Here is a 72,089-nt window from a genome sequence, read left to right on the forward strand (position 1 = left end):
CTCTTGTAAGCAGTATATATATGGGTCTTGGTTTTTTTATCCATTCTGATACCCTATGTCTTTTGATTGAAGCATTAAGCCCATTTATATTCAGAGCAATTTATTGAAATATATGAATTTAGTGCCATGTGTTTGGCTCTGTAATGCTTGTGTTTCTGGTGATGTTCTCTATTCCTTTCTAGTCTTTGTTCCTTTTGGTCTTTTTGCCCCCACTCAAATAATCCCCTTTGGGGAAACCAGGTGGCCCAGTTAAGTTTACAACTTTAGCTCAGTTTATGATCTCACAGTTCATGATACCAAGCCCTACATCAGGCTCTCTGCTGCCAGCACAGAGCCCACATCAGATTCTCTGTCCCCTTCTCTCTCTGCCCCTCCCACTCTCTCTTTCTCTCAAAAATAAACAAACATTTAAAAAAAAGTCCCCTTTAGTATTTCTTGCAGGGCTGGTTTAGTGAATTCCTTTCATTTTTCTCTCTCTTTCCATCCCGAATGACAGCCTTGCTGGGTAAAGTATTCTTGGCTGCATATTTTCCCCATTCATCACATTGAATATATCCTGCCATTCCCTTCTGGTCAAGTTTCTATGGACAGATCTGCAAATCTGATCTGTCTTCCCTTGTAGGTTAAGGACTTTTTTTCCCTGCTGCTTTCAGGATTTTTTCCTTGTCTGTGTATTTTGTGAATTTGACTGTGATATGTCTAGGTGATGGCCGGTTTTTGTTGAATTTAACTGGAGTTTTCTGTGCTTTTTGGATTTAGATGTCTGTAACCTCCCCGGATTAAGGAAATTTTCAGCTAAAATTTGCTCAAATAAACCTGCCCCTTTTCCCCGCTCTTCCTCTTTTGGGAATCGTATGATATGAATTTTATTACATTTTAGGGTTTGCTGGGGTTGGGGGGATAGGCTGGGTGATGGGAATTAAGTAGGGCACTTATTGTGATGACCACTGGGTGTTATATGTAAAGTAATGAATTACTAAATTCTACTGAAACCAATAAATAAAACAATAATAAAGTAATACTAATTATGAAAAAAAGTCTCAGAGTTCCTTAAGTCTACGCTTGTGATCCATTACCATTGTTTCCCTTTTATTTTCAGCTTCATTATTTTCCATAATTTTATCTTCTATATCACTGATTATTCCTCTGCTTCATCCACCCTTGTTGTTTTGGCATCTATTTAGGTTTGCATCTCGGTTATAGGATTTTTAATTTTGGCATGACTAGATTTTAGTTCTTTTATCTCTGCAGTAATGGATTCTCTAGTGTCTTCTATGCCTTTTTTCAAGCCCAGCTAGTATCCTTATAATTGTTGTTTTAAGTTTAAGATGTTTAGTTCAATACATCTGTATTGATTAAATCCCTGGTTGTAATTTCTACTTCCTATTCTTTTGCGGTGAATTCCTCCATCTTGTCATTTTTGTCCAGAAAAAAAAAAAAAAAAGATCGTATATGTATTTTGGTCTGCTTGTCAAAGGAAGCTAGATCCAAAAAATAGCAGTAAAACATATATATTTGAATGAATAAAAATTTTTAAAATTTAAAAATATATTAAAGAATAACTTTAAAAGTAAAAATAAATAAAAAGGAAGCTATCCTATTTCCTCTAAAGCTAAAGCTTTGCAGGACTCTATGATCAGTAGACTTCGTTTGCCTTAGAGGTTTGTGCTGATCTCCTGAGTGAAGAGCCTATTGCACTGATTCTCAGGGCAACTTGCCCTAGTGGAGATGAACCTGCTGAGCTCAGAGGGGCAGGGCTTGGTTTAGCCACTCTGGTCTCCACTTGGTGGCACTGTTTAGCTCACTGAGGTCTGTCAGTGCTGGTGGGCAGGGGGTGAAAATGTCTTTGCTCCGCTCTCATTTCTGGAGTGGGGAGCTTGTACCCACCACTCCTCAGGAAGCTCTCAGACAAGTAATCAGCCATCCTGTGTCACAGACTTCCCTTAGATCCGTCTTCACCCTGTGTCCAAGCTGTCTGCCTGCCAGGGAACACAGCCCTCCTGTGTTTTATCTCAAACATGGCTGTGTTTCAAACTCTAAACTTCAAAGACCCCCATGGCCCAGACCTGCTCTGATCCTCTGGAGGAGGGTGTCACTGCTCTGTGGCTGGTGCCGGCTTGTCCCAGAAAATGGTCGCGTGACCACGCAGCAGTTAGGAATAATCACAGCACAAAGCTAGCACTAGAGTTTACTGCCCTCAGCCTGCGTCTTTGTTCCTATGCTAAGGAATGGGGTAGCTCAAAGCCCTGCAGGATCTTTTGCCACTGGAGAAGCTGTAATGTATCACCTCTCCCAAAAGGCACTCCAAGCAAGGGAACTTTCTCCCCGTGCAACCAAGGGGATCTTCAGACCATGCTGCTGGCTGGTTGTCCTTCCTGCTCCCCAACGGGAACACTGCCAGGTATGAATGACCCTGGCCATGGCACTAACCTCTGAAACTTCAGACTCTGTGCTCCACTGTTTGTTTTATTTTTTAATTTTTTTTAATGTTTATTCATTTTTGAGAGACAGAGTGCGAGTGGGGGAGAGGCAGAGAGAGAGAGGGAGACACAGAATCTGAAGCAGGCTCCAGGCTCCGAGCTGTCAGCACAGAGCCCGATATGGGGCTCGAACTCACAAATTGTGAGATCATGACCTGAGCCGAAGTCGGTTGCCCAGCCACGGAGCCACCCAGGTGCCCCCGTGCTCCACTGTTTATAAAAAAAACTTAATATTTAAATCATCCCTTTCCTCCCCCCTCCCCTCCTCCCCGTCTTTGGCTTTGAGGCAGATTTTTTCCTGTGTAATCCCCTGCACATATTTTCTTTCTTTATTTCTTTCCTTCTTCTTTCTTTCTTTCTTTTACTCTCGCTGTTCTCTCCACAGTCAGGGTTCCCTCCCATCGACAAGGCCCATAGCTCTTTTCACTCCCAAATCAACTCTCACAGTTCCTACCTTCCACAAGGTGGTTGTTTTTCTGCTCATCGATGTGCAGCTTTGTTGTCTCAGTCTTCAGATTGATTTCTTGTGTGTTCAGAATGATTTGATATTTATATAGCTGTGTTCGAGGGAGGAGGCAAGCTTAGGGTCATTCTACTCCTCTGCCATCCTAACCAAGCCCCTGAAGCTCCGTTCTTTAACACCTCTTTATGGTGTTTATTTAACTGATTTAAAAACTTTATATCAAATGTATAGAATAGTAAAGAGAATAGTATAATGAAAATTTTCGTATGTATAGAACAATAAAGAGAACAGTATAATGAAACTCCATATAGATCACTCAGACCCAATTGTTAACAAAGATTTTACCACACTTACTTAACTGTATCCACTTTTTTCCTGAAATCATTTAACCTACATTATAGCCACATTACCATTATCATACCTCACAAAATTAATAGAAATTAGAAATTCTATGTATTATTAAATATGCAATTTAGAATTTTATTTCTCTGGATGTCTCAGAAATATCTTTTATTGTTTGCTCAAATCAGTGTCAAAGCAAGGTCCACACTTGACATTGCATTGCTAATTTTTAATTATAAAAGCAATACATGCTCATTGTAAAAATAAAAATTCAAATTATTCAGAAAGTTGTGAAGTGAAAAGTGGAATTCCCCCTAGAAAATTTTAGGGGCACCTGAGTGGCTCAGTCAGTTAAGCGTCTGACTTAGGTTTGGGTCATGATTTTGCAATTCAGCCCTGAGTCAGACTCTGTGCTTATAGCTTGGAGCCTGGAGCTTGCTTCAGATTCTGTGTCTCCCTCTCTCTCTGCCTCTCCCCCACTTACACTTTCTCTCTCTCTCAAAAATAAATGAACATTTAAAAAAATTTAATGCATGTATAAGCATATGTCTCTCCACAAATAGGATGATGCCATATACATATATATATATGTGTGTGTGTGTGTGTGTGTGTGTGTGTGTAATAATTTTCCTGTAATGGAAAGATGGCTGTCAGTACATCTAGATCTATGTTTAACAGCTACAAGTAATTTCCCTATATGGATGTGGCAAAATTTATTTAACTAAATCCATACTGATAGGCAAATGAGATTGTTTTCATTCAGCCATTAGCAATAGTGCTACAGTAAACGTTTTGCATAGATCTCTGTTCAAGTGTTCTAGAAATGAAATTGCTGAGTGAAAGTGTGGGCATGACCACCATGGATACATATCCATCAAAAATGGAAGAATGCCTTTTACCCCACAAGCACACCAACCTGACAGTTATAAAAGTGGGTCCTATTTTTTACAGTTTCTCTGCCCAGCAATTTCCAATCACTCTTTATTCATTCAAATGGAAAGTCCATTAGAAATAGTCCATAGCAGCACAGTTGCAATCTAAAAATTTTTTGAGCTAAGTACATATCAGCAAAATAGAGGACCAAAAATATCCAAAAAATTAAAGCTTTAAAAGCTCCCTCAAATTTCAGATAAGGTAGGCTAAAATCACCTTAACTTACATTTGTGTGGGCTTCACCTAAACAAAGCCCTGAAGGAGACTCTAGGTAAAGAATAACAGCATACAGGGAGAAAAAATTAAAATTTGACAGGTAAAGGATTCTATATCTACCCCATCCGATATAGAAGCCACTAACAACATGTGGCTATTAAGCACTTAAAATATGGCTAATGCAACTATAGGACTGAATTTCTATCTTTATTTAATTTAAATTAAATGTAAAAGTGGATATCTACCAGAAAACATTTAAGGTGTTTCGAACAACTTGAGTATCTGATTATATTTTTCCATAGTAAGTTTCATGAAATCTAAATCCAAACTAAGCACATCTGATGAAAACCTAGTATCTGAATTGAAATGTATTTTAAGTGTAAAATACACTCCAGATTTTGGGGATTCTGTGTGAGAAAAAGCATAGAAAATACCTCATTAATAGTTTTTAATGTTGATTATAAATTGAAATAACATTTTTGACTTACTGTGTTAAATTATTAAAATTAATTTCACCAGGTTTTTTAGAGGAGCTATTCAAAATTTTAAAATTATGTATATGGCTCATATATTTCTGACAGCGCTACTCTAGACCAAGGTAACTACATTTATCTGGGAAGAAGATTCATAGCACCAAGAGTCTGAAGTCCCAAAGAACTTAAGACTCACCGTACCTGACAGAACTGTAAGATAACCTCTGTGGCTCCTTCTGGAGGCTGCCCTCATAAAACCTTTCCACAGAATAACTCTTGATTTAAAATAAGGTATTTTACCAAATCACTGTATTCTCCTACAAAAGGGAGGTTTCCAGCAGCCATCTCTTCTGATGTTCATTCACTAGGCCAGCTTGGCAGGCCTAGATATGCTGGTACTGAAAATCTTAGTTCCTGACAAGAGTTAGCCTTCCAAGGAAAGTTACAATTTGAGAACTGCAGCAGCAGGTTTCACCTCACCTCTTTCTGCCTCCCTCCCAGCACCCGTTTCCTCTGCCAAAAACTGGTAAAGGGGGGTTCTTCATTTGGACAAAAATCCTGAAAGCATGTGAAACTGTTGCATGGCTAATTAAAAATTAAAGTAAGTACTCCTGGGGCTCTTGAGTGGCTCAGTCAGTTGAGCCTACAACTCTTGATTTCAGCTCAGGTCATGATCATAGGGTCACGGGATTGAGCCCCGCATCAGGCTCCACACTGAACATGGAGCCTGCCTGAGATTCCTTCCATCCCTCCCTCTGCCCCTCTCCTGTGCTTGTGCTATCTCTCTTTCAAAAATTAAAAAATAAAAATAAATAAAAGTAACTACTCCTATTAAAACTGCTGACCCGAGGGGCACTTGGGTGGCTCAGTCATTTGCACATCTGACTCTTGGTTTGGCTCAAATCATGATCTCACAGTTCGTGAGTTCAAGCCCTGCGTAGGGCTCTGTGCTGGTGGCATGGAGCCTGCTTGGGATTCTCTCGCTCTCTTTCTTCCCCTCCAAGGCACTCTCTCTCTCTCTCTCACTCTCTCTCTCTCTCTCTCAAAATAAATACATAAACTTAAAAAAAAAAAAAAACAGAACAAAAACTGCTGACTTGAGAAGTTCATGGGAATAGCACAAAAATCAGGTTATAAGTGAGGAAATTAAAAGCATTCTTTACTTTCAAATAATAAAGTACTTCTTGTTAATCATTTTATAAGTTAGTTAAATGACAACATTAAAAGTGGTATATCCATAAAGCAGTAGAACAGCAGTTTATTGTCTCATGATGTATCATTCTGTGTTTCTCTCAGAAGACTGAAAATCATTTTACACTCTTATATCTCTTTTACATATTGCATATCAGTGTCCAGACTTCCTAGACCATAAATCCATAACTGAGGAAGGGAGTTCAGAAGTGAGACTACCAGTGCTAGAATAGGACCACTTAGGAGAGGGTGGAGATGTGTATGGATTTAAAAAGCACATTCAAAATGATCATTGTTCTGATTTAGCCATGACAGGTGATATGGTATATTTTGAAGTTTCAAAGAATATTAAAGGATGCATGGTTTGATTCCCAAAACAGAGCACAAGTTAAAACAAATTTGAGGATCACTACCCCTAAATCTACATTGCTTTCCACAAGAACAGGGTAGTACAATAAAATGTCAGCTCACACTTGAGCAAATCAAAATTCTAGGAATTCTTTGTACTGGAGGAGATAATGCTGCATAACATACCCCTGTGTAACAGTCTACTGAGTTCTCTAATCAGAGTAAGCTTAGACTTTAAATTTGACATATACAAAGTAGAAGCTTTCCTACCTACCTAAAGCATGCCTACACTTATCACCAAAAGTAGGTGTACTTGAGAAGTAAACACAGCATTTCAACTTAGTATGATCTTACAAGGCAGAAAAAAAAAGGTCAGGTCACTTTTCTTACAGCCACTTTTCACCCACAAGGAAGGCAACAGCCATAACCTTTCTTTACAAAAAAGATGAAATCAATATCATTACAAGACTGGATTATTAAAAATCTTGAGTCTCACTTCACCACCAGTCCATAACTTCTGGGCCCATGGGAGCAGCCGAGTTGAGAATTAGGGACAAGTTGGAAATTTCCTTAGCCTGTTGGCAGCAGTCACCACGTAGAAATGTTTCTTGGTGTTAAAGAGGGGGATAAAAGGATAAAAAGTATATTTTTAGACGAATTGTTTTAAGAAGAAATAAAAGGACTTAAACAAGTTTAGCCACTTGGGTTTGTTCAAAACTGAGAATCTAATGGGGAAAACAAGTTGGTGGCAAAATTCCAGTAGAACAGCCCCATGACTCTGGAGCATTTGGGAGCAAGTTATGAAGTGAGAAAATATACCCTCTTCTTGTGAAAAATGGAGCCCACTGGAATGGGATTTTTCAAATTGTGATTCAAAGTCCACCAGTGAACTGGAGAGTGTGATGCTAAGTGAAATAAGCCATACAGAGAAAGACAGATACCATATGTTTTCACTCTTATGTGGATCCTGAGAAACTTAACAGAAATCCATGGGGGAGGGGAAGGAAAAAAAAAAAAAGAGGTTAGAGTGGGAGAGAGCCAAAGCATAAGAGACACTTAAAAACTGAGAACTGAGGGTTGATAGGGGGTGGGAGGGAGGGGAGGGGAGGTGATGGGCATTGAAGAGGGCATCTTCTGGGATGAGCACTGGGTATTGTATGGAAACCAATTTGACAATAAATTTCATATATTAAAAAAAAAACCCACCAGTGGGTCATGAAGTCAAATTGGTGGGTTATGAACAGCACTTTTTTTTAATGAAACCAAATACCATAGAACAGAAAATATCAGAGTGTATTTCACTCTGTTTAGCAAAGGCTGGATGTTTTTGTTTCATATGTGTGTGTATGTATACATATTTTTATATACTGGCTCTCTAGGTAAAGGCTTTTATTTTTGTTTTTTAGTGAGGATCTGAGTTGATAACAAAATGTTGGAAAGCCACTTTTCCTGGAAGGCAATTTTTCTTTTTATATCCATGATACCAAAGGGTTCTGTTGTAAACAAAATTATGAAGCTTTTAAAACCTAATAGGGCTTTCCCAGCCCCTCTTTCTGAAATGTGGAGGAGTCAGATCTCAAGCTTCAGGCAGTAAGTTCCAAGCACTTCCCTACTACTGTTACTGAGAACATATGCTCAAACTTTATTCTGTCCTTTCAATTGTCCATATAAGTATGAACTAAATGCCACCTTTATACCAGTTGGTTTTGGTCTGTGGCATTCTTTAATCAAGATCACAGGTTTTGATATAAGAGACTTTTTTTTCCCTCCCAAATAATCTATTTAGAATGAAAATGTAAGTTAAAACTTAGCAACATTTCTTTCAAAAGACACATTAAAAAGACAAATGCTACCTTAAAAAAACAAACAAAACAGATACCTTCCATTTCCTCTGAGCCATGTATTTCTGCAGTAATAATTGGGATTTGAGACAAACTTTGGATTTTGAAGCTTTGGCAGGCAAATTATTCAACCACTCATGTTTCAGGCACTGCGTGGCACTCATTCTGCAGCTGTGAAATCAAACAGAGGTTGAAACTTTTAGTTAGGGTTGCCTTTTCTGGTTTTCCAGAAATTGGTTCAGCTGGGTAGGAAGTGTTAATCAGTGAATCAATTAATCATTCAAGCAGATTCATGCCACAAACTAAAAAGGAACTCCTCATGTCTAAAATTCCCTTCCTTAAAAGTAAAAGAAAGTCATCAACAAAAATGTTCCCTGCCTTCTACAGAGGGAATGTATCACAGTGATTAATCACCTCCTCCAGAAAGAGCTGGGAAATTGAGGCAGGAAGTAGGAAGGCCAGGTGGGCCTGGAATTGCTCTTAAGAAGAAAAAGAACATAAGTCTTGAAAAAAGCTTGTCTCTCCTTCCAGAGAATGATGTCCTTTTTGTTCATTTGAATTAGAATTATTTTACCTCTCATAACTTTTCACAATCAGAAGAACAAAATAGTAAAGGCCAGGGAACTATGGGCTGTCTCAGAGCTCAGACTCTTGGGCCTCACCCTGGGTCATTTGCCATTATTTCTTTATGTCTGAGTCTCTGAGTATCAGAAAACTCCATGGTTCAACCCATGACTTTGATATGCCTGCTGAAAACTAAGTAGGTCTTCATTATCAACAAATGAGGTTTTCTGGCTCTTATTCTGGGGAATAACATCTGCATATCTCAACCTTTTTTCAACATTAATCTATTAAAGTGATTACTTGATAACTTACCAAGGACTAATTTATATATGTGGTCCTTTTTAAAACTCTATCTAGATTTTATGCTCCTGTTGTTTATTTTTTTATTTCCTTCATCTCTTTCCCTGTTACCTTTTTTGTTCCAAAGCCATAGCAGACTAAGAAATCCTGGACAGAACTGGTCCAGAGAAAGCATAGCACCAGCCTGATCTTCACAGCACCCAGATGGATGGTCACCATCAGAATGGTTTCTGAATGACAAGCAATTAACGGTACCTCTTCTCTTTGACCAGCAGGCGGGAAACAAAGTCCTTGGCCTCTTCTGACAGCCCTTCAAAGGTGTCAGCGTCAAACTCCCAGCTACAGTTCACAATGAAATTCATGGTCTCTGCATCTGTTTCCCCTAGAAATGGGGATAAACCACTGAGTCTACAGAGGAGAAAAAGGACTGTCAGTATGTAGAAGCCATATCTGCCAACATGCAATGACGGGATAGAGGTCTTACAAGGTACAAGCAGCTCTAACCAGAATTCAAAAGAAAAGTACCCCTATTACTTCTCAACAGGAGATAGTCCAGTGTGTTCTGTTAGGGGAGGAAGTGGCAGGACTAAAAATTTAGAGGCATGAAGAGTATTTGAATAAATCCTCAGTCATGCTTACCTATTTTCCCCTTAGCCTGAAGCCTAAGAATAAATTGAGACCCAATCCAATATGTCCATTTATGAAATAGATGTTAACTTAATTTAAAAATATCCTAATATGTCTCTGATACAGCCTGGTTCATTTAAATATTACTCTACGCCTCAGGGGCCAAAGGAAAACTGGCTTCATTAGGTCCCTCTAGAGTGAGGGTAGAGAGATAGGACACTCTAACTGGCTGGCCTCGGGCCTCAGACTTCCCCCACCTGGTGAGGTACACACATACAAAGTGTGGGGACACAAGGTAGCAATTATGCCATAATGACAAATCTGGGAGCAAAGCATGACTTGATTGGACCTCTGAGGAAATAACCAAGGGAATTCACAGAGAGACAAGGATGCTTAGTCTGTGTACATATCTCCTCTCAGTCCATGCTAACTCTGCTTCCTCAGTCCATAGAAAACAGGAAGCACAGGACAGGAGGGACAAGTTAGATGATACATCAGACAGTGTTCTGCCCTGTCCATCTCCTCTCCTTACCGCTCTGGTGCACTCCAGCCCCACTTGTACTATAGCACATGCATTTCCTTGCTGGAGAGCTTCTTCTCTGGTGGAAGCTGCTTTATCCACCCAGAAGTTTCAAGGAACCAATGCTCTCAGGACCAGCTCACAAGCAATAACTGGTAAGAGTTGGTGTATAAACACCCTTACACCCTCCCCCCTCAGAATAACTGTGAGGGGCTGTTCCACGATGGATCCCAGACTTCCCCGATAGTATTCAACTCCAGTTGCCTACAGTGGTAAGTGCTCAATAACACATGCTTTACTGGTGTCTTCTCCCATCTCACTCCCTTACTCCTCTGTTGGCATTTCCTGGGAACAGCTCTCAAATAAATGACTCCACACTCAAATTTTCTCTGCTTCTAAGGATCCCAAACTAAAACAGATGGCCCCTATTCTCACTAGGAGCCAGGCTCCTGGGCACTCACAGCATGTAGGTAATGACCCCCACACTCCACATGTCTGTAGGGAAGGACACAAATTCGTAGTTGACGACTTCTGGGGCCAGGAACTCTGGAGTGCCGAAGTTCACCTTAAGCTTCTCCCGAGGCTTGTACCTGGGGACAACAGGATGCAGAGGACCATGGGAGTGAGCCCTGAGAGAATTCCTGGGACTAATTCCTGGTCAGAGCTAGACATTCCCAACCCTTCCTGTCTTCCATGTTGTCTGGACCTCACATCCCACCACGTGTGGTTTTCTGGATAATCATCATACCCCCAGGCCCCAACTTTAGACTTTCCTAAGTCACTAGGGAGAATCAGAAAACCATAGTCCTCTTCCTCCTAGCAGTTACAATGTCAAAAGGAGAGAAGATCAGTGTATCTTATTTGGCATGCAACCACATGAGCAAACACAAACAAATTAGATAGCAGCTCTCTGTGGAGGTCCGTCTGGTAGTGTGACCATTATTGTTGGAGAGATGACAGTAAGAATTAGAAAAAGCAAATATGTTCAATATCACAAATCATCAGGAAAATGCAAATCAAAACCACAATGAGATACCACTGCACATCATTGCTACTATAAAACAACCAAACAAACAAAAGATCAGAAAATAGCAAGAGTTGGCTAGGGTGTGGGGAAGTTAGAACCCTTGCTGGTGGGAATGTAAAATAGTGCAGTTGCTGTGGAGAACAGTATGGCAGTTCCTCAAAAAATTAAAAGTAGAACTACCATATGATCCAGCAATCTCGCTTCTGGGTATATATCCAAAAAAATTGAAAGCAGAATCATGAGGAGATATTTATATACCTGTGTTCATAGCAGCATTATTCACAATAGCCAAATGGAGGAAGTAACCCAAGTAAGTGTCTATCAATGGATGACTGCATAAGTAAAATGTGGTAGATAAAAATACATAATAATAATGTGGTAGGTAATAATATAGTGGAATATTATTCATTCTTAAAATGCAAGGCTATTCTGACACATGCTACAACATGGGTGAACCTCCAGGACATTATGCTAAGTGAAAGAAGTCATTTGCAAAAAAACCAAATACTATATAGTTCCACTTAGGTATGGTACCAAAAGTGGTCAAATTCAGAAACAGAGGACTTTTTAATTAATGGTGTGTTTTGACAACTGTTTACAGGTTCCTTGTCATGAGCTGCTGTGAGTTAGGTCCAGAATATCATGAACCCCCCCCCCCCACCACCACTGGTGATTCACACCAGTGTGGATGAGAATAAATGATTGTTTTAAGCCTCTGCAGTTTTGAATCATTTGTTAAACAGCAGTACTGTGGCAGTAACTAAGCCTAAATGTCAAAATATCCACCAAGACCCCCTCGTCAAATTCCTAGCATAAGGCCCTCTGTGACCATAGGGTCACCTATGAAGTTGCAGCGTCACAAGGTTTGGGGTGGGCATCTTCTTTCCCTGCCAAAAGATCTGATGAAATAGGCTTGGATTCCAGTCTGAGCATTGGAGCAACATTCTGGAGACCAAGAGTAAACTTCCCATCCTGTCCCTATCCTTGACCCTTGACATGACCCTACTTAGACCCACCAATGGCTCTCACTGCCCAACCTGGGGTAATGTTGGTCCCCCTTGCTGGATGTCACAGCCTCTGAACATCCGTATGTGCCCCCTACATGACCATAACCCCACTGACAATCTCAGTACCTTCTAATAGCTCCACCCAGAAATACAACTTTACTTTCGATGGTTTGTATTACAGGAAAAAATTGGCTTTTCCTCCCTCTTTATAAACATTTAATTCCTGTGACATATAAAATATGCTCCACCTGCACATTCCCCCACAGATTGTTCCTGCTTCCGAGGAAGCAGGCCAATTTGGCAAAACCCAATTTGCCAAATGATCCTTTCACCCAATGGCCAGTTTGCTGGACTGTTGAGGATGTTTTCGATGTTTTCCTTTTGCCTCACAGCCAGAGCCTGTGACTCTGTCAGCACAGCTCTGCTGAGTGCGGTTTCCTGAGTACCACGTGTTCCAGACACCTGCACTTCCCCAGTGCCCAGCAGTTTTATGTGGGTGGCCTTCTCTTAAATGTGGCTCTGCATGTTTATTTTCTTGAACTTGCCCTCTGCCTCTGGTTCATCAGCAAAAATTATTGTCATCAATGCCTTTGACCATGTTAATGAATTTATCAGACAGTTTGGGATGGATGACTCAGATTTTGACTAACTGATGTTTGGTAAGTTGACCTACAGCCTTTTTCACCTCTCCAGCAGGCAACACTCAGTGGCCTATAGTATAATGTTCCAGCTTCTTAGCCATGACATTCAGGACTCCCTATTAATGCCCTCATCTTCACTATATCTCCCTCCCCCATCCCCACCCCAGCTCCTACCTTCCCCGAGAAAGCCTGCACATGTGCAGTGTACATCCTATACTGACACCACCCCAGCCCCTCACCCTCCCATCCCCCCCAACCACCCTCACCCTCACCCCCAACACGCTCCAGTGTTGTGCTGGAGCCACTTCTCATGGGTGCATGAGAGTCAATTGTGTACATCTCCTCCCAACTCTGTATTCAGTGATGTCATGTTAGTAGTTTGAAGTCAGCCAAAATTAGCAAAGGTTACAAATCAAACCCCATTCCCATCCCGCCCACCCCTACAACTGATTGTTAAACATTTACCAGTATCCTACTGCCCACAGATAACAACACCTTGTCCATCGCTCCTTTTTAGCTGCTCAGAGAAGCCTTCCCAGAACCCAGGAGCCTCAGCTGGTTAATTTTTGCTCTGAATTCACAGTTTGTCACTGTAAATACTCATTTGGCAATTGGACATCTGGCATTTGTGAGGGTACTACATACACATCTGGGAGGGTATACATTCCTGATGAAGACAATATTGCCCCAAGGGGGTGAACACCGGTTCTTGGAAGGGCAAAAAGTCTTAGCTATTACAATGGTTTCTGGCTTTCCAAAGGGCCACAGAACATAAAAAGATACAAAGGACAATTGTAGCATTAAATTTCATGAGGAGGGGCCTGGCGATTAGGAGAAAAATGTCTAAAAAGTCCCTTTGGAAGCCAGGCAGTGATAATAAAAAATAGATTCAGAGACATTGCTCTAGTGTATAAGACACACAAGTGTATAGGATGCATCCCAACTTTATAAGACATTATTTGCAAAAATATTAAACAATTATTTACATTATGAATTGAATGTGATTTTGAAGCATTTGGGTTGGGGGATTTGGCACTGTTCATGAAAAGCAGTACTGTACATTTGGTACAGTAGGACGATATGAACTTCCCTCTACTGTTACTCTCATGACATTACCTGTGGCCTCCCATCCATCATGGGGGCACTGAAAATGCATCTTTGACCCCTGAAAAGAGGTAAATTTACCACTTGACCCAGGAAGATTGCCACTATGGTTTTGAATGCTATTTGTGGGAGGCAGGTCTGGACATCAGAGGCTGAGCTCAGGCAAGTGGCTGTCTCCACTGGGACAAGGTTTTGCTTTCTTCCCCTTGTGGATGGAGCGGAAGATACCATTAGGCCTATAAAATGGCAAAAACAACTTCTTTGTGGAAAATGACCATCAGGGTGAGAGAAATTTTAAAGAGTTTAAATTTAAAGAAAATTCAGCTGTGGTGTGAAGACCTACCTAGAAAATATGTGATTCCCAGAGAAATGTCATTCTTGGTGGAAATAGAATTCTGGAGGAGTCTTGGAGGATGGGCATACAACTGTTGCCATGTTTGTAGACTATGGATGCTTGAAGGTTTGGGGGACATTCCCTCCCCAATATGAAGGGTCTGTTACTACCATTGCTAAAAACCTGCACCACTGGGTGTGCGTGCCAGGGACCAGAACCCTGCAGAGGCACGGCATTCACCATACATTGGTCTGGACAGGTTTGTAAAACTATGGACATACTGTCCTTCACCAGGGTTTGGGCATTTTAAGGGACTTTAAGATATTTTTTAAATTATATATGATGTTTATGTACTCAAACTTGAGAACCTAACCACCTTCATAGGATGGGTCTGCACTCTCTATGTATTATTTCATTTAACCTTCCTAACTGCCCGTGTCAGCAAGTATTTCATGTTATCATCACTTTACCAAGATTTAACCAGTCTTGAGTGGCCCCAAACCACATACCCCAACATCACCCTACACTGTTACATATGCACCTTCCTATTTAAACCACTCACTTCCTGACAGGGAAGGTGCTAGATCCCTCACATAGCTCAGCACATCTTGGCCCCAGGCCTGGGGGATGAATAGAACTGATCTGAGGACACCCACCCAGTGGCACTCCTTGAACCGTCCCACCCTCTCTGCTCACACTGGGGTTTGAAGTACAATTAATCCCACAGCCTTTTAAGGAGAAGCAGAGTCATGCAAAGTCTGCATGAAGCCACCCCTGGGGTAGTAACAAGGCCTATCTGTACAACTGAAGGCCACCAGCCTCTCAGTGAAAAAGTTTTCTGTGTCAGTCCCAAAACTCAAAAATTATCTGAACTGTAACCATATCCAAGAGAGCCACAAGCAGTTCCCAAGGAGTTCTGTCAAAGTGCCAAACCACAACCCCCTTACCTTCTGGCCAGCCCAAAGTCAATGATCTTAATTTGATGTCCTGTCTGATTGACACACAGTATGTTCTCCGGCTGGAAAAGAAACAGATGTCTGCTTAGCTCAGCCAACAGCTAAGAAGGTGTCAACTCCCATGCTTATGTCAACAGACCTCAGTTTCCCAGCCTCCAAGACAATAAATGGCCTAGGGCAGCCCTACAGGGATATATAGATCATGAAAACAAAGTGGGCTGGTGTGAGACACTAAAGAACTGTGTAGACTGTGGAGAACTGGTGGCCTCCTGCCCTGTGAAAAGCAGCTCCAGCCACCAGTCACAATGAAGGAACGCAGGCCCAGTTGCCAAACTTCCCCAGTCCTCAAGAGAAGCCAGAATACATATTTTTATGTGAAAAATCCATGATTTTAAATACTGACAACTCAAATTTAAACATATACCCAAGTGCAGGTGTCAAACAGAACACTTCTGTGATGCAGACTTGACCCACAAGCTGCTTGTGTTGAGACTGTTGGATCAGGGTCATGGTTTCAAAGCCTAGCTGCACATTATAATTATCAGAGGATCCCTCAAAAGTCCCAGTGTCCAGGCCCCAACCCCAACCAATTACATCAGAATCTCAGGGGTGGGAACCAAAGCTTCAGAATTCCAGTCAAGGAGATCAGAGCTGCTCAATGTCAGTCAGTCTGCCATGTTATGGTGACAGCTGTGACCCACAGGGTAGAGATGGTGGTCTTGGGATGCTTCTCCTCTTAAGTCCTTCAGATCAGCTCTGAGGCCTGGAATGATGCTTGCTGCTTATGCAAAACAAATTTGGATGGGGTAGGGTGGTGTACACACATGGGGTGTACGGTAGAAATGCCCTGAAGACCCAAGGCCCAGTGCCTGAGGCCAAGGGGTCTTTTATCTGGGTCTGTGGCCTTAGGTGAGTCTGTTCCCATTCCTGAAACCTCAGTGTCTCCATCAGTAAAATGGGAATAATAACCACTTCCTGCTTTCCTCCTGGGAAGGTATGAGGATTGAATCACATAATATGCATGAAAACACTGTACAGATTCCAAAGCAAATGTCAGGTACTATTTCTCTCAACAGAAGGTTTTATTGGTGCAATGGAATTAGGCAATGAATGCCTCAGATAGGAGCAGGAGATTTAAAGTCTCCATGTCTTCCTCATGAGGTCTGGAAAAACACTGTCCGATAGAAATATAATGTGAGCTACATATATAATTTAAAATTTTTCCAGCAGCCACATTAAAAAATTAAAATTAAATAAGTGAACTTAATATTTATAGCAGCATTATTGGAGTATAAATAATAAATATAAATAATAATGATGATATCATAAAATTCACCATTTTTAAAGTGTAAAATTCCCTGGGTTTTAGTACATTCACAGTTATGTAATAATCCTTACTATCCAACTTTAGAACATTTTTATCACATCAAAAAAAAAAAAAAACCTCATACCCATCTGCAGTCACTCTCCATCTCCCTCACCCCTAAATCTTGGCAAGAACTAACATGTTTTCTGTTTCTGTGGTTTTGCCTATTCTGGACATTTCATATAAATGACCATACAAATGCTGGCCTTTTACATCTGTCTTCTTTCACTCAGCATAATGTCCTCAAGGTTCATCCATGTTGTAGTATGTATCAGTACCTCATTCTTTTTCATAGCTGAATAATATTCCATTGTATGGATGTACCATATTTGTGTATCTATTCATCTGATAGTGAATATTCAAGCTGCTTTCACTTTGGAACTATAATGCATAATGCTGCTAAGAACATTTATGTACAAGTTTTGGTGTCAACTTATGTTTTCAGTTCTCTTGAATACATACCTAGAGTTAAAATGACTAGGTCATATGGTGATGCTACATTTAACATTTTAAAAACTGCCGAACCGTTTTCTAAAGTGGATGCACAATTTTACAATCCTACCAGCAATGTATGAGAGTTCTAATTTCTCCACATCATAGCCAACACTTCTTATTGTCTGTCACTTTTTTTTTATTTTAGCTGGTCTAATGAATATAACATAGTATCTCACTGCAATTTTGATTTGTGTTTCTCTAGTGACTGATGATGTTGAGAACTTTTCATGTGCTTATTGCCCATTTGCATATCTTTATTGGATGAATGTCTGTTCAAATCCTGTGCCCATTTTAATTTGTCTTTTAATTATTGGTGTGTAAGAGTTCTTTATATATTATAGATATAAGTCCCTTATCAAATCTATTGTTTGGAAATATTTCTCTCATTGTATGGGCTGTCATTTCACTTTCATGATATCATTTGGAGCATAAAGGTTTTTAATTTTGATAAAGTCTAATTTATCTTTCTTTTCTAGCTTTTTCTTTTGAGTCATATCTAAGAAATCATCACCTAATAATCTGAGGTCACAAAGATTTACTCCTAGGTGTTCTTCTAAGAATTTTATAAGTTTAGGTCTTACATTTAAGTCTGCAATCTATTTTGAGTTAGTTTTTGTTTACAATATGAGTGTATTCTTTTGCATATGGATACCAAGCATGGGATCGTAGCACCATCTGTTGAAAAGATTATTCTTTCCCCGTTGAATTGTCATGACACAGTTATCAAAAAATCAATTGACCAAATATATAAAGGTTTGGTTTTGAACTCTCAGTTGTATGCCATTGGGTTATCTATTCATCTTTATACACATAACTCATTGTTTTGATTTCTGTGGCTTAGCTGTAAATTTTGAAATTGGGAAATGTGTATCCTCCAGCTTGCTTTTCTTTTTCAAGATTGTTTTTGCTATTCTGCATTCCTTGAATTTCCATCTCAGTTTTAGGATCAGTTCATTGATTTCTGCAAAGAAGCCAGCTGCAATTTTGACAGAGATTGTGTTCAATCTATAGATCAATTTGGAGAGTATTGTCATCTTCACAATATTGTCTTTCAACCCATGACCATGGGATGTCTTTCATTTATTAGGTCTTCTTTAAATTCTTTTAATAATGTTCTGTGGTTTTAAGAAAATAAATCTTGCACTTCACCTGTTAAATTTAGTCCTAACTATTTTATTTGATTATATATTACAGTAGTCCCTCTTATTCACGGAGGATACATTCTAAGACCCCCCCATGGATGCCTGAGACCACAGATAGTACCAAACCTTATATATGCTATGTTCCTTCCTATATATACATATCTATGATACAATTTAACTTATAAATTAGGCACAGTAAGATAAAAACAACTAATAATAAAACAGAACAATTATAAAAATACTACTGGGGCACCTGGGTGGCTCAGTCAGTTGAGCGTCTGACTTCGGCTCAGGTCATGATCTCGCAGTCTGTGAGTTCGAGCCCCACGTTGGACTCTGTGCTGGAGCTCAGAGCCTGGAGCCTGCTTCAGATTCTGGGTCTCCCTCTCTCTCTGCCCCTCCCCCGCTCATGCTCTGTCTCTCTCTCTCTGTCAAAAATAAATAAACATTTAAAAAATTTTAATTAAAAAAATAAAAAATAAATAAAAATGTACTGCTAATAAAAATTATGTGAATGTGCCCCCCCTCAAACTATCTTATTGCACTATACTCAGCCTTCTTCTTGGAATGAAGTGAGACGATAAAATGCCTATGTGATGACAAGAAGTGAGGTGAATGACATACGCATTATGATGCAGTGTTAGGCAGCTATTGACCTTCTAACTGTATGTCAGAAGGAGGATCATCTGCTTCTGAACTGTGGTCAACCATAGGTGACTGAAACCATGGGATATGAAACCAGGGATAAGGGGAGGACTACTGTATTGTAAATGGAATCTTTTTCTTAATTTTATTTACAGATTATTGATTGCTAGTATATAGAAATACAATTGATATTTATACATTTGTCTTATATCCTTTAACTTTGCTGAACCTGCGTATTTGTTCTAATAGTTTCCCTCTACCCTTCTTAGGATTTTCTATACACAAGATCATGTCATCTGTGAATAGAGACAGTTTTGTTTCTGCCTTTCCAATCGGGATGCTTTCTACCTCTTTTCTTGCCTAATTGTCCTGGTAAGAACCTCAAGTACAATGTTTAATAGCAGCGGCAAGAACAGACATCCTTGTCTTGTACCTGATCTTAAGGGGAAAGCATTCAACCTTTTACCATTAAGTATAATATTAGCTGTGGGTTTTCCATAGATGGCCTTTATCAAGCTGAGAAAGTTCCCTTCTATACCTAGTTCATTCAGTGTTTTCATCATGAAAAGTTGTCTGGTTTTTGTTAAGTCTTTTTCTACATCTATTGAAATGATCATGTGGTTTTGTCCTATATTCTATTGGTGTGGCATATTACATTGATTACTTTCATATGTTAAGCCAACCTTGCATTCTTAGGATAAATCCCACTTTGTCATGTGTACAATCCTTTTTATATGTTGTTGTATTCAGTTTGCTAATATATTACTGATGATTTTTGCGTATATATTCATAAGGGATATTGGTCTATAGTTTTTTTGTGTGTGTGATATCTTTGTCCAGTTTGGTTTCAAGATGAGACTGGCCTCATAAAATGAGTTAGGAAGTGTTCCCTTATCTTCTATTTTTTGGAAGAGTTTGTGAAGAACTGGTATTAATTCTTCTTTAAATTAGATCTTCTTTAGGGATACCTGGGTGGCTCAGTCTGTTAAGTGTCCTACTTCAGCTCAGGTCATGATCTCACAGTCTATGAGTTCAAGCCCCGTGTCGGGCTCTGTGCTGATAGCCTAGAGCCTGCTTCAGATTCTGTTTCTCCCTCCCTCTCTGCCCTTCCCCTGCTTATACTCTCTCTCTCTCTCTCTCTCTCTCTCTCTCTCAAATGAACATTTAGAAAAACACATAAATTAGATCTTCTTTAAATTGGTAGAATTAAATTGGGCCTAGGCTCTTCTTTGTGGGTGATTTTTTATATTAATTCCATCTCTTTACTTGTTACAGGTTGATTCAGATTTTCTATTTTTTTCAGTTTTCAGTAGTTTGTGTCTTCCTAGGATTTGTTCCATTTTATCTAACTTGCTGGCATACAATTTTTGACATTATTGCTTTATAATCCTTCTTTCTTTCTAGTTTTCATCACTACAGCTACTAGTGATGTCCCTCTTTCAATCCTGATTTTAGTAATTTATTTTCTCCTTTTGTCTTGGCCAATATAGCTAAAGATTTAACAATTTATTGATCTTTTCAAAGAGTCAGCTCTTGGTTTCACTGATTTTCTCTATTGGTTTTTGTTTATTTACTTATTTAGAGAGAGAGAGAGAGAGAGCATGTAAGCAGGGGAGAAGCAGAAAGAGAAGGAAAGAGAGAATCCCAAGCAGGCTCCACCCTGTCAGCATGGAGCCCAATGCTGGGCTCTATCTCACTAACTTGAGATCAGGACCTGAGCCAAAATCAAGTGTTGGATGCTTAACTGATTGAGCCACCCAGGTGCCCCTGATTTTCTCCTTTGTTGTTTTTTCTTTTTTTAATTTACATCCAAATTAGTTAGCATATAGTGCAACAATGATTTCAGGAGTAGATTCCTTAATGCCCCTTACCCATTTAGCCCACCCCCCCATCCCTTCTCTGTTGTTTATCTATTCTCTGTTTCATTCATTTCTGCTCTAATCTTTAGTATTTCCTTTCTTCTGCTTGCTTTGAGTGTAACTTGCCTTCTTTTTCTAGTTTCTTAAGGTAGGATGTTAAATTATTGATTTGAGGTGATATCCATATTTGCAGGTACAAATTTCCTCCTGATTTAGATGCATCCTAGTATGTTCTAGTTCTAGTATGTTGTGTTCTCATTTTCATTCATCTTAAAATATTTTCTAAAACTCAACTTCAATAATATATTTTATTTAATGCAGTATGTCCAATATTTCATCATTTTGATAGGTTATCAATATGAAAAATATTAATGAGATATTTTTCATTCTTTTTTCATATTAAGACTTAGAAATCTAATGTGTATTTTATATTTACAGCACATTTCAATTCAGATACTAAATTTTCATCGGAAATATTTTAGATATATTTAGATTTCATGAATTAATTGTATTGAAATTTCATAAAATTTATAGGTGAAAAGGAAATTCACATAGTGAAGTCATCCCAAATATACTTAAAAGTTTACCAATAACTAAACTGACAGTTTTTAAATTTAAATAAATTAAAAATAATAAAATTTAAAATTCAGTTCCTCAGTCACACTAGCCACATTCCAAGTATTTAATAGCCACATGTTGGCTTATGGCTATTGTATGGGACAGCAGCTCTGGGGCTTTTTCTCCATGCTTTAATCCATGCAACACCCCTAAGAGGAAGATACTCTTATTCCCCATTTTGCAACTGATGAGCTTATGCAAGATCAATCAATATGATCAAGGAACTTAGGCAAGATCTTTTGGCCACGAAGGGACTGAACCAACACAAGCCCTACTCTTGGCTGGGAAATGGGCCTTTGCAATAACCAACTCCTGCTGCAGAGACACAGGGTTGCCCCAACGGCAGGTCTTTGACCCAGAACCACAGAGCTGAAGCCTGTGCTTCCCCCAACTGACAACCTCACAGAGCAGCTAATCCAGAAGGCTTGGAATTAGCTGTAGGGATCTGGGAAGCCACAGGTCAATTCCCTACTATCGCTACCATTTTTCTAAGAAGTCCAGCTTTACAGGTGTCAATCAGAAAAGATGGTCAGAAGAAGCAATGTGCACCCACAAAGTTCTGGCCAACCTACTTCCCACCTTCTGTGGGGAGCCACTGAAATTCCTGAAAGGAGTTGTTGAGAAACACCCTCCTGCTTGCCCAGCAGAGTAGGAAACCACAGAAATGGCTGCCATGTATCAAGTGCTTACTACCAGCCAGGCATGACACTCCTAGGACGATCCTAGTAGACAAAAGAGAGTGTAACACATTCACTCACTGGAATATCACATGGCCCTTAAAGAGAATGAGAAAAGATGTCTATAATGTACTGTTAACTGAAAAAAAGGTAAGTTTAAAAACAGGATGTATATAGCATGATCACTTTTGTATATATTTGTGTATCATGCCAAACTGCTAATAGAGAAGACCTCTTAGCAGGGGAAGAACTTTTACTGTGTATTTTATACATTTCTATATTGTCTATATTTGTTACCACAGCATATGTTCCTATTTTAATTTTTTTAAAACTAATCTTAAATGTTTTTAAGTTTTTATTTAAATTCCAGTTAGGTAACATACAGTATAAGATTTCAGGTGTACAATTTAGTGATTCAGCACTTCCATACAACACCTGGTACTCATCACAAGTGCCCTCCTTAATCCCTATCCCCCATCTAACCCATCCTTCACCTAACCCATCTGGTAACCATCATTTTCTTCTCTATCGCTAATGGTTTGTTTCTTGGTTTCCCTCTCTCTAAAGATATTTTTAAAGAAAAGAAGGTCACTGTATCATTTAATCTTCAAAAAACACTTAAAGAGTTACAATTATCCACATTTTATAGTGGAAGAACTGAGGTTCAGAGAGGCAGCATGACTCATTTACTCCAGAGCTAGGAAATGGCAGAGAGCCAGAAATGGAAGCCAGGATGGTCTGTTGATAGAGTTCTTTAAGGTAAGAAAGCAGCAGAAGCTCAGGAACCCTGGAGGCCCACCCACCACATGCCCAGGTGGAGCCTGACCTTGAGGTCCAAGTGCAGGATATAGTGCTGATGGAGGTAATGCACACCCTCGCAGATCTGCTTGGTGAACAAGATCACATCCAGTTCAGTCAGCTGGTACTTCTCCTCTGTGATCCGGTCAAAGAGTTCACCTCCATCCACACTGCCAGGGCAAAGAGAGAGGTAGGCACTGGCCTGAGCAAGGCTCCCAGAGGACTTGTCCACTCATATCACCAAGGTTCAAAAGAGGCCAACCCACGTAAGCCTGAGGGTTACGATTAAGGAGGGATTAAGGAGGGCCACTGCCATCTGGGGTTTTTATGGAGATCTTTGTTCTGGCCCATTGCCAGCTCAGAGTGCAGGTGGTAAAAAGAAACTGATGGGCCAAAGGGAATACTGGGGATTGTCTTCAATGTTGATGATCCAGGCTCACTCTGGTGACTCTGTGCCAAGATTATAAACTTGTTTGGCTACAATGTTGCTTTTTCACTCTTGGTAGAGACATGACATGACATGATATTACAAACCCTACCATAAGGAAAATAGCAACACAAGCACAAAAATAAATGGCCTCTGAGGCCCTGGTCTCAGCTTCAGGGGTGGTTGGGAGTGGTGGGGACTGTGTCAAATGGGAGACTGGCGATCCTGTCTACAGAGTCAGCAAGTAGGAGATCCAGCACACCAGTTCCAGCTGAAACACAGGTCCAACATTACTAGATTGTTCACATTTGTAAGAAAAGCAAGATATCTGGGTTTTAATGTGAAATTTCCCAATTTCCAATTGTTAATGCTTAAATCAAAATTATTACAAATTGTGTATGCTAAACCAACATACATCTACAGGTCAGTCAGGTTTACTGCTGGTTTATGACAAATGACTTTGTCCTCCATGCTGCATATTGGAGGTGATGATATTCCTTAGATGTCCCAGAGAGGGGAGGGGAAAGGGAGAGCTTTGCCTAGAACCACGGCTCCAAGCCCCAGCCCTGAGTCTGGGCCCACAGACAAGCCACTGCTCCACCTCCTGAGACACTCACTATTCCATGACGAGGGTAAAGCTGTTCTTGCTTTCAAAGGCATCATAGAGCTGGATCAGGTTCACGTGGCTGAGCTGGTTCATGATGTAGACCTCATTCTTCACATCCTCCTTGTGGAGTCGGATGGGAGAGGAGTTTCCAAGAAATGGGTCAAGAAGATGAGCCAGCTGTGCCTCCCAAGACACATGCCCTTCCAAGGTGCATGCCCACCCTGTTTCCTCATTTCCTACTCTCACATCAGGTTTCCGACTCAGCACCCAAACCAGGTTCTTACAACAGACCCACCATTCCGCAGATAGGAAACCTGAGAGGCCCAAGAAGGAAGCCTGGAAATCCAGAGGGACCCTGTTGTCCAAGGTATGAGGTGATGTGCTGGGCAGAGTGTGGGACTCATGGAAAAGAGACAGGGAAGGTGGCAGGGTTCCTGATCAGCATGCAGGGGGCTGGGGAAGTGTAGGGTCAAGGGGCCAATAAGGAAGTATAGGAGCCCTGAACTTGGCCCAAGGCACCAGCTGGTCCAGGGCAGATGCCTCACCCGGTCCTTGGCACTCTTCACTTTGATGATCTTAGCTGCCAGTGAGAGGCCTGTGGACTTCTCTGTGCACCTGTGGACCTGGCCAAACCGGCCCCTGCAGAAACATGACACAGCAGACTGAGACCCCAACAGGCTCACTCCATACATGGTGGACCATCCTGTACCCTGGGGTTTCTGGTCCTGCCCTCTGTCCATAAACACCATGGGATTATCCTGCACCCCAGAGGTACTATAGTCATCACCCCAACACCACATTGGTTATCCTGAAACTTAGAGAAGACCTTCTTCATCCTCTCATAAAGTATCTATCTATACCCTGGGGACTACCTCCCTCATTCCACACCACTCAGATTGCCCTACCACCACTAGTATATGGTTCCCATGCCCATACCGTGTGGGTCTCCTGCACCCTATACTTCATCTCATACCATGTGGGCTCTTCTGCACTCTAGAGGTATTCTCTTCACCTACTCTCTGTGGACTATCCATTTCCTAGTACACTGTGTGGCATATATACCACTCCTGGCTTTGGCTCCTGGTCAACCCCTTCCTGAGAAGCATACAACAGCATGCCATATAAGGTCTCCAAGTGTCTCTGCCCCCAAGCCTCTTGCTCCCGCTCTCTCATCAAGGTGGAAGCCCACCTACCCTCCCAAGACGTCATGCTGGCACACTGTGTAAACTGCTGAGGTCGCGGTCTCCTTGACACTCACCACGCGGTGTTCAAAAGGGGCTGGTGGGGCTGGACTGTCATCTGTTTGGGAAACAACACCTTGTGAGCCTCCTAAGTGGTTGGTTTAAGTGACAAGCCCTTCACTCTTCTCAAGGAACACCTCATTGGAGTCACCCACTCAGCAGAGGAACAAGCTGAGTCTCAGAGATGTGAGGTACTAGCCCAAGGTCACACAGCAAGTCAGTGACAGATGGGATTCAAACCCAGGTCTCCCATCACCTACAACAGTGCTCTTTGAAATATGGAGAAGTTATACCCAGTCTGTTCATTGAAGTTAAAAGGGGATCCACGGTGGATCAGTATAGTCAGCAGGAAACAGAAGGTGCACTTGAACGGGGTAATTGAGAGAATTTAATGACAGGACTATGTTTGAAGGTCCAGGCAGGGCTGCGGACATCAGTGACGCTAGTGTGACAGGGAGCCAGCTGGAGACAAACACCCACCCTTCCTCTTCTTGCACCCTCTGATCTCCTGATAGGGCAAGTAGCCTGTGATGTAGCCTGTAGCAGGTGTGCTCGGAGGGGTTTGGTGGTATCTGGGGAATGGAGGAGGAAACAGGACACCAGCACTTGGAAAGATAAAAATGTCTGAGTGTTTTTGAAAAATCTTGTCCTTCAGAGGTAATAGGAATCTAGAAGTGTTGCATGAAATAAAGCACAGGAATGAAGCAAAACAGCAAACACAATGACTGAAGCTGGTTTGTGCATTAAGGACTGTGGTGGGAAGTCAGCGGCCTGGGTTGAAATTTTGTCTGGATTTGTCATAGTTCACTCAGAGTGTTCCACCCACAGCTCTCATACCTCTGAAACCATACACCCGGTGCAGTGCAAACACAGCTTAGTTTGTCTTAGTAAAATTACTCTTTGCTCCCCAGAATAGAAGTTTGAATTTGCCTTGAGAGAATATTGCTTATTCTTTTTTTGCATCTGCAAAGCAAACCGTGGGCCCTGGGCCACAAAGGTAATATATATGGGCTATTGTTGCTACAGCTGCTATTTTTCTGGGACCCTAGAAAAGCTGGGATTCTGAGTGTGTGTCACAGGGATTCCAAATCTAGAATTAGGTCTGCAGTTTCTTTGCCGCACACTAAGTGTTCAGAGTGGCTGCAGAGCCATGAGGTTTGTACACATGGTTCCAGAGCCAGTCAGGGTTAGATCCTGGCTCTGTCAACACTGACTCTGGCCCTGAGCATGTTCCTTGACCTCTCTTGTATTTCCATTTATTCCCACTCAACAGGCCTGTGGGAGTAAATGCCTGCACAAATGCACGTGTCTTGGCACACAGAGAGCCCTGAGTTCACGTTGGCTTTATCACCATTCCAAGCCTCAGAAAAGATTCTGGAGACTCTATTTGCTTTCAGCTGTGTTTCAAGAATTAAAGGAAGGGACGCCTGGGTGGCTCAGTCGGTTAAGCGTCCGACTTCGGCTCAGGTCACGATCTCACAGTCTGTGAGTTTGAGCCCCGCGTCGGGCTCTGGGCTGACGGCTCAGAGCCTGGAGCCTGCTTCCGATTCTGTGTCTCCCTCTCTCTCTGCCCCTCCCCCATTCATGCTCTGTCTCTCTCTGTCTCAAAAATAAATAAAAAACGTTAAAAAAAAAAAAAAAAAGAATTAAAGGAAGCCCTTGTCCACATTTGGACCAAGTCGTACAGGTGGAGAGGAAGCAACTAGAGATGTCACTATGACAGGACAACTGCGGAGTCCAGAAGTGGCAAGGGGCCCCAGATGACCTGCAGCCCTTCCTCAGGGACTTCCAGAAATTCCAGGGCAGGAAACCAGCAAAGGGTGGCCTTTCTGCTGGCCTTCATGAGATGAGGGTTTACACCAAGGAGGGTAGGACCCTAATGCTGGAACAGTTGAGGGCATTTCAGTCACATGAACACAAGGATGTTTCCCACCACTACTGGGATCCTCACTACACCCTTCCATACCCCAGGATGAGAACTTACTCATTGGGCATGGTGGCCGATAATGGGTCCATTAATTAATAGAAGTTCTTTTTAACAGGATCCTTCTCTGGCTCAATCCAGAATGACACCAATGGTGAAGAGCTCAGGTGGGCTGGTGGCTTGGAGAAATCCACCCCATTGAGCCACAGGGCTCCCCTACTGCTACAGTCACTCCAAATCCAGCCTGCTGCATCTCCAGCCCTTGCTCTTTAGCTCCAGCAGTTACTGGCAGGCTGTTCTAAGTCTTAAACTCCCCCAGACCCACATTCTCTTGCCCTGAAAGCAGAAAGGTCCCCTGGGTGTAGGTCCCCCAAACCCACTTACCAGGCACACAGCAATGGACTCACCCAGAACCACGCTGCCAGCCTCGGCTCCCAGGGGGGTCTTCCTTCCTGCTTCAGCTCTGCCCATGCCTCTGGATGTGCAGTCCTTTCCAGGCTCAGGGTGTCCTGTCCCTGGGTCTTTGTCCTGCTGCCGGCCCAGGGATCCAGCATGGTCTCCCATGTTCCTCCTGGCCCCTCTTGGTCCCACGGTGGACTCAGCCCCAGGCCCCTGCTTCTCCTTTGCCTTTGCTCCCTCATCGCTGCTCTGCTTCCGCAGTGGGGAAATCTTTCCAGCTCCTTTTGGGATCTTGGTCACAGGGGTCTGGGGGGTGGGCCCAGGTGGGTCCTGCTCACCTGGATAGGCAGCTGCTGGAGCCTCCTCAGGGGGTATGTGTCTGAGGCTGCCCCCTCGTGTCACAAGCAGCTCCCCAGGGGTGTCTGTTTCCTGCACACGGATGGAGATCCTGGAGCAGAGATAAAATAAGGCCTTAAAACCAAGGACTTTTGAGTCACCACAGACCTGGGGTCAAATGCCTGCTGCTGCCACTCAATGATCACGGCCTGTTGGTCTGTTTTCTCATCCATAAAAAGGGTCCTTCAGGTTGTTATAATAGTAAGGTAGACTATGTTTGAAACAAGCAGACCCCAACCCCAGCCTCTCTGGATACCCTGATTACCTCTGCACAGACAGGACACCTGGGAGAGGCTGGATTCAGTGAAATGGTACCATTTGCTCTCAGAATTCCAGTGGATGAGTGTCTGAAGAAGACTGATGTAACCTGTGTTGGACAGTGAGCACCAGCTGCCTCTGAAGTCCTTGGAAACCTGCTTCTGCCCCAGGGGGACTGTGGCCTGGAGGCAGGAGACCTGGGTTCTTCCCACCCTCTCTAGGCCTCAGTTTCCCTTTCAGTTAAATGAAGAAAGGGTGAAGCAAGTCAAATATCACACTGGAAGCCCCAGGTCAGACATATTTTATTAAAATCAGGTAAATGCTCATAGAGACTGGATTTCTTATTTCTCTTGAACAAACAGTTCTGGCTGAGCTGGGCAGGTCTGCAGAGCTGAGATGCAGCTCCACTTCCTCACAGACCCTGCTGCACCCCGGCAATGCCATAGAGCCCACTTCATCCATTCTCATTACCCATACCTTGTGACATTTGGATTTGGGGGCCCAGCTGGAGGTCAGGAAGGCCCTCTGAACCCTGACAATATTCAGAAGGAAGGACCTTGACCCTGGGAGCTATGACCCCCAGGGGTTCGGACCCTCCCTCTTAGAGTTGCCCCTGCTCTGATTGTTCTTCACAACTCACTGCCAGGGTGTATGTGTGTTGGGGTGGGGGTGAGGGGGCGAGGGTCTGGCATGGACTAAGTCTCAGGAGGAGGCAGGCAGCCTCCTTTCTGGTCTTAGCTCTGGACCATGTTGCTGGACAACTTTGGACAAGGCCAGTGCCAGTTCCTTCTTCTGTCAAACAGAGACATTGATACCTTGCAGAAGTGCTGAGTTTCCACAAAGCGGGGAAAGGTCCCAAAGTGAGACCCAAATGGTCCAGCTGCTGTGGACAACAGGAAGGTGGTTCCTCAAAAATTTAGAAAAAAAAACCTACCAAATGACCCAGCAATCCCACTTCTTAAGTTCCAAACCCATGCTCATAGCAGCATTATTCACAACAGCCAAAGGTGGAAGCCACCCAGGTGTCCATCAATGGGTGAATGGATAAACAAAATGTGTAATATCCATACAGTGGAAAATTATTCAGCCTTAAAGAGGAAGGAAATCCTGTTGCATTCTACTACCTGGATAAACCTCAAGGACATTATGCTAAGTGAAATAAGCCAGGCACAAAAACTCTGATTGCACTCATATAATTCCACTTATATGAGGTACCCACAGTAGTCACGTTCAGAGACAAAAAGTACAATGGTGGTTGCCAGGATCTGGGGTGGGGGTAGTAAGAATTGTTTGACGGTTGTAGAGTTTCAGATTTTCAAGATGAAAATGTTCTGGAGATTTGTGTCACAACAACCCAAATATACTTAATACTACTGAACTGCACATTTAAAAATGGTTAACTTGGTAAATGTTATGTTACATGTTTTTTTACCATAATGAAAAAACAAAGTGAGGCTTTTCCATAGCAGTCGAAAGCCCAGCCCCTCCCTGAGCTGCAACAGGTCCTCTGAAAGCAGTGCCTATTCATAAATGCACTGATTCTGTGCAAGCCTGTCCACAGCCAGACTTAGGCAAAAGGCAGCAGAATCCCCCCCTGCACCGTGGCCCTCGGGAGTGAATACGGGTTGGTGATGACAAGGTAGGGTGGGAAGGTGGCATCCAAGCCTGGCTCAGGCCTCATCTCAACTGAAGGACACAGGAAACTGCAGGAAGCCAGTTGCTGGAACAGTATCCAGGTGGTCAGGTGGCCAGCTGATAAGGCCACGAGTCACTGTTGTCCCACTTGGTCTTCATACCCAGCAGGGCATGGGATGCCCAAAATGCACTGACATGCATTCCCATGTCACTGAGTATCCAATGTTTTTCCTCCTCCTACAAAGCACACCCAGGGCAGAGGGCAGGCATGACTAATCAATTACAGCACTGTGTCCCTCCAACTGCAGCTAGGGCCTCAGGATCCTCTAGACAGGCAGCCACTGCCAATCAACCTACCTTCCCCCTAATGCAGAATCTTTTTGAGGACCCTAACAAGTTCATGGCAAGTTCATCCCTATCCCTAGATTCCATATTTATAGCCCTGGCTAGGATCCAGGGATGCCTGCCAGGATTCCCTCCTTTTGGCCGGTTAAGGCTCTCATTTCCTTCCAGAACAAAGGCAGACAAACCATCTGGGCTTCCCTGCCAGTCACCACAGTACACAGACAGCAGCGCCCCTCCCTATGCCAGGCCCAGGGAAGGGATGGGGCTCTGTTACAGGTCAAGATGACCCAGGACAGGTGCAGGAGGGCACCAGACCCCCTTGAGAAAAGACAGGTAAGCACAAGTACCCTTAAGTGGGCCAACCTGGGGGCCAAGATGTACTGTTCCCCAGGGCTGGGGAACACAGGGCTGGGGAGAGCTTGGCAGTCATCAGGTTCTGGGTCTTCCTGCACTGTGTCTGCTGAGGGCTGAGGGCTGGTCCTGAGGCTACCTCCTGAGGACACAACACCACCTTCAGGACCCCAAGCATAATTCTGAAAGCTACCTAGATTGATTCAGCCTATACCAACCTCTTTCTGAAAGCCCATCCTTTCCTCCCCACCTTAGTATTTGGGTCTTAATTAAATGCTGACCTGAGGAAAGAGGCTGGTGCAGTAGTTAGGAGATTTCTGGAGTCCATAAACCTAGATTCAGATTTCAACTTTGTGAATCCCTAGCCATGTGGCCCTGGCTACTCTCAGCCTATTTCCTTATCAATAAAATGGGAAGGCAACCACGCTCATCTCCTGGGAATGTTGTGAGACTACAGAGATATGATACCTGTGAAAACCTTGGTCAATTCCAGCACCTAGGAGAGTTCAGTGAGCCCCAGCCTGTAGCTATTATAATTGCTCTAAGAGCTGGTGGTTCTCAGCCCTGCTCCACATTGGAATCACCCAAGGAGCTTGTAAGAAAGAGAAAGAGAGAAAGGGAGAGAGAGAGGGAGGGAGGGAGGGAGGGAGGGAGGGAGGGAGGAAGGAAGGGGGGGGAGGGAGGTGGGGGAGGGAGGGAGGGAAGAAAGAGGGAAGGAGGGAAGGAGGGAGGGAGGGAGGGAGGGAGGGAGGGAAGGAAGGAAGGAAGGAAGGAAGGAAGGAAGACCAAGAAAGCAAGAAAATACCTGAGCCTTACTCCAGACTGAATAAATCAGACTCTCTGGGCACTGGTATTTTAAGAATTCCTTTCAGGGGGCACCTGAGTGGCTTAGTGGGTTAAGCATCCGACTTTGGCTCAGGTCATGATCTCACGGTTCATTGAGTTCAAGCCCTGCATCAGGCTCTGGGCTGACAGCTCGGAGCCTGGGGCCCGCTTCGGATTCTGTGTCTCCCTCTGTCTGCCCCTCCACTGCTTGCACTCTATCTCTCGCATTGTCTCAAAAATAAATAAACATTAAAAAAAATTCTTTCAGGTAATTGTAATGGGCACCAGGTGAGAAACAGTGCTCTAAATTCCCAAAAGCATTGCCTGCACCTTCTCCTGTCTTCCCCTCATGAAGCTAGCCAGCACTGTGCCGACAGTGACACTCAGCCTCAGCAGCTAGTCTCTTGGCCATGCTCCAGCTGAGGGGCTGCTGTTAACTCCCTCCCTTGCCCACCATGGAGGAACACCCCCTACCTCGGAGGTGTTTCTACACCACTGTAAGCTGCCTTGGCCTGGACTGGCAGCCCTGGAGTCAGCCTCATGCCTGCCTCTGTGGGCCGAGAGTCAGGCCTGCTGAATGATGATCCTCGTGCTGTACTGGGTAAAGTCTCCTGGCTGGTTGGGGCCTCCTTGACCCTGTTGGGTGCTGCAGACAATTCCAGGTCAGTCCCAGGGTTCTCAATGAATGCTCCAGGAACTTTGGCTTCCACCTCTGTGGGCAGCGGCAGGTGGCCAGGGGGCACTTCTGCCTGCCCTAGTGAAGCCTCTTCCTGGGTGAGAAGATCAGATCCTATCCCTGAAGCATTGATGGGAGTCAGCGTCTCCACTGTCCCCTCTGGCAAGTTTTCCTTCTGGCTCTCTACAGGAAAATAGGCAGCATAAAAATGCATTCCTATATGGAGAACTCTGTGCTAAAGATATTGTAACAAATGTGCAAAGGCCGTTCTGTGCAGCATCTTTATAATAGGCAGACTAGAAATAACCCAAGTGACCACCAGTAGGAAGCTGGTTGGCTAAACCATGGCCCATCACACAGGAGTACTGCACAGCCATGAAAATAGAAAGATGCAAATATCTCCTTATGTGGCTATGAAGCGATCTCAGGATATACAGTGAAAAAAAAGCCAGGTGGAGAAAAGTATGTGCTTCTCTTTATCTAGGAAGGGAGGATATGTGAGTGTGTGTTCACAACCACTTAGAACATGGTAAAAATGTTCATGCTTAAACTTTCATGCCTAAAGAGGCAGAAAGAAGGATAAGACAAAAACTTTTTTAAATGCTTTCATATGCAAGGGAGGGAACACAATGCAGGGAACAAGGACAGAAGCTAGACTTCTCTTAATATACCTTGTTTTGTCTATTTGATTTTAGAACTATGTCAATATTACACAAAATTGTAAAAGAAAATGAAACTTTAATAGAAGCTATTCCAAGTGACTTTAAAACAGTAACACAGGGCACCTGGGTGGCTCAGTCAGATAAATGTCTGACTCTTGAGTCTTGATTTTGGCTCAGGGCAGAATCACATAGTCATAAGATTGAGCCCCATTTTGGGTTCTGCAATGACAGTGCAGAAATATAAATAAACATTTAAAAATGTTTTTAAATAAATAAATAAATAGGAATACATAGTGGGATATACATAAAGGACAAAAGAAAAAAGAAAAAAAAGGAGCAGCTTCAACAGTTTTTCAGTGATCACATTGTCGCCATTGGTATTTTTATTTTGAAACTATTATGTGTGTGATGTGAAATAAAGCAAATAGGGTCCCACTCACCTTCCTGAGACCCCCTGATCTTGGCCTGCACGGCTCTGGTGCTCAGCACATGCTTTGGTTTTGCTCCTTTCTCTTCCACTCGATCTTTGTTCTAAAAGAAACACCATAAAAACCACCACGATCATCATCACCATCATTGTTCAGGCCACAGAAGGTGGAACACCTACCATATGCTAAAGGTAGAAGTACTTAGGTTATTTCACGTGGTCTCACAGTAATACTAGAGTGTAGATATCACTATTGTCATCATAGGGACAAAGACACTTACCCAAGGTCATCAAGTTCTTTGTAATATGTCTCATATTGTCAGTAAGGAGCAGACCTGACAGGGACTTCTAAACAGACTGGACCTCAAAGCACGTAGACCAGTAATGGAAAATAAATTTAATCATAAAGTGTTAATAATTCAGATCAGTCAGTTATGGCTATTGCTTGGATTCTAAAGTCAAATTAACCCATGCTTGTTTAGGGGGTGGGGATGGGTAGAGGGGAAAGAAGGGTAGGGAGAATGCCACAATCAATGAATAGTGTCTGCCAGGAAGCTGGGTTGATGCATCCTATGGTCACCCCTTTACAGTACAGTAGTGTGGCAGGAAGCACAGCCTCTCAGACTCTTGAGCCAGACCTGCTGGGTTTAAACCCCATCTTCACCACTCGGCAGAGATCCTTAACTTCTCTGTATCTCACTTTCCTCATCTGTGAAATGAGGAGAATAATATTATCTGACTCACAGAGTTAGTGAGAGGATTGGGGAGTTAATGTGTGAAATGTCCGGACAAGTGTGTCCAGCACATGGTAAGTGCTCAGTAGCTCTGGTGATTTTATCCTGCCTGAGACAGGGAGTTATCTGTCTTCAATGAGCCAATTGATTGATCCATGGATGGATTGCGTAAGGACACTCAAAGTCTGACCTAGAGAAGCCCTCAGCAGCTCTCCCTTTAACTCTAAGTGCTCTGCATGAGGCCAGTGATCTTACTCCTGAAATGGTAGGAGTACTCAGTGTTTTTAAGTGCAAATATTTCTAGATGACCTGACCCCTTGCTGGGTGCCCCTGGTGTTTGTAGAGGTTTTTAGCCTTTGATTGGTGCAGCCCCTAAAACTCCTCCTGGCCCTTATCACAGCAGCAGTTCTGGTCACAGCACAGCCCTGAACCTGGGCTGAGACCCTGGGCCCCACTCACTGCTGAAGGCCCTTTCCCTTGACTTGGCCACAGACACCCCAACTGGGAGCCAAAAAGAGCTTGAGACACATTTTGTTTGGCATGCACAGCATTTTAATTTTTTTAATTTGTTATCAACACTTTAAATCTAGGAGACTTTTATATTAAAATTCTAAGTTCCATTTTGGGGCTTAGAATTGCTCTGTGTTTTGATTATGGTGGTGTTGATTTGGATGTACACACTTGTTGAACTATGTTGAACTATGTACATAGTTTGTGTGTATGTGCCATTTATTGTATGTAAATTATATATTAATAAAACTGATTATAAACAAGTCTAGGTTCCCAAATTCTCCTAAAAAAAAAAACTGAAGATCTGGCAACTTTAGAGACTCATGGCAAAAATCAGCTGGAGCAGTTCCCTCTAACTGGGGCACCACAGTCCTCACCTCTCCAGAAAGTCTCCCTGGCACTAAGGATGAGGGTTTGTTCCACTGTTTTTCCTACACTGTACCCGCTTTGTTCAATCCTACTACGTGCTCATCCCTTTGGGATCCCAGCACACCAAGCTTTGTCTTCTTGAAGGTAACAACACATGGGAACACCCAGCCCCACCCCTGGCGTGTGGTAGGCACCTAATAAATAAATGTCAGCTGCTGTTATTATGATTAGCACCAGCACATCAATGTGACCAGGGCCCCCTACTCAGCAGAGACCTCTACGTTGGCCTCCTGCAGACTCTGTCCTTCCACCCCCGTAGCTGGGGGAACAGGAAGCATTATCATGGGATGCCTCCTGTTTCACCCCGGCAGAGAGGCACTCAAACTCTCCTTTGGCAGACCTTGATGGGCTCAGAGTGTCCTCTCCCTCTCTCCACTCTTGGTGTAGGCAGTACACACGCACCTAAACATGCAAACACACACACACACACACACACACACACACACACACACAGCTGAGTCGTGTCTTCAGGACTCAACATTTTGGTTCCAGTTCATCCAGAGGAAGGAGAAGAGACCCCAAACACCATTCTAGAGGACTGGTGTCTTCTGAACAGTTTGCCTATGATTTGGGCCACCCCTGGCTGAGCCTGGCCCTGTCCTTCATGAAAGAGCACCTGACTTCTAGAAATACTCTAATTCATTTTTACAACCAAACTGAAGTACCACTGGGCACTTCAGAAAACCCAAGGAGGACCTTTGTGACGTCCTGGCACAATTTTCTTTTTTCTTTCTTTCTTTTTTTGGACATTTAAAAATGTTTTAATTCCAATATAGTTAACATACAGTTAACTACAGCGTTACATTAGTCTCAGGTGTACAATACAGTGATTCAACACTTCCATACAATACCCAGTACTCATGGCAAAGTGCGCTCCTTAATCCCCATCACCTATTTCTCCTGTCCCCCCTGCCACCTTCCCCTCTGGTAACCATCAGTTTGTTCTCTGTAATTAAGAGTCCACTTCTTGGTTTGTCTCTCTCTCTCTCTCTCTCTCTCTCTTTTTCTTCCTTTGCTCATTTGTTTCTTAAATTCCATAGTCCCGGCACAATTTTCAAATTTAGGAGCCAATGCTAGGATTTAATTCAATCCCATAAATCATTACTATGCCCCTACCCTCTTAAGGAAACATGAACAGGATCTCCAGAAAGTCTCTTTTCAACACCAACAATATGTTAAATAGCTAGGGGTCTGTCTCAGTTCATTACCCATTCTCTGACACCTCCTATGAGACCCGCTCTGGCCACAGTACACAGAGGGAAGTAGAGGCCTCTTGTCACGGATCAAATAGGAGCTGACAGTCTGATTGGGGTGCTAGACCCAAACCTATAGATGGTTACCGATAGCTGTATTAAACACAAAGACCAGAAAAGAGATCAATCACATGCCAGTTGACCAGAACAGACAAGAAGAAATGTTGCAAGAACTCAGAAAAGAAAATGTTCTATGATTTCCCCTATTCAGAAATGCCTGCAACACATATAATATAGAGCTAATTTCACTAATATATGAAGAGCTCTTACAAATCAATAAGTACAAAAAAATGAAATAAAAAAGTGGGAAAAGAACATGAGCAGTTCACAGAAAAATATAGCAAACAAATTAAAACTACAATGACATATGCTATTCTATCTATTTCTGGCTACATTTGAAATTTTCCATAATGAAAAGTTTTAAATTTTTTTATGAATTAAAGAAAAAGAATTAGCTTTGAGAGGCATATAACCAGTTGTCTTATTTAAATATTGATTCAAATAAACAAATTGTAAGGGGAAAAAAGCATAAGACAATTAAGAAAATTTGAACACTGACTTTGGTAATATTAAATTACTATGTACTTTTTGGTCATGATAATCGTATCATGATTACAAGTATTTTGTTTGTTTTTTTAAATATTTATTTATTTTGAGACAGAACACACATGAGCAGGGGAGAGAGAGAGAGGGAGAAAGAGAATCCCAAACAGGCTCTGCACTGACAAATTGACACAGGGCTCAATCCCACAATTGTGAGATCATGACCTGAACTGAAACCAAGAGTCAGACGCTCAAATGATTGAGCCACCCAAGCGCCCCTTGTGATTACCTTTTTTTTTTCCAATATATGAAATTTATTGTCAAATTGGTTTCCATACAACACCCAGTGCTCATCCCAAAAGGTGCCCTCCTCAATACCCATCACCCACCCTCCCCTCCCTCCCACCCCCCATCAACCCTCAGTTTGTTCTCAGTTTTTAACAGTCTCTTATGCTTTGGCTGTCTCCCACTCTAACCTCTTTTTTTTTTTTTTTCCTTCCCCTCCCCTATGGGTTTCTGTTAAGTTTCTCAGGATCCACATAAGAGTGAAACCATATGGTATCTGTCTTTCTCTGTATGGCTTATTTCACTTAGCATCACACTCTCCAGCTCCATCCACGTTGCTATAAAAGGCCATATTTCATTCTTTCTCATTGCCACGTAGTATTCCATTGTGTATATAAACCACTATTTCTTTATCCATTCATCAGTTGATGGACATTTAGGCTCTTTCCATAATTTGGCTATTGTTGAGAGTGCTGCTATAAACATTGGGGTACATGTGATTACATTTTTTAAAAGAGCCCTTATCTTCTAGATATAACTGCTAGTTTTTTTTGGATGAAATGATCCAATGTCTCAGATTTGCTTCAAAATAATCTAGAGAGAGGGAAGTAGGTGAGGATATATGCAACAACATCGGCCTCCCCTTGTGGGTTCACAGGGTGCATGATACTAATCTCTACTATAAGTGCTTGAAATTTTTCCTATAAAAAAGTTTGCATTTCGCAAAATTTTTCAGAATGTTAAAAAACACACACACAATAAGATCTCAGTTTTCAATCCCCACACAGGCAAAGAATAAACAAATTGGATGGTATGCTTTGTCAGCCAAAGGGGAGGCCACAACCATTCCCATATGCTATTGACAGGAGACCAAATTGGAAAAACTCCTTTGAAGGCCAGTTTTGCTTTATATACACAAATGGCATTGCTACATCTAGGAGTGTATCATAGACATAAGCTCACACTTCTATGGATATTTGCTGCATCGTTATGTATAATAGCTAAAAATAAGAAATAATGTAAAAAAACAATGACGCAGGGCTAGATAACAAATTAAGACACACACCCCCAACTGGAGAACTTTCCAACTTGCAGAAAGAGGAAGATTTCTATGTATAAATATGAAACAGAGCATGTGGGTGGCTCAGTCGGTTAAGCATCTGACTTGATTTTGGTTCAGGTCATCATCTCACGGTTTGTGGGTCCAAGCCCCATGTCAGATTCTGTGCTGACAGTGCAGAACCTCTTGGGATTCTCTCTCCCTCTCTCTCTGCCCCTTCCCTGCTCTCTCTCTTTCTATCTCAAAATAAGTAAATAAATTTTGAAAACAATTTTAAATATGAAACGATGCCTAAAATATATTAAGTTAAAAAAAAATCAAGGCCAGAATAATGTGAATGATTTGAGTTAAAATAGAACAAAGAGGTGTGTTATAAACAGACTCCATCTGGGAGGTTTTGCAGGAAATTGGCACCTATCACTGCTCGAGGAGGAGTCTTGGGGACTGGGGATGGGGGAATGGAGTAGAAGGGACACGATGATGTTTTTTACCACATGAATATTTTCATCATGTGCATTTACTAGAGTCATTTTCTTCTTTAAAGCTGAGGTTGGTTATCAGTGAAAAAGGGGGAGGTCACCTCTCCCTGCAGGCCAGACTCACAGGACAGCTGCAGGAAGCAAGGAGCTACTGGAGAGGGGCATCCTCTGGAAGAAGGTGAGGGGCAGGGAGAGGAAGGGGCCAGCAGGGTGAGCTCTGGCCTGGCTGCAGATGAGGAAGGAAGGCAAACCCTGCAGCCTTTCCCCTGAAAGCCTCACTGCTGACACAGAGTCCAGCACGGCCTCCTGCGGACCTCAGCTTATCTCTTGCCAGAGGCTGGTGGATAACAGCAGGGATCTGAGATGGTGGCTCCAGGCCGTCTGAGTGTTGCTAAGTGGCTGACTCTTAGCTGTTCCCAAACAGAATGTTGCTTCTATACACCTCACACATACACAAACACCCCCACCCCAGCCAAACTTCCATTAGCCAGCAGGTTTGATTATGCAATCTTTGGGAACAGTCCTCCCAAAAATGCCATACTCCACCCCCAGGCTCCGGCTTCTTCATAGCCTGTGTCCCCTAGGGGTCATTGTCAACACTCATCTTCGAACAAGCAGCTGCACACTCTGCCCACTCTGGGACACAGCACAAGGTTGGGGACAGGAAGGTGAGGGTTCTAAAAGGGGGTTCTAATAGGTAAGCTGGCTCCCACCTGTTTCCTACTCCAGGTGTGAAGGACAAAAGGGAGCAAAAAGAAGTTACTAGAATGTCCAATAAGCTTCACTGTCTTCCTCTCCCTAATGGCCCATTTCCCCCCACTAGGTGCTCTGACACTGGCCAAGGCCCCACAGACCTCACCGAGGCACTGCCTCTTCCTTTCCCTGGGAAGAGCAGCCAGTCAGTGACCTGTGTGAAAATCCACCTATGAGCTCTCAGGTTCACCCTCTTCTTTCTCCATCCACAGGTCATGCAGGTGACACAGGAAGAGAACAACAGCTCCTGCTTCTCCTAAGACTAGCTGCCTGGCCAGTGTCCCCACCAGAGTCACTGGGGTCTCCCTTTCAGCCAGAAGGGTTACTGGGATAGGGAAGCAAGAACCAACCTCTGAAGAGCCATCAGCCAGGCTTCCTTTCCTCCAAGGGACACTCCCTTGCATGATGAAATCCATCACCTTCGAGTTCTGGAACACAGCCCCCACCAAAGCTATGGTCTTGTCCACGGCCACGACCATCCTGAATAGGGCTTCAAGCCTGGCACCATGCTGGGCAGCATCCTGCCGCACAGCCCTCACCAGCTCCAGGACCTCTGGCCACCCAGCCTGTGCGTCAGCTGGAGGAGTATGGTCAGCCCCACCTGGGCCCAGGATGTGAGAGGCCTCCAGGCGGTGTAGGCCCTGCTCCAGGTGGCCCATGCCTTGGTACACATACTGCAATTTCTCCGTGACATCTTCCTGGAAATGCAAGAGTTTGTCAACCTTCTCATTTAGCACATTAAGCTTTTTGTCCATGGTTGTTAAGCAGGCCTTGCCTGACACCAGCAGCCCCCAGGTCTCCACACCCTCCTTGGAGGCTTCAGACATCCTGAAGCAAGCTTGACAAGGATGAGGAATCAGAAAATCCACAGACTCCTAGTTTTCACTTGGGCAGTGATATCTGGAAGTTTCATTGTTCTTGGTAGCTAACAGCCTCGCCCCACAGCGCCTGGGTTGTTTAGGGAGTCCAGAGGACCAGACTCTCTCTGAGCCTTGCTTATCTCCCACTCTGCTGTGGCTATGAGTGATAGGCTGGGTTTGGCAAGGCCCTTCTCCTTGGGGCCCCTTTGACATCATGGCAGCATTTAACATTCCTCTCTGAGAGGGTGCTGATAGGCAAATATTTTAAGAATCTATCCAAGGCAGGCAGGAGTTTGGATAGTTGACTAAAGGTTAGAAGAAAGGGGGTCCTTTAGGTAATGAACCAGAAAGCTGGACTTTACAAGGGGTCCAGGGATCCCAGGGTAGACCTTTAGAGGCCCAAAGCACTGAGGAGCAAATGGTATCATACTTGCCACAAACACATTGAATTCATGATGGAAAGCAAAACCAAAAATAAATGTGAGGTCATTCTGATTTTTGCCATGATAAAAATTTTGATGCTTCCACAAATTAAAACCAATTTTTGGTGCTCCTACTTTGAAGGTGCCCCAAATATGTGTTTAAGCTGCCTTTTGGGTGAATTGGCAGATCCTTCCCCACAATGGGCCCTCAGTCACTAGCCACTTGTACCTAAAAATAGAAGTAAGGGAAAATGGCCTAGGCTACTTGCCAAGTGCCATTCTTCAGGTCAAGTTCCTCACAGAGCCCTTTGGAAAACACCCACCAGTGGTGCCCCACCCCCCACCCCTGCTCCTCCAGCATTGACCATGTAGGCATCAGGCACCCAATCTCTATACACTAGAACTAACATAGTAGCAGCCTAGAGAGCAAGTGGGCCTGTGTTTCCTGTAGTTTCCAAACATTTTAGCCTCAAAACCCTTGGTTTGAATACAGAAGCATCAATAAATAAAGCAAAGGAGATGCTCAGGCTGACACTGAGGTGGGGTGTTAGGAGCCACCAGAGAGTCCCTAAGCTGCCAGGGAACGATTGACTGACACCATTTTATTCCAGGCCCTCCTAGGGAGAAAGCAAAGGGTGAGAGAATTTGTCCAAGGTTGCCCCAACACGGGGTATCCTCAGGCTAGCTAAGCTGTAGCCAATGCTGGCCCCAGGGAGGGCCTTTGTAGTGTCCTGCTACACTTCCTCCTCTGGAATAAAAGCAATCATGAGGATAAACTTTGACCTGGAAACCTGACATCTAAAAGCACCCTTAGATCATTTTGCTATTTTAAGCTACGGGTGAGCTTGCTACACAAGTACAGCTTGACCACAAACCCCCTCACTACCTGACCCTCCATCGGGATAGCTGCCCTAAGCAGCCAGTATAGAAATTCAGACCCATTTCTGGAGAGCACAGGCCTGGGTGTCATTGGTAGAAATATCAGGAACATGCTCATAAAAATGCTAGTCTGTTACAGCACTGTGATTTAAACCAAACATACAAACTCTTCTTGGGAAAAGATGTTTGGGGAATGTTGTGCTCCAGCTCCTCTTGGGGATTCAAGATGTGCCTCAGCAGGATCTCATCTGCTACAGAAAGAAACCAGCACCTGACCAGGGAATCACCCCTTCCTCTACACTTACCACCTCATACTTCTCTGTGGAGCTAGGGGTCCCTGGATCACACTTAGGGAAGCGGCTACCCAGAGAAATCTCTGCATCTAACACCAGCCCAACACCTGTCCAACAGCAGGTATGGATAATCTTTGTGGGATGCAGTCCCCACCAGTCTAAAGAGACAAACCCAGCTTCTAGGAGGGGTTGACCGAGCCAAATTTACAAAAGCTGGAGGAGCATACTTTTCAGGCATTCCTCATCCAAAGAAAATCTTGTAAGTAAGTACTATGAAGCATTGTGATTTATAAGGCTAGAAGGTTTATTAACTCCAGGAGGGAGTTTCCACCAATGTGCACCACAGGCCACTGCTGCGGGGATCTTTGGAGCAGCCTACATTCTTGGCTTAATAAAACCTGGAAACATTGCTAAGCGAAATTAGTCAGAGAAAGACAAATATCATATGACTTCACTCATATGAGGAATTTAAGATACAAAACAGATGAACATAAGGGAAGGGAAGCAAAAATAACATGAAAACTGGGAGGAGGACAAAACATAAGAGACTCTTAAATATAAAGAACAAACAGAGGGTTGCTGGAAGGGTTGCAGGAGGGGGGATGGTCTAAAAGGGTAAGGGGCATTAAGGAATCTACTCTTGAAATCATTGCTGCACTATATGCTAACTAATTTGGATATAAATTTGAAAATTAAAAATTAAAAAAAAAACCTGGAAACCTATCTTGAAAGTCCATTTGAACCCAAAGGAAAACAAAATGTCCCAGACATATGTCTATATCAAAAGCTAACTATTTAAATTACAAAAGGATTTACCCCTAGGTCTCCCTTAAGCAGCAAGTAATTGCAAGGCAGCTGGTTCACTAGAAATGTGGCTGCTGCATCCTCTACTGTTTCAGAACCAGCTCGTTGTTCCCTGGGGTCAGAACAGTCCTTGGACTTGCCTTAATCCTCAGGTGCACCAACATGCCTGGCAGGTTGTGGGTATTCAACACAAACGTATGGAAGAAATGAATTAAGGGGGCTCCAGCTGTGCAGGAGGCTGGGCTGAGCATCAGGAGACTTATGGAAGGAGCAGCAGCTGGGGTTTTCCACAACAAACAAGTGCAGGGTAAGATGCCTTGACAATTCCCAGCAGTAAGCTCTGGGGCCTCATGGGAAAAAACTTGGAATATGCCGACAGGTGAATTCCTTGAGGGTTCTTTGATGAAAAAGAGCAGCCAGGAGGACAAGTTTGAATACCTGTCATTTCTCTGCCTTGAGGAGAAATGAGATCTGTGAGGGCTGACGCACAGCTTCTCTCCAACTCTCCCTGATGTACAGGGCACAGCAAGAGCCATGGGCAATTCTTTATGGGTAATGGCACCTGCCCAGAGGAGAAGGGGGCCATTCCATCCCTCAAGTCAAATCAACACAGACCAGAGAAGAGACAGCCATGCTGATTGGGTACAGAGTAGTAAATCCAGTGACACTTCATCTTTCCTGGGTAAGGACAGGACAACTGATCCACTCCCAGAAAAACATAGACTGACCTCTGTTTGTCATAGGCTGGGGTCAACGTGCACTGAACCCAAGACTCTTCCCTGGCCTTTCTGGTGACAGCCAGCTTTCCCTGTACAACCCCTGTGGACCCTGAGACTCCAAGTAGAATAAGAAGGGAGGAGAAATGCAAGGCTAAGGAGTCCATTCCAAAGTAGTGGCTCTCCTCCTTCCCCACTTCAGCATAGAACAGGCATGGCCAGGAGAACCCCCACCCTCCATGGAGATCAGAGGTCTGTTTCTGGAGAAACTCAATAGTCCATAATACAATAGCTCTATGTACTGGCACTGGAGGTTCCTGGGAGCTTCTCATCTGGTCATCCTCAACAAAGCCAGCCAGTCCACAAGCCTCAACCACTCAGCCAGTTTTTTGTGCCTTACTCTGAAATATGCACAGATAAAAAAAAATATCACCAGGTATTCAAAGAAAGCCCCCAAGGTGAAAAGGGGAGCACCCCAAAACAGAAATGTAATCATTGAGGAAACAGAGAAAACAAGAAATAGAAGAAAGTTTCAAAAAGGCTCTCATTAGTTGCCACAGAAAAGTATGAAACGCAATTCCATCCATTAAAAAAGAAGACGGTGTTATGGGGAAAAAACAGGCATAGAATAGAAGAGCAGTCTTGGAAATTAAAAATACAAATGTTAAAATTTTATTTTTTTTAAGTTGATTTATTTATTTTGAGAGGCTGGGGAGGGATAGAAAGAGACAGAGAATTCCAAGGAGGCTCCACACTGTCAGGGTGGAGCCCAACTGGGGGCTCAAACCCACGAATCATCAGATCATGACCTGAGCCAAAATCAAGAGTCAGATGCTTAACTAAATGAGCCATCCAGGCACCCCATGAATGTTAGCATTTTAAAATCCAGTATGGAGATGAAAAAAATGAAGTTAAGATAATATCCCAGAAAGGAGAATTAAAAGATGAAGAGCCCTATGTAGAGAGAGAAAAGATAAAAGTAGATAATGGATCCAGCCCCATATCTAGTTAACTGGAATTTCAGGAGAAATGAAAGAGGGTAGGAATTTATCAAAGAAATACTACAGTCATCATGCAATTTTTGAACACAGAGATAAAGAGATTATAAAATCTCCCCAAAATGTGAAAGAAAAAAATCATGTGCCAAAGAACCAGAATCAGGATGACATCAGACTTCTCATTCTAAAACAACTGGACACTGGAACAGACTGAATGTAGTATATTCTAGATTAGAAATTTGAAGACACTGCACATTGTCAAAGGACAGAAGGAAGCATTTTTAAGACTTGCAGAGATGTGGGGCACCTAGGTGGCTCAGTCAGTTAAGCCTCTGACTGTTGATTTCAGTCATGATCTCACCTTTGTGAGACTGAGCCCCCTCTTTGGCTCCACACTGAGCGCAGAGCCTGCTTGGGATTCATTCTCTCTCCCTCTGCCCCTCCCCTGCCCATGCATGCTCTCTCTCTCTCTCTCTCTCTCTCTCTCAAGATAAATAAATAAACATTAAAAGGGAAAAAAAAGACTTTCAGAGACGTAAACAATTTAAGTACCTTTTGAAAGAAGGACATTAAAGTACATGATTGATTTTTTTAGTGAATACTATTTGCATAATATTGTTCACGCTATTATGCTGTAATGAGGTCAACACTTTACAAAGTTAAAACAGTGATGTTGTAAGGATGGGGGAGGGGAAGTGGGAAAGTGACAAAGCTGAATCATTTCTCTTAATAGGAAACGCACAATGTACAAAATTGACAAGGAGGAAAGTGGAGGCAAATACTAGGAGAAACCACTGAAAGACTCCCCTGTGTTTGCTGCTGGGAAGCAGGAAGGGAAGTAGGTTTTGCAGAGCTCAGGGTACAACATGTACAACGTGTCCTATACTTTGCAGATGTGTATGGTCATAACAAGCGTTGCAGCACACCGCAGTGAGGGCTCTAGCGAGGGTCTTGTAACGAAATCAAATATGACAGCTTTCTGAGAGATGGAGGCCACGTAGCTTGAGAAAAGGTATGCTTTTCTACTTCACAGAAAAGTGCCCCCTGGCCAGCTGCATAGCTGAAACTTAACCTCTCTGAATGCAGCTTTCCTCACCTGTAAAGGGGTGCAGGACAGTGCAGTAAGCACAGGGCTGTTTGAGTATTCATGTAAATGAAACATTTTGCACCATACCTGGCATGTGGTAAGTCCATGAAAACTTTGGAGATTACAACTCACACCCCCCACCTAGCCCTGCTCCAGATGGTCAGCCAACAGGACAGCAGTGTGTCCAGCCACCTCATTGTGGGGTGGTAGGAGGGAAAGGAGGTATCTCCCCCGTCCTAAATCAGCTCCCACAGGTACCAGCCCACCCAGGCCATCTCCCTTGTATGCACAATTAGCTGATGTGCACTCAAAAAGTGCAAACCTGTCCTCCATTAAGCAGAGCTTATTCAGGAAAGGAAATCAGATATGAAACAGAACCCCAGAAAGTCTCACAGGTTCAACTCGGACAATTTAGGGGTTAGCGGCCACCAGGCCTTGTCTGCCCGCTACACCCTTAGTTGAGGAGGCCCAAGCTGACCATCCCTGGGCCGTATCCATCAACCAGAGCTTCCTGCTGACCGTGCTTCTTGGTCCAAGAGGACCTACGCCTGGGGGATAATTGTCACCAAGGCTTCCTTAGTCGCATGACCCTAACAATTGTCCCTCAGACTCCTACTTCAAAGGAGACCGGCCTGGAGCGCCCTTACCGCAAATATCTGGATGTAATCTGACGCCCGCTGCTGGCCTCTGGCGCTGGAGCCGTGAAGTGCCTGAGTGGGCACAGAGTCCCCTTCCTGCGGCTGCGCCCGTTGTGCCAACTCAGTGTTTACTCTGCCTGGAGATGCCCAACCGCCCCGGGAGTGCTGGGAATGAGGTGGGCTGGCCAGCCAGGATGATTTCTCTAGAACTCAGGCAGCAGTGATAAGCCTGGCATTTCCGCTTATCTCTGACCCTGCCCCAGGCCCCAAAGGCATCCAGAGTCTTCGCTCTGTTATCTGGTTTGCTGGGTGGTATCTGCTTCCTGGGGGGCCTACTTCCTGCATCACTTAATGAAGTGTCCAGCTGTGAAACAAACACCGTGTGGTCTGAGGAGGGAGGAAAGAAGGGAGGGAGCCTAGGGCAGAACTGACCTGATTTCAAAACCCAGGATCCTGGTGCAAGGGGCCCAGGAGAGGAGCTGGGAATCACTCCCTGATTCAGGCAGCTCTCCAGGACAGAAGAAAGGTCCAATTAGCCAGAGTAGGGGACCCTTCTTTTCTTCGCAGGGGCTGCTTACACCCTGGCTGGAAGCCTGGTTAGTTATCTCCAGGCTGGGAGGGTCTAGCTGTTCCCTCTTTGAGTAAAACTATTCAGGAAGCAACAAAGACATACAGAGCCCCAGAGACTGGAGCTGCAGTGAGGGAGAAGGCATGACCTACTCCTGCTGCATGAGGTCAGTGTTCTCATTTTGTAGATGGAGAATCTGAAGCCACGAGAGGGGAAGGGACTTTCTGAAGGTCATATAGTAAGTTAATGGCAAAAACAGGACCAGATAGCAAAACTGTTGCCCTCAGAGTAGCCATGGAACTCTGGCCCCACGACGTGGGTGTAAGAGGGATATATACGTTCATGTGCGTGCACGTGTGTGTGTGTGTGTGTGTGTGTGTGTGTAGACAAGATTAGGCTCTGCCCCACAGGCTTGGCTCTGACAGTTGTCTGGGTAGATGAGGAGGGGGCAAAGGGTCTGGGACCCCCAGATACAATATTGGTTGCTTATTTTTTCATAGAAAAATGTCTACAATGGTCTCAGAAAGATAGTAAAGCTACCCAGAAAGATAGTAAAACAACAGCCACAGTCCTGCCAAGATGAATCTAGGAACTAGGCTTGGGAATAAAACCAAAGTCAAGCTGGACTCTCTGAAGAAGCAGAGAGGGAAATGACAGCTACATGGAAACCTGGCCTGAGCTTGGGAAGTCCCCGGCCAGCTCTCAGGTGGCTAGTGGATTTGCCCCCAGGATGTCACTCTCCTCCATGGTCAGCATTCCAACCCCTGCGGGAAGCTTTTGTATTTAGTCAATTCCTTTTCCCCATGCCTAGTGAAAATTGTTCCCGGACTAATCAGATGAAACCAGTCTGAAAATACTAGAGAAGAACAAAAAAGCACTCACAGAAGCCAAATCCAGACCAACAGCCATTCATTCCTTCATTCCTTCATTCATTCAACACTTACCAAGCAACACTTGTTAGGAAGTAATGAAAGCACTAATATTTTCTGAGCACATCTATGTGTCCAGCACTGTGCTACAACTTTGCATAAATTACCTTTTGCACCTCAATAATTATAAGAGGAAGGGACTATTATCCCCACTTCACAGACAAGTAAACTGAGGCTTGGAGTAATAAAGCCACTTTCCAAAGTCAGAGTAAGACCCTATAATATAAATGCTGGCAGCCAGACTCCGAGTCAGCTTACAACTGAAAGGAATCTAACTAAAACATCTTCTATCTAGAACCCGACTTTGTCTCTGGGGAGCTGCATTTGCCAACTGCCAGTTCAAAAACACAATTGTATGTGCAAGTTAGAATCAGGCCAACCCGTTTCATACCAACACATTGCATTGCTGGCCCTTCTACCAGCTCACACAGGGAAGATATCTCCCCTTGCAAAATACTTTGACATGTGCTCACATTTACATTTTTTTGAGGTAGATGGATTACGTTCCCCATTTTCCCCAGTCAGAGACTGGGACTCACAGTGAGAGTTTATGCAATGCTGGGACTTGGACCTGGCTCTATAGCTCTAGGGCCTGTGTTTGCAGCAGTGGGCAGAGTTTCTAAACCTCTCTCCCTCCCCCACCTCATCACTTTGGGACCCTGACTCAACTGGCCTGACTGAAAAGAGTCAGAGAAGGGGGTGTAGGCTTTTGATATGAGCTCACTTTTCTGAGCCTTATCAAAGGTGGACCTGTGGTAAGCAATCAGTGGAAATATCTTATTTAAACCCCTTGATTGTGCTAACCCTTGTGAGCTCAGAACTCTCTATGTGCCATGGGAAACTCAGAAAGTCTGGGCAGGAGCAAAGTTAACTCCTTGGAACAACAGAGAAAATGAGGTAGTCACTAACTCCTAGACTCAAAGGCTGTGGGTGCAATGGAGCAAAATTGTAAGATATATCAGAGTTTCCAGCCCTACCATATCTGATAAAAAGAATTCCTTCTTCATCTGCTTAGATTCTCTCTTCTCAGTCTATCCCTACCCTCTGAAGAGAGCCTGGTTTCAGGATTTTTTGTGTCAAATCCAAAGAAAGGATGGTAAGATGGGGCCTGAGGTCTGGAAGAGAGGATTTGGCTGAGCTGGGGAGCAAAGTGCCAAGAGTACGGAAGGAAAGAAGAGGAGAGACAGTGAGTAGGGACTGGAGTTGCAAAGCGGCAGACCTGGGGCAGTCCCACAATGTGAGAGAATGGGAGAGAAAAGAAAGGAGCATTTGGGGAATCTTGTGCTGCAAGACAGAAATGCTCAGCAGGGATCACAAGTAGGAACGGCATATTAGCTGGGCTCCCATGGCCCAAGTCTCTGCAGAAACTCAGTCATATGGTGTTAACTAATTCAGGTGTAAGAGGGATGCAAAGAACTTAGAAAAAAAATTGGCAAAGAGGGAAGATTTCTTGGAGGAAATGGGACTTGAGTTGAGCCTTGGAAGATGGGTGAGATCTGGGGAGGCCAAAGAAAGGGCAGTTTTTGTAAGGACACAGTGTGAACAGATCTCCAGCTGGAGCCTGGCAGGTGGGAGAGATAGTGCACAGGCTGGTCTCAGGCCAAGAGGTATGGATGGAAAGTCAGATGATTCAGCAGGCAGGATCTGAAAGAGAGTGGACCCAGAAAATCGGGCAGCAACATTTAGACCCAAAACAGCAAGATATAGGGACAACAATCCTATGGAATGTTCTTAGGTAGGAAATAACATGATAAAATTAGTGTTTAAGAATGTATGGAATAATTACCTAGGGGTGGGGGGCACTGACTCAGAGGAGACACAAAGCCACTTCGGAGATGCTGGAGATGTTTTATATCCTGAGTGGTGGTCACATCGGTGTACGCATGTGTGCATACAGGTCTGCTGTGTTCAATAGCCTCTAAGATTTGTACATTGTACTGCAGGTAAGCTATGCCTTAATCAAGTACCGCTAGCACGAAGCGGGGGGCGGAGGGGACTAAAGCACCTGATAACAGGGTGCAAATGGATCAGGAGGCAGGATCATCATCTACACAGAAGCTAAAATCAGCAAATGTTTACCAGTTCTGGGGTGTAGCTGTTGCCAAAACACAGGAGTGCTAAGGAAGTGGAGTGACATCTGAGAGAACAAGTCTTTGAAAACCAGTGCTGACTGAGGTTCTAAGGTCCCCATCCACCCCCCCCACCCCCAGCCCCACCACACACCCCCCCCCCCCAGCCTCCAGCATACAATAGAAGCAGGACCCCTCCCCTTGGCGGAGACTCTGAGGATCTATGATGTTCTCCTCAGACTCAATAGGTGAAAACCTCACCCCAAAAGCAGGTTGGACAACAGCAGGTCATACATTAGGTCACATGTTTGTCTGAAATATGCATATATACCAATATGGTTAATTGTAGATGATCTTTATTTTCCATATTGCTTTGATATAATTATTCTAAATCTTTTAATGTGTATTATTTGTGTTATTAAACAAGTTTGTTTTTCTATAATAATCAACATTTACCTGGACCCACAGGAATTACTAGAGAGACAATATGCACCAGAGAGAGGTTTAATTAACCAAGAACAGAGTAATAGACTCCCTTGAGTCCCTAGCTGACAGAAAACAACATTTAATAACCTTATGGGGAGGTCTGAGATCAATTGCTTGGCCTTAAATGAACAGAACGTAGGGAGGTAAAACAGACTCAGAAGGACTCCTCAGATGTAGCAAACCCCAGGGGGGAAGATCAACAAATCCTCTTTGCGCTTTGTTTTTTATACAGATTTTTGGACCCTTCCAACTTGGAACCAAATGTCCCAGACACCATGTGCAACTCAAACTACACAGTAAAATTAACTTGAAAATTTTTTAGAGAGAAGTTGGCAAATGTTTGGGAACAATCCCCAACTACAGCATTCTCAGATGATAGAAGGACCTATCAGCACTAATCACAGCAGTAAATTGAAAAAGGTTCTGAAGTCTGAATTAAACATGCATTTCCCCCAAATATGCACAAAGCCAAAGACAAATCCATGCACCTAAAACTGTTAGCTTTTATTGTTGCTTGTTTGTTTTTGATCAGATTCTACAAGTGTTTTCTGGAGGGTCTACATCCCCCTAATGCACCTGCTAAAAGCACAAACACACAGTAAGTTTATCATCTGCACTTACATACCACCTTCCATCCATGGAGCCCCAGTGGTCTGTCAGAAATATTGTTTTCGTGAGTCCCCAGTGAGATGTGTAAATATTGTTGCCTCCATCTTATACCCAGATAAACTTAAATATGTGGGCAGTTAAGTGGCTTGTCAACGGTTATAACCCAAGACAAAATCCTTGCAAGCTGCCCTCTGGTCTCCCTTCCTCCCTTCCTCTGCTGACCGTCCCTTTGAGCTTTCTCGTTGGCCCTGGCTTAAATCATGCATGCAGACCATTGTTTCCCTGGTGATGGAGGTGGCATTCTATTTCATGCCCTGAATCTGGCACAGGGCCCTGGCTTCAACGCATTTAGCCACAAGTGCATCAGCCTTGCGTGAGTGGAGACAGCTTGGCTCCTTGGAAACCTAAGTGGCGTGTGTCAGCTGGCTGCAGCCCACTGAGAGCCACTCCAGGCCATGCTGCTGACTCCTCCATCACTAGCCCAGAACAACCCACAGTGCAGGTGATGACGTCTCTGGGAGCTGGGTGAACAAATGGAAACAGCTCAAAGGCAAATGTTCTGGCCCCGCTCCAGGGCAGCCCTCAGGGAGAAATAATCCATCATTGTTGGGGACCCCAGGCACTTAAGATGGGTTCGGCCTGCTCTCTGCTCATTTCCACAGAAAGCACAGCAAAGTGTGAGGGTTGTTGATTACATTCCTAATAGGCAACTGAGTTTACATTTCCAAGTCCCAGTTAGCAGTCTTTATTCTTATGTTTCATTAATTAATTAATGTGTCCTTGAATGACCATTCAGAATCCAAGCCAGACAAATAGGAAAGTTGCTGGGGAATCCACCAGGGAACAAGTGACCACCTAAAAAGTGTTTCCCTGATGGTTGCAGTCACTCTTAAAAATTGAGGATGGAGGATTTTTTATGGTCAATAAATGCCATATAACTTTTAAATAACTTCAACTTCTTTGCATCTAAAATGTCTTGTTAATCTTACTGGATGGTCATGTGCACCATACGAACTAGAGGCTGGGTTAGTTGCCCTTCCTTCCCATATGTTTCCAAAGCACCCCATACTTGTTCCTATCAGAGCCAATTGGTAATAATAACACTTAATCTCTGTTGAGTGTTTACCTTGTACCAGGCACCCTGTCAGACATTTTGCATTCATTAGTTTTTTCAAGTTCTAGGTATTGCCATTAATGTCCTTATTTTGCAGATCAGGAAACTGCCTAGAAAGGTCACAAAATCACTATGTTAGTTTCTTATGGCCATAACAAATTACCACAAATTTAGTGACTTCAACCAATAGAAATTTATTCTCTCACAGGTCTGGAGGTCAAAAGTCCAAAACCAGTATCAGTGGACCAAACCAAGGTGTCAGCAGGGCTGTGATTCCTCTGGAGGGTCCAGGGGAAAATCTGTCCTTTGCCTCATCCAGTTTCTAGTAGCTGCTGGCACTTCTTGATTTATGGCCACAATATTTATTCTCTGCCTCCATGATCTCACTGCCTTATCTGCTCCTCCCTATGTGAGTCAGATCTCCTTCTGCCTCCCTTTTATGATGATATATGTGATTACAGTTAGGGCCCACCTGGATAATTCAGGATAATCTTTGCATCTCAAGGTCCTTCACTTAATCATATCTGTGAAGTCCTTTTCTTCTTCTTCTTCTTTTTTTTTTTTTTTTTTTTGCCATCTAACATAACATTCATAGGTTACAGGAATTAGAGTGTGAATAACTTTGGGGGGCCATTAGCTAGCCTACAAGTCACTCATCTAGTAGCTAGTGCCTTCAGGTGTCCCTCCCCATGGGCTCATGAGGATTCATCTGTGAAGTGGGGGTTGGAGCCTAGAGATCAAGAGCTCAGGTGCATACATACAAATGCCTGCCTGTAGTTTCGAGCGTAAGCAATTGTAACTCTTGTCCTTTTTGTTAAAAGCAGAGTGTAAGCTGGAGTTCTGACCCAACCTTGCAGATGGACACCAGTGAACACCAGGCTTCTATAGATAAAGAAATATGAAAGTGAAGAAAAAAGAAAATTCTGCCAGAGAGCCCAAGAAAGTCAATGCTAACCAAACATAGTCGAACTTTCAAAATATTTGTCATGGAACAATATAAAGACCTGTCAGAACTAGCCATGCAAAGGATTTCTGCTCTTCAAAAGTGGAGAATGTGACCTTTCTCCAGAGCGAGTAGGGATCAAGGTCCCCAAAATGTGTATTTTTGTCAATAGATATTCTTATACATTGTTATAAATGGGATTCATCTGGAAATTAACAATCTGGTGGTCCTCTTGATGTTAAATTGATTCCAGTTTCAAGACCTATAACAAAAACATGACCAGTAAATCAAGAGTTTAGAGCATGGAGAATAAACTAAGAAAAATAGGCAGCAAATAGTAAGAAAAGAACAGTAGAGGGGGAACAAGAACATTTAGAATCTGGGTGTTTGTTATTAGTATGTTTGAGAGATAATGCAAGCTGGCTTGCCTCAATGCTGAGCAAAATAAATGTGATTTGATTCTGATCCATTTATTAGCTGGGATAGGATAACATGAATTTTAACAAAGAAGTTTTAGTGCTGTACTTCTAAATATTGTCATATAGTATGATCTGTTCAACTTGCTATATTTCATTCAATTAGGTTTTTTAGTTTAATCGACTGGGATTCTTTACAGATATCACAAGGGTTTCTCAATTTGGGCAGAAAGCTGAAACAGGAAAGTAATAGATTTTGTCTTTTTAGAAAAAGAAAAACTAAACTACTTAAATGTCAACCAGTAGAGGAAAGAATTATAGCTCCACTTTTCCACTGCCAGAAAAGACATATAGGCAAGTTAAAATTCACATAAAACTGGATCCTACCTAAATTAAAAAGATAAATACCCTGACAACCATACTGATGAACACAGATATGTAAATCCATTAGCAATAGTGGAGGATATACACCCAATTATTAATAACAATTAATTCCTGGGCAGAGAGCAGAATTGGGTTAGGGAAATAAGGAAGGGAATAGCCAATTTCCCTGTATAGTCTACATCCTTTGATATTTGCATTTTCATAAGGAACCTGTTTTTGTATATTACTTGTTTACTTTTTTAAGCAATAAAAGATAAGTTATTTATATTAACGGAAATATCTCAGTAATTTATAGTGGTTTTTGTTAGAAATATTACTTGTGAGATAACAAACAGTAAATGTTTGGGTTTTTTTTTAACCTTTATTAATAAATCAGACATGCTCTCTCTGCCTTGACTCAGCATTAAAGGAACAGAAGTACACAAAGGAATAAACCCATACCTGAGGGAGAATAGGGTAAGGGAGTGTCATGTTAGGATGAGAGAGTGGACACACATCTGGAGGCCAGGAAGTTGATGGGAGAGGGTTCATAGGTAAGGAACATAGTAGAGAGTGGCGCTGTGAGGGCTGCAAAGGAGGGCAGCCAGTCAGCCTGAGGGGACCTGGGCAAGCTCTGACGGTGGATCAACTGTACCCACCTGCTTCCACCACCTCCCAACCCCACCGTAACCCAGTCCCTTGCACACATACCCAGCAATTGCAGGCAGCTGGCATTTACCCTCAGGCAAAAACAAACAAGTTCCTGACAGCTCTTCTTCAAAGAAATTAAACAATCAGAGGCACCTGGGTGACTCAATCAGTTAAGCATCTGACTTGGGCTTAGGTCATGATCTCACGGTTCATGAGTTCGAGCCCTGCAACCAGCTCTGTGCTGACAGCTCACAGCCTGGAGACTGTTTCAGATCCTGTGTCCCCTCTTCTCTCTGCCCCTCCCCAGCTCATACTCAGTCTGTCTCTCTCTCTCTCAAAAATAAATAAACATTAAAAAAAAGAAATTAAATAATCCATATCAGAGAATCTAAGGTTTTTAGCATTCAACATTAAAGCCCTCATTCTGGCAGTTGGGTGCCTTCAGTCTCAAAATGAGTTCCCACTCACCTCCCCCACCTCACACCCAGAGCACCCAGTCAGATTTCTCACTGGGAAGATGCAGCCCAGGTGTGTGGACCTTCTTTCTCAAATATGACAAGACATGCAAAGATCACTGAGATATTAGCAGATCTAGCAGCTTGAGAGTGAAAGACCAAGATATTTAAATGTGAAAAACAAATTCTGGTGGAAAGAAGCATAATCAGGGAATAGAAAAAAACAACTCAAAGAGATTTGAGAAAGATTTTATAAAACCAGAAGAGGCTGATTTTGGGGGAAAAAATCAGAAAAGCGATTAGAGATTTAAAATACAATAGCTAAAATAAAATGTTCCAAATTAGAAACAAGATAAAATAAAGGAGATCTTCCAGAGCATAAGATAAAAAAGAGAGAAAGTGTGAAATAACACATAAAATCCAGAAGTCCAATGTTCACCAAATGGAATCCAAGAAGGGAAGAGAGAAAAGGCTGGGAGGAGAAAAGCTGACTGAACTCCAGCTATTTACCCGTCTTTGCATCACTCGTTTCCAAGGGAGCTCTGACAGGGGCCCCCCGGAATGCCATCCCATCAAGACTGGGGAATGCTATATTCAGGAAGAGGAGTTGAGTGTGGCCAAAAATGACATATGATTATAACTTTCTTAATGCAGCCTAATAGCACCAAGGAAGCCAGGACCATGACCTTTGTTCATGTAGGCACTTGGACTGTAAGGATAGCTCATCTGACTCATTGAGAGAAATGCTAAAATCAGGACAGGTTGAGCAGAGTCCTGAGATCATCATTAATGACATTCCTCCAGGCAAATACCACTTCATCCTCTTTAGATCTGGTTGTTCAATTGCCTATAATTTCACTCAACTCCCCAAGATTCAGCTCATGTTTCTCCATCTTGTTTACAAAGATGTCATCACTTTCTCCAATGTCTTGGTCTACAGAGTGTAGCAAGCGCTACACTCATTCAGGTGAGTGCCTGGTTAGTAAACATTCTGCCTTTTCCAGGAATGCCCCTAACACAGTCTACATTAGTAGACTCCCAGGAGTCATGTCTGTACCGTGTGTTTCTGGTGACCACCCACTAGTCATGACTGACTAATCCAAGAGTAGATTTCTGATCAGTTCAAAATAACTGGATTTTCCATCCTAGAAAGTTGAAAATTGGTCCGGTAAGAGAGGGATTCTAGAGACAATCTTTAGGCTTCAACCTGCAGAAAAGGGCCATAAAATCTTATAAATTGAAAAAGATACAAATGAAGTATAAGACAAAAGGCACAAAAGTATATTTGTCAAGAGCCAAGAACTATGATGTAGGCAAAGGTAGATTCACTGGAGACTTTCAGACCTCGACTGAACAAGCAGCATTTATTAAAGACGGGTTTTAGGAAACAAACAAGGCATAGAATTGAGAGATGAGGGCATGGTAAGAACTCTTAGGGAAGGAGAATTTGAGGAGGCATTTTTTCAGGAAAAGAGGGTAAGGCCAATGAGTAGACCATAGTAATCAAGATGAAAGCCAGTCAAAATATGAAAAAAATATTTTCATCCAAAATTTGCATCTGAAAAGAAACCCTGCAACACACTTGGAGAGGACACCTATGTCAGTCAGGAAGGTTAAATGAGCACTTGGCTTTCTGTACTTTTATGTAATATTCCCAAAACAGTTTTTTAAAAAAGTTCTTTCTATCTACTTAAATCCCTTATTTTCCAGATGATGTCCATGTCACTTTCCTGGCCAGTTGCAATAATATTAAGTTATTTGAAATGCATTTCCTTGTTTGTCCTCCACCCTACAAGCTGTGGTACTTCTGTTATGGGACTGGGGTCATACTAGCCTAGCTTTGTGTTCAGACTCTGCCATTTACCAAGTATATGACCCTGAGCAACTTTCTTAACTAACTTTGAGCTTCATTTTCCTGATTTATAATTATTAAACACAAGCATACATGGAAAAGTATGTGCCATAGTGCCTGGGACATAGTGAGTACTCCATAAATGGTAGCTCTTTTCTGTTGTTTTTGCTATTGTTCTTTTTAATCACATTCACATGTTGGCATTACCATAAAAACAAATAATTGTTCTCAGATGTGTTCCACTGATTCTTTTGTTACAAACATGAGTGACATTTTTATGCGTTTTATATTTTTATAACTTAAAAATCACACTTTAAACTTTTAACTCTGAACTTGATGAAGGGCTGAAGTTACAGCTATCCATTTTATCTCTAGCACCAAATATATGTATCTCTCAACGCAGAAGAGGCACACACAAAAAATTTGTGTCCAAGCTGCTGCCAGTGGAGCTAAAGCAGATTCACTTAATGATGACATGTGAAATTTACAAAATGAAATTTTCATTTGCAGGTCTAATTAGAAACCATATACCAGAGAGTGAAGGTGTTTTTGTTTGTTTTATGTTTTATATTTCATTGAGAGAGAAAATTTTCCAAACCAAAGAAAAGTGAAAGTTAACAGTCTATCACTGTTGAAGAGACTCACCCCCAAATGATGTCCATTAGTCCATTCAACCAACCTTTTCTGGAAGTTTGCCATGTAGAAATAGCAGGAGCACTCTCTGAAAATAGCCCACATACATGGGAAGCAACTTGGAATCACTATCTGTTTCATCTATTACACAAAGAAACATCTTTCACCTATGTCACACATTTATCATAGAAACACAAAACATTTTCCTGTGGAATATTTCCTAGAAATGCCAGATGTAAAATATCAAAAGAAATATTAAAAATCCAGGAGAAGGGGTTGTGGGAGGGGGGATGGGCTAAATGGGTAAGGGGCATTAAGGAATCTACTCCTGAAATCATTGTTGCACTATATGCTAACTAATTTGGATGTAAATTTTTAAAAATAAAAAATAAAATAGAAAAAAAAAGAACTTCACTACAAAGACACAGATATTTAGAAGGGAAAAAAAAATCCAGGAGATCTTTTGGAGAGCAGACAGATTTGGGCATTAAAACATAACTCGACCCCAAAACAAACAACCCAATTCAAAAATGGACAAAGTGTTTGAATAGACATTTCTTCAAAGAAGATACATAAACAGCCAGTGAGCACATGAAAAAATGCTCAAAATCACACTAGTCATTAGGGAAATGTAAATCAAAACTATAGGATACCATTTCATACTCATTAGTATGGGTATTAAAAAAGAAAAAAAAAAGAGAGTAAAGCATACACATACACACACACACACACACACACACACACACACACCAGAAAATAACAAATATTGGTGAGACTGTGGAGAAACTGAAACTTTTGTGCATTGCTGGTGGGAATATAAAATGGTGCAGCCACCATGTAAAATAGTTTGGTGACTTCTCAAAAAGTTAAACATAAAATTACCATATGGTCGAGCTATTCCACTCCTAGGTATGTATGCAAAAGAATTGAAAGCAGGGACTCAGACAGATACGTACACCCATGTTCATAGCAGTATATTCATAATAGCCAAAAGGGGGAAACAACCCAAGTGTCCATCAACAGATGAATGAATAAACAAAATGCATTATATACATACAATGGCATATTACTCAACCTTAAGAAGCAATGAAATTCTGATACATGCTACAATGTGGATGAAACTTAAAAGCGTTATGCTAAGTGAAATAAGCCAGATAATAAAGGACAAACATTATATGAGTTCATTTATATGATATACTTAAACTATGCAAATTCATGTAGACACAAAGTAGAATAGAGGTTACTAGGAACTAGGAGCTGGGGGGAGGAGGGCACGGGAAATTATTTAATGGACAGTCTATTTGGGATGATAAAAAAAATTCTGGAAATAGTGGTGATTACTACACAGTGGGGATGTCTGGGTGGCTCAGTCGGTTAAGCATTCAACTTTAGCTCAGGTCATAATCTCATGGTTCATGAGTTCAAGCCCCATGTAGGGCTCTGTGCTGACAGCTCAGAGCCTGAAGTCTGCTTCAGATTCTCTCTCTCTCTCTCTCTCTCTCTCTCTCTCTCTCTCTCTCTCCCTTCTCCCCTCTCTGCCCCTCCCCCACTTGCTCGCTCTCTCTCTCTCTCGAAGATAAACATTTTCAAAAAATTACCACACAATACTGTGAATGTAACTTATGTCACTGACTTGTACACTTAAAAATAATTAAAATGGGGGACCTAGGTGGCTCAGTTGGTTAAGTGTCCAACTCTTTGTTCTGGCTCAGGGCATGATCTCTTGGTTTCCTGAGTTCAAGCCCTACATTGGGCTCTGCACTGACCATGCAGAGCCTGCTTGGGATTCTTGCTCTCCCTCTCTCTCTGTCTCCCCCCTGCTCACACTGTCTCTGTCTCCCAAAAATAAATAAATAAACTTAAGAAAAATAGTTAAAATGGTAACTTTTGTTTTGTAGATTTTAACCAGAATAAAAATAAATAAATCCACCTCAACCTACACAAAACTGAAATAAAATTTCTAAACTTCTTGGGCCACGTATAATGCCATAAAAATGTTTGATAACTGCATCTAACAATCAGCTTAGCCCAGGAATGTGACAGCACAATTGCATCATAAAAACAAAATGACTCTGAAGCAGACTTCTTTACTGGTAAGAAGTGATTCTAATTAAAAAAAAAAAAAAGACAAAAATATCAGAAGTTTTTGATAGTTATGTTGTTAATAAGTAGACTCTGAATGAGGATTAGTTTAGAAACAAAAGAGAGGGCATGTGCTTTATCACACAACAGGAAAGCATATACAATTAGAATCTAAAGTGTTTTTTATTGACAGCAACTGGTTATACTTTAAAACATGAGAATAAATATGAGCTAAATAATGGAGGCAGAGAACTTCTACTTTTAGGATAAAATAAGGACTGGATTCGGGCACCTAGGTGGCTCAGTCGGTTGAGTGTCTGACTCTTGATTTCAGCTCAGGTCATGAGATTGAGCCCCAAGTCGAGCTCTATCTGACAGCATGGAGCCTGCTTAGGATTCTCTCTCTGCTTATCTCTCTCTCTCTCTCTCTTTCTCTCTCTCTCTCTCAAACACACACACACACACACACACACACACACACACACCATGAATAAACTTTGAAAACAAAAATTTTAAAAAGAACTAGATTTACCCTCGTTTCTGAAACAACTAGAAATATGGACAAAATATATGAAATAACAACAACAAAAAAGAAATAATAGTTCTCAAGACATTGGACATCAAGCAACATAGGACAGTGATGCTTAAGAGATGGGGAAGAAATAGGTGAACCCTACAATTGCTCCAGTTTTTAGAGAGCTAGAGAAAAAGTAAAATATATTAAATAGAGACAGGAAATATTTTAAAAGCCTCAAAATGAAACTGTAGAGAGGAAAACTACAACATCTGAGATGAAAAATACACTGGATGGGATTAAGGGCAGGTTAAGTACTGCAGAAGAAAACACTAGTGAACTTGAAGACATAGCAATAGAAACTATCCAAAAAGAAAAAGAAAAAAACAACTAAAAAGAAGAAGGATGAGGAGAAAAAGGGAAAGAACAGAGCAAAAGTGAGCCATGGGACTTCAAGTGGCCTAACATATGTATAATTAGAGTCTCTACAGGAAGAGAAAAAAACAATGGCCCCAAATTTCCAAATTTGATGAAAACCATAAATCCACTGACACAAGCTCAATGAACCCCAAGCATAAGCAGCATCACTCCTTGTCATTCAGCACTCAACTGAAATGTCACCATCCCTGAGAAGCCTTCTCTTACCAACAAACCTTAAGTATTCATTATGTGATTATCTTATTTTTAAAATTGTCTACTTTTCATTACATATCCTTACTTCCACCCCAATGTAAGCTCCACAAAGATAGGACCCTTGTCTTCATACAGAACCACTGTATTCCCAGAGCCTATCAGAGTCCCTAGCACTTAGAAGATGCTCAATACATATTTCATGAATAAATTAATGACTTCATTCATTCCTAACTTTCAGGAATAAATTCCTACATCAAAATCCTTCTCAAATGATCAAAACCGGTCTTTTTGTATTCCCAACATTTTCTTTTGCTCCCAGACTAATATAATATGGCATTATATTGGTACTAATTAGCAAATAATATGGCAATTACTTGTGCTAATTTTTTTTTTTGTCTAATAGTTAAGTCACCTCACTATTTCTTGAGGAATTACCTATAAGAAAATAATCGTGCCAGTCCAGACTGACTTCAGGTAAGCCTCTGGCAACACTACTTCCAGGCTTGACATGCAGCTTCCCAGAGAGTATATTCTCAGTTATACAGTTGAGCATCAATCCATCATGGCAGCAGTTTACTAAACAACTACTACTGGAAAACACTATAAACATTATCCATTTAATCTATAATGAGGTTAAAGATGAGGAAACTGAGGCCTATGAAGGTGAAGTAATGTACCCAGTGACATGGCTAGTCGGTAGCAGAACCAGAATATAAACTCGTCTGTTTGACTCCAGGTGTTTTTTATATCACACTAAGATGAAATTGAAGCTGTTGTGAAATTGCAGCTAAGTATTAAAACAGCATTCATCTCACCAGGAGGAATATAAATTTTCAGTCTTCTTTTCCATCTGATAAAAAGAAAAAGACCAAATTATTAATATGTACACCCAGCAACTCAAAGGGCCCCTGCTATTGTCTGAAATGAGAATCAATAACAAACACTTACCTCAGCCAAGATATTTTCTCTTAAAGCCAAAACCTCTGGGATGCAGCAAAAGTGGCATAAGAGGGAAATATATAGCAACCCAGTCCTTCCTAAAGAAGGAAGAGTGGTCTCAGATACACAATCTAACCTTACACCTAAAAGAGCTGGAAAAAGAACAGCAAGTAAAGACCAAACCCAGCAGAAGAAGGGAAATAATAAAGGTTAGAGCAGAAATCAATGATATTGAAATCAAACATAACTGACCAATTAACCCAGCAGCTGGTTCTTTAAAAGGCTTACCAAAATTGGGGCACCTGGGTGGCTCAGTTGGTTAAGCATCCAACTTCAGCTCAGGTCATGATCTTACAGTCGGTGAGTTCAGGCCCTGCATTGGGCTCTGCACTTACAGCTCAGAGTCTGGAGACTGCTTCAGATACTGTGTTTCCCTCTCTCTCTGCTCCTCCCCCACTCATGCTCTGTCTCTGTCTCTCAAAAATAAACAAACATAAAAAAAAATTAAAAAGAAGACAACAAAATTGATAACCTCCTACCCAGATCAATCAAAAAGAAAAAGGAAAGGACCCAAATAAATAAAATCAAGAATGAAAGAGGAGAGATCACAACCAACACCACAGAAATACAAACAGTAAGAGAATATTATGAGCAATTATATGCCAAGAAATTGGGCAATCTGGAAGAAATGGACAAATTCCTAGAAACATATAAAGTACCAAAACTGAAATAGGAGGATATAGAAAATTTGAACAGACCCATAACCAGTAAGGAAATCGAATTAGTAATCAAAAATCTCCCAAAAAAACAAGAGTCCAGGGCCAGATGGCTTTCCAGGGGAATTCTACCAAACATTTAAGGAAGAGTTAACACCTATTCTCTTGAAGCTGTTCCAAAAAATAGAAATAGAAGGAAAATGTTCAAACTCTTTCTATGAAGCCAGCATTACCTTGATTCCAAAACCAGACAGAGACCCCACTAAAAAAGAGAACTATAGGCCAATTTCCCTGATGAACAGACCAGGAGAGAATGGGATGACATATTCAAAATAAAAGAAAATAATGATCAATCAAGAATACAATACCCAGCAAAACTGTCCTTCAAAAAGAAAAGAGGGATAAAAACTTCTGTGAACTAACAAAAGCTGAGGGAGTTCATTACCAATAGACCTGCCTTACATGAAACAGTAAAGACAGTTCTTTCAGTGGAAATAAATGGATGCTAATTAACATCATAAAAACATTAAAAATTAGTATAAAACTAATTGGTGATGGTAAATATATAGTCAAAGTTCAATTCTGAAATTTGGTGATGGTGGTGTATAGTTCACTTATAATTCTAGTTTAAAAGTTTGAAAAAATGAATATAGTAAAAATAACTGTATAATAATCTGTTACTAGTTACATAATATAAAAATATGTAAATTGTAACAGCAATAACTGAGAAAGTGAGAGAGAAAAGTAAAAGTGTTAAGTTTAGAAATTCTATTGAAGTTGTTATCAGCTTAAAATAGGTGTTATAATTTTAAGTTGTTTTCTGTAAGCCTCATGGTAACCTCAAGGGAAAAACCTGCAGCAATTACACAAAAGAACATAACAAAGAAGTCAAAACATACTGATACAAAGACATCAAACACAGAAGAGAGCAGGATAAGAAAAAGTAACAATGAACTCTCAAAACAACCAGAAAACAATTAACAAAATGGCAATGGTGAGTCCTTACCTTCACTAATTAAAGTTTGGTTTTTTTTTTAAAGAAATTTCTACACCCAGCATCAGGCTCAAACTCAAGACCCTGAGATGAAGAGTCACATGCTTTTCCAACTAAGCCAGCCAGGAGCCAATATCAATCAATAATCACTTTAAATGTAAATGGATTAAATTCTCCAATCAAAAGACACCAAATAGCCAAAAGGATCTCCATGTCCTTAGGGCTTATGCTATTGTAAATGGGATTGTTTTACTTATTTCTTTTTCAGAAAATTCATTACCCACAACTGTATGGTCAATTAATCTTCAACAAAGCATAAAAGAGTATACAATGGGAAAAGATAGTCTCTTCAACCAATGGTGTTGGGAAAACTGGACAGCATCATGCAAAAGAATGAAACTGAACCACTTTCTTACATCATACACAAAAGTAAATTCAAAATGAATTAAAGCTCTAAATGTGAGACTTGAAACCATAAAAATTACAGAGGAGAACACAGGATGCTTTGACAGCAGCCATAGCAACTTCTTTCTAGATATGTCTCTTGAGGCAAGAGAAACAAAAGCAAAAATAAACGATTGGGACTACATCAAAATAAAAATCTTCTGCATAACGAAGTAAACAATCACCAAAATGAAAAGACAACCTACTGAATGGGAAAAGATATTTGTAAATAATATATCGGATAAAATGTTAGTATCCAAAATATATAAAGAACTTATACAACTCAACACCCCCAAAACAAATAATCCAATTAAAAAATGGGCAGGAGACATGAATATACATTTTTCTAAAGACATACAGGTAACCAACAGACACATGAAAAGATGCTTAACATCACTCATCATCAGGGAAACAGAAATCAAAACTACAATGAGATATCATCTCACACCTGTCAGAATGGCTAAAAGTAACAATACAAGAAACAACAGGTGCTGGCAAGGATGTGGAGAAAGAGGAACCCTCTTGCACCATTGGTGGGAATGCAAACTGGTGCAGCCACTGTGGAAAACAGTATGGAGGTTTATCAAAAAGTTAAAAATAGAAATACCCTATGATCCAGCAATTGCACTACTAGGTATTTACCCGAAGAATACAAAAATACTAATTTAAAGGGATACGTGTACCCAAGGTTTATAGCAGCATTATTTACAATAGCCAAATTATGGAAAGAGCCTAAGTGTCCATCAACTAATGAATGGATAGAGAAGACATGTGTGTGTACACACACACACACACACACACACACACACGAATATTACTCAGCTATAAAAAAGAATAAAATCTTGGCATTTGCAATGACATGGATGGAGCTAGAGAGTATTATGCCAAGTAAAATAAGTCAGAGAAAGGCAAATACCATGGGATTTCACTCATATGTGTAATTTAAGAAACAAATGAAAAAAGGGGGAAAAAGAGATAGGGAGGCAAAGCAAGAAACAGACTCTTAACTATAGAGAACAAACTGATGGTCATCAGAGGGGAGGTGGGTTGGGGGTCAGGGGAAATAGGGGATAGGGATTAAGGAGTGCACTTGCTGTGATGAGCACCAGGTGTTGTATGGAACTGTTGAATTACTATATTATACACTTGAAACTAATATTACACTGTATGTTAACTAACTGGAATTTAAGTAAAAACTTAAAAAAAAAATTTGTTAGAGTATTGAAATGCTAATGATTTTGGTCTATTAATTTTATATCCTGAATTTTACTGAAATTATTGATAAGATCTAACAGATTCAATAAAGGATGCATAATAATTGTTCTACAGATGCTCAGAGAGCTACAAGAGAATGCAGATGTAAAAAATGCAGAAAAACAAGAACAAAATACAAAATTCAATAGATTAAAATATAAAAACAGAACCAAATAGGAATTCTGTGGCTGAAGAATACAATGACTGGAATGAAAAATTGAAGAGTTTCAAGAGCATACCTGAACAAGCAGAAGAGAGAATCAGTGATGTAGAAGACAGATCAATTGAAATTATACAAACAGAAGAAGAAAAACTAATGAATAAGAATGAAGAAAGCCTTGGAAGTTATGACACACCATCAAAAGAAATACTGTGTGCATTATTAGAGTCCCAGAAGAGAAGGTGAAAGGAGTAGAAAACTTATTTCAAGAAATAATGGCTGAGAACATCCCCCAAACGGGGAAAGATTTGGTCATCCAAGTTCATGAAGCAAATAGGTCACCTCAAAATGTCAATCCAAAATGTTCTTCTCCAAGACACAGAGTAATAAAACTGTCTAAAAACAAACAAACAAACCACCACCACCACCATCACCAGAGAATTTTTACAGCAGCAGGAGAAAAAAATAATTGTCCCTGTAAAGTGGATATCTTAGCAGAGACCTTACAGACAGGGAAAATAGGATGATATATTCATACTGCTAAAAGAAAGTAACCGCCAGTCAAGAATTCTTTACCCAGCAAAGTTGTCCTTCAGAGTTGAAGGCAAAAAGACTTTCCCTAATAAAATCAGAGAGAATTGATCACTACTAAACCTGCCTTGCCAGCAATGTTGAGAAAAGTTTTTCAAGCTGAAACAAGAGGACACTAATTATTAACATGAAAACATATGAAAATATACAATACACTGGGGTAAAAGTAAACATAAAGACAGATTCAAAATACTTTAATACTGTAATATGTGCTAATTAACTCTAGAATAAAGATTTAAAAACAAAGGTATTAAAAATAGTTATAGCTTAAACAATTTAATGAATACACAATAAGCAAAATGTAAATAGTGACATCAGAAATGTAAAAGGGGAGATTTTGAGGGACAGAGGCAGAGTAGGTGCATATTTAGGTTGTGGAGCTACATGACCTTCCAGGGGTCCTGGGCAGGGCCTGTGCACCCTCCTTTTCTAGTTGGGGGTTGGTATGTAGTCCCAGTCTCCCTAATGTACAGAGGCAGAGGGAAAAGCCTCCAGCCTCCTCGCTGTCGTGTCTTTGTTGCCTGGGGCTTCCAGCCTAAGGGTTATATCTTCAAGTGCAGGAGCACTGCAATAGAAAAAAAACAAAAACAAAAAAAAAGGGGGGGGTGCAAAAGGATAGACTATTTGTATATAACCAAATATTCACAGAAAACAGACTATTAGATCTGTAAGATGTGTTATATAAACTTCATGGTAACCACAAAACAAAAATCTATAAGAGATACACAAACGATAAAGGAAAGGAAATCAAAACATACTATGAAAAACATCAACTTACAAAGGAAGTCACCAAGAAATGAAGAAGAAAATGGAACCACAAAACAGAAAATAAGAAGATGGAATTAGCAAATCCTTAGCTATCAATAAATACTCTAAATGTTGATGTATTGAAAATAAATAAATAAACGTTGATGGATTGATTTCTACAATCAAAAGCCATGGAATGGCTAGATGAATTAAAAAGAAACAAGACCCAACAATATGCTACTTAAAAAGACTCACCTCAACTCTAAGGACATACATAGATTCAAAGTGAAAGATGGCAAAAGATAGTCCATGCAAGTGAAAACCAAAGGAGAGCAAGGAGATCTATACTAATATCAGATGAAATAAACTTTTGTTTTGACATTTCTTTTCTTAATTTTATTTTTTTAATTTTACATCCAAATTACATATAGTGCAAAAATGATTTCAGAGTAGATCCCTTAATGCCCCTTACCCATTTAGCCCATGCCTTCCCACACCCCCTCCAGTAACCCTCTAGTTGTTCTCCATATTTACGAGTCTCTTATGTTTTGTCTCCCTCCCTGATTTTATATTCTTTTTGTTTCCGTTCCCTTATGTTCATCTGTTTTGTCTCTTAAAGTCCTCATATGAGTGAAGTCATATGATATTTGTCTTTCTCTGACTAATTTCACTTAGCATAATACCCTCCAGTTTCATCCACATAGTTGCAAATGGCAAGATTTCATTCTTTTTGACTCCCGAGTAATATTCGATTGTGTGTGTATATATATATATATATATATATATATATATATATATATATATACACCATCTTCTTTACCTGTTCATCCATCAATGGACATTTGGGCTCTTTCCATACTTTGGCTATTGTTGGTAGTGCTGCTACAAACATTGGGGTGCATGTGTCCCTTCGAAACAGCACACTTGTGTCCCTTGGATAAATACCTAGTAGTGCAATTGCTGGGTCGTAGGGTAGTTCTATTTTTAGTTTTTTGAGGAACCTCCATACTGTTATCCAGAGTGGCTGCACCAGCTTGCATTCCCACCAAAAATGCAAAAGAGATCCTCTTTCTCCACATCCTCACCAACATCTGTTGTTGCCTGAGCTGTTAATGTTAGTCATTCTGACAGGCGTGAGGTGGTATCTCATTGTGGTTTTGGTTTGGATTTCCCTGATGATGAGTGATGTGGAGCATTTTTTCATGTGTCGGTTGGCCATCTGGATGTCTTCTTTGGAGAAGTGTCTATTCATGTCTCTGGCCCATTTCTTCACTGGATTATTTGTTTTTGGGGTGTTGAGTTTGATAAGTTCTTTATAGATTTTGGATAACCCTTTCACTGATATGTCACTTGCAAATATCTTCTCCTATTCCATCAGTTGCCTTTTAGTTTTGCTGATTGTTTCCTTCGCTGTGCAGAAGACTTTTATTTTGATGAGGTCCTAAAAGTTCATTTTTGCTTTTGTTTCCCTTGCCTCCGGAGACGTGTTGAGTAAGAAGTTGCTGCAGCCAAGATCAAAGAGGTTTCTGCCTGCTTTCTCCTCAAGGATTATGATGGCTTCCTGTCTTCCATTTAGGCCTTTCATGCATTTTGAGTTTATTTTTGTGTATGGTGTAAGAAAGTGGTCCAGGTTCATTCTTCTGCATGTCGCTGTCCAGTTTTCCCAGCACCACTTGCTGAAGAGACTGTTTTTATTCCATTGGATATTCTTTCCTGTTTTGTCAAAGATGATTAATTAGCCATATGTTTGCGGGTCCATTTGTGTGTTCTCTATTCTGTTCCACTGATCTGAGAGTCTGTTCTTGTGCTAGTGCCATACTGTCTTCATGATTACAGCTTTGTAATACACCTTGAAGTCTGGGATTGTGATGCCTCCTGCTTTGGTTTTCCTTTTCAAGATCACTTTGGCTATTTGGGGTCTTTTCTGGTTCCTTACAAATTTTAGGATTATTTGTTCTAGCTCTGTGAAGAATGCTGGTGTTATTTTGTTAGGGATTGCATTGAATATGTAGATTGCTTTGGGTAGTATTGACATTTTAACAATATTTGTTCTTCCTATGCAGGAGCATGGAATCTTTTTCCATTTTTTTTTTTTTGTGTCTTCTTCAATTGCTTTCATAAGCTTCCTATAGTTTTCAGTGTATATATTTTTCACCTCTTTGGTTAGATTTATTCCTAGGTATTTTATGGTTTTTGGTGCAACTGTAAATGACTTCAATTCCTTGATTTCTCTTTCTGTCACTTCATTGTTGGTGTATAGGAATGAAACCAATTTCTGTGCATTGATTTTATATCCTGCAACTTTGCTGAATTCATGAATCAATTCTTGCAGTTTTCTGGTGGAATCTTTGGTTTTCCATATAGAGTATCATGTCATCTGCCAAGAGTGAAAGTTTGACCTCCTTCTGGCTGATGTGGATGTTTATTTCTTTGTGTTGTCTGATTGCAGAGGCTAAGACTTCCAATACTATGTTGAATAACAGTGGTGAGAGTGGACATCCCTGTCTTGTTCCTGACCTTACGGGGAAAGCTCTCAGTTTTTCCCCATTGAGGATGATATTAGCATTGGGTCTTTCGTATATGGCTTTTATGATCTTGAGGTATGTTCCTTCTATCCCTACGTTTCTGAGGGTTTTTATCAAGAAAGGATGCTGTATTTTGTCAAATGCTTTCTCTGCATCTATTGAGAGGATCATATGGTTCTTGTCCTTTATTTTATTGATGTGATGAATCACATTAATTGTTTTGTGGATATTGAGCCAGCCCTGCATCCCAGGTATAAATCCCACTTGGTCGTGGTGAATAATTTTTTTAATGTATTGTTGGATCCAGTTGGCTAATATCTTGTTGAGGATTTTTGCATCCATGTTCATCAGGGAGATTGGTCTATAATTCTTTCTTAGTGGGGTCTCTTTCTGGCTTTGGGATCAGGGTAATGCTGGCTTCATAGAAAGAGTTTGGAAGTTTTCCTTCCATTTCTACTTTTTGGACCAGCTTCAATAGAATAGGTGTTAACTCTTCTTTAAATGTTTGGTAGAATTCCCCTGGCAAGCCATCTGGCCCTGGACTCTTGTTTTTTGGGGAGATTTTTGATTACTACTTCTCTTTCTTTACTTGTTATGGGTCTGTTCAAATTTTCTATTTCTTCCTGTTTCAGTTTTGGTATGTATATGTTTCTAGGAATTTGTCTAATTCTTCCAGATTGCCCATTTTATTGGCATATAATTGCTCATAATCTCATATTATTGTTTTAATTTCTGCAGTGTTGGTTGTGATCTCTCCTCTTTCATTCTTGATTTTATTTATTTGGGTCCTTTCCTTTCTCTTTTTGATCAAACTGGCGAGAGGTTTATCAATTTTGTTAATTCTTTCAAAGAACCAGCTTCTGGTTTCATTGATCTGTTCTACTGGTTTTTTGTTTGTTTGTTTGTTTGTTTCAATAGCATCAATTTCTGCTCCAATCTTTATTATTTCCTGTCTTCTTCTGGTTTTTGGTTTTATTTGCTGTTGTTTTTCCAGCTCCTTAAGGTGTAAGGTTAGGTTGTGTGTCTGAGATTTTTCTTCCTTCTTTAGGAAGGCCTGGATTGCTATATACTTTCCTCTTATGACCACCTTTGCTGCATCCCAGAGGTTTTGGCTTGTGGTGTTATCATTTTCATTGGCTTCCATATAATTTTTAATTTCCTCTTTAACTTCTTGGTTAGCCCATTCATTCTTTAGTAGGATGTTCTTCAGTCTCCAAGTATTTGTTACCTTTCCAAATTTTTTCTTGTGGTTGATTTCAAGTTTCATACCATTGTGGTCTGAAAATATGCACGGTATGATCTCGATCTCTTTGTACTTACTTAGGGCTGATTTGTGTCCCAGTATATGGTTTATCCTGGAGAACGTTCCATGTGCACTTGAGAAGAATGTATATTCTGCTGCTTTAGGATGAAATGTTCTGAATATATCTGTTAAGTTCATCTGGTCCACTGTGTCATCAAAAGCCATTGTTCCCTTGTTGATTTTCTGTTTAGATGATCTGTCCATTGCTGTGAGTGGGGTGTTGAAGTCTCCTACTATTATGGTATTACTATTGATGAGAATCTTTATGTTTGTGATTTATATATTTGGTGCTTCCACATTTATTGCATAAATGTTTACAATTGTTAGGTCTTCTTGGTTGATAGACCCCTTGATTATGATATAATGCCCTTCTGCATCTCTTGATACAGTCTTTCTTTTGAAGTTTAGATTGTCTGATTTAAGTATGGCTACTCTGGCTTTCTTTTATTGACCATTGGCATGATAGATGGTTCTCCATGCCCTTATTTTCAAACTGAAGGTGTCTTTAGGTCTAAAGGGGGTCTCCTGTAGATAGCATAGATATGTATCTTGTTTTCTTATCCATTCTGTTACCCTATGTCTTTTTATTGCAGCATTCAGTCCATTGACGTTTAGAGTGAATACTGAAAGATATGAGTTTATTGTCACTATGATATTTGTATAGTTGGAGTTTCTGGTGGTGTTCTCTGGTCTTTTCTAGTCTTTTTTGCTTTTGGTCTTTTTTTTTTTTCATCTTTTCTTCAGAGAGTCGCCCTTAAAATTTCTTGCAGGGCTGGTTTAGTGGTCACAAACTCCTTTAATTTTTGTTTGTCTGGGAAACTTTTTATCTCTCCTATTTTGAATGACAGCCTTACTGGATAAAGAATTCTTGGCTGCACATTTTTCTGATTCAGCACACTGAATATATCCTGCCACTCCTTTCTGGCCTGCCAGGTTTCTGTGGATAGGTCTGCCGCAAACCTGATCTGTCTTCCCTTGTAGGTTAGGGACGTTTTTTCCCTTGCTGCTTTCATTATTCTCTCCTTGCCTGAGTATTTTGTGAATTTGACTATGATAAACCTTGTTGATGGTCGGTTTTTGTTGAATCGAATGGGGGTCCTCTGTGCTTCCTGGATTTTGATGTCTCTTTCCCCAGGTTAGGAATGTTTTCTGCTATGATTTGCTCACATAACCCTTCTACCCCTATATCTCTCTCTTCCTCCTCTGGGACCCCTGTGATTCTGATGTTGTTCCTTTTTAATGACTCACTGATTTCTCTGATTCTTAAATCGTGCTCTTTTGCCTTAATCTCCCTCTTTTTTTCTGCTTTGTTATTCTCTATAAGTTTGTCCTCTATATCGCTGATTCTCTGTTCTGCCTCATCCATCCTTGCCGCCACGGCATCCATCCATGATTGCAGCTTAGTTATAGCATTTTTAAATTTCATTCTGACTAGTTTTTACTTATTTTATCTCTGTAGACAGGGATTCTAATCTATTTTCGTCTCCAGCTAGTATTCTTATTATTGTGATTCTAAATTCTGGTTCAGACATCTTGCTTGTATTTGTGTTGGTTAAGTCCCTGGCTGTCGTTTCTTCCTGCTCTTTTTTTGGGGGTGATCCTTCGTTTCATCATTTTAAGGGAGAAAAGGTAGAAAAAATTTTTAAAATTAAAATTAAAAAAATATTAAAATTAAAAAATTAAACAGACACACAAAAAATCGAATAAATGTGTGTGTTTTGGTCTGGGTGTTGAAAGTGGCTTGATAGAGAAAAAAGGGGAACGAAGAAAAAAAAAAGGAAATCATTTGAAATTTTGAAAAAACGAATACACTTAAAGTAGACTAAAATGAAATGATGGAAGCAAACTAGAATTGAAAAAAATTTACACAGAAGTAAAAAATATATTAGAAAAAAAATTAAATAAAAATATTTTTAATAAAATTGAAAATTATTTTTTTCTTTCTGTATTCAAGAAAAAGAAATGAAAAAGAAAAAAGACAAAAAAGGAAATCGTTTGAAAATTTGAAAAAATAAATACACTGAAGTAGAGTAAAATAAAACAATGGAATTAAAATAGAATTTGAAAAAATTTACACAAAAGTAAAAAGTATCGTAAAAAAAATTAAAGAAAAATATGTGTAATAAAAATTGAAAATGAAAAGAATTTTTTCTCTTTCTGTATTCATGAAAAAGAAATGAAATGAAAAAGAGATAAAAAGAAAAAAGTAAAAAGAG

At 41.5% G+C, this 72,089-nt stretch overlaps 1 protein-coding gene and 1 non-coding gene across 4 annotated transcripts; one reads left to right on the plus strand and one right to left on the minus strand.

Moving 5' to 3' along the window:
• Positions 1-5,987: 5,987 nt before the first annotated feature.
• On the minus strand, positions 5,988-46,060 carry MYLK3 (myosin light chain kinase 3). 3 transcript variants are annotated; one of them, XM_049621621.1, is made up of 13 exons: positions 39,537-40,480; positions 33,154-33,244; positions 31,850-32,234; positions 27,574-28,013; positions 25,195-25,300; positions 24,547-24,640; positions 24,012-24,121; positions 22,996-23,137; positions 15,359-15,429; positions 10,760-10,888; positions 9,407-9,559; positions 8,326-8,458; positions 5,988-7,053 (listed from the first exon to the last, which is right to left on the minus strand). In XM_049621621.1, the coding sequence occupies exons 1-13, from the start codon at positions 40,011-40,013 to the stop codon at positions 6,994-6,996; spliced, it is 2,391 nt and encodes a 796-aa protein (XP_049477578.1). In that variant the 5' UTR covers positions 40,014-40,480; the 3' UTR covers positions 5,988-6,993. The 3 variants fall into 3 exon arrangements, with proteins under 3 accessions (XP_049477578.1, XP_049477580.1, XP_049477579.1); XM_049621623.1 differs by lacking the exon at positions 39,537-40,480 and adding an exon at positions 45,893-46,060 and having other exon boundaries at positions 5,989-7,053; XM_049621622.1 differs by lacking the exon at positions 10,760-10,888 and having other exon boundaries at positions 5,989-7,053; positions 39,537-40,481.
• A 19,658-nt stretch (positions 46,061-65,718) lies between these two features.
• On the plus strand, positions 65,719-65,866 carry LOC125916237 (small nucleolar RNA SNORA57). The gene has a single exon (XR_007455848.1). It is a non-coding gene; the product is annotated as a small nucleolar RNA SNORA57 (small nucleolar RNA).
• Positions 65,867-72,089: the final 6,223 nt, after the last annotated feature.

Source organism: Panthera uncia (assembly GCF_023721935.1).
Source record: "Panthera uncia isolate 11264 chromosome E2 unlocalized genomic scaffold, Puncia_PCG_1.0 HiC_scaffold_19, whole genome shotgun sequence".
NCBI classification, from domain to species: Eukaryota; Metazoa; Chordata; class Mammalia; order Carnivora; family Felidae; genus Panthera; species Panthera uncia.

Coding starts and splice junctions, on each gene's coding strand:
- MYLK3 (XM_049621621.1), bottom strand. CDS start 40,013: ATGTCTGAAGCCTCCAAGGAGGGTGTGGAGACCTGGGGGCTGCTGGTG. Junction 33,245..39,536: donor TGGCTGATGGCTCTTCAGAG/GTTGGTTCTTGC, acceptor TGTTTCTTTTAG/AACAAAGATCGAGTGGAAGA. Junction 25,301..27,573: donor GGCTGGCAGCGTGGTTCTGG/GTGAGTCCATTG, acceptor TTTCCCAAACAG/ATGACAGTCCAGCCCCACCA.